Raw genomic sequence first — 72,089 nt, 5'->3', positions numbered from 1 at the left:
TGACCGTTAGAATTGGTTGTGCTGCATGTTTGCCAAGCCTTGAAGAACTAGTTTTACAAGGTCAGGTTGGAGGATGGCCTTGTGTAGGCCTGGGAAGATGTGGCTGAAGACAGTCACGAGTATGTCTATGGAATGTTTTTATCTTTAACTGTTCTGAGGACTGGCAAACATCCCAGCTGGGTCAGATATGCCCTCCTGTGCTAGTAGTATTGGCTGTGAGTCGTTAGTACTTTCTGGATCTTTGTTGAAACATATATAAGTTGGATTCTTTTGTGAAATAAAGGGAATCTTGCATGGAAAAAAAAAAAAAAGAAAAAGAAAAGGGCAAATTGTGGGAGATTTCATAGAAAATGGGGGAACATTTCTTTGAGCCTGATTATTTAGAGTTAGCATAAGTAGCCCGCAGTCAACATGAGTGGACCGGAGTACGCTCCCTTTAAGCCACTACAGTATTTGCATGTTACCGTAGACACCTATAGTAAATATATTCTCGCTACAGTGCACAGGAAGCAGAATAGCTTGGCGGTTGTACAACACTGGTGTGCTTGCATAGCCCAACTGGAGATTCCACGAGAGATCAAGACGGATAATGGTACAGCTTATACTGTGGAAAAGGTGAAACGATTTTGTGCAATATGGGGTATAGCCCTTGTACATGGCATTCCTTATAACAGCACCAGCCAGGCCATTGTAGAACGAGCACATCGAACCTTAAAGACCCTGCTAGATCGTCTTAGGGAGGGGGACCAGGCGGAGCCCTCCTGCTTACGGGATAATTCACCTGTTCTCCGTACACAGCGTCTCCTGTTAACTGCGTTAACTTCATTAAATCAGACAATTCGGGGGGACCTGGACCAGACGACGGCGCAACGACATTTTACGAGTACGGAAGAGAAAGGCCCCTACCCGTTGGTCCGTGTGCGTGATCCCCAGACACGCTAATGGGATGGACCGTTTGAGCTGCGTTGCCTCAGGCGGGGGTACGCCTGTGTACAGACACCTGAAGGGCTACTGAAATGGGTCCCTAGTCGTATGGTTCGTCCTGCCCTAACCTCGTAGTGTTTGAGTGTTTTTCTTTACAGATTGCTGTTATCCTTTCCTGGCTTGTGACGTCTTGGGTATCTGCTACGAATTTCTGACGCTGGAGCAATTAATAAACAAGATAACAGAACTGCAGAAGCAAGAAGGTGCTGCAAGACCTTTATAGCAATTAAGAAAACTGTCATTTCGGCTTAGAACATTTAGCTGCGGGATGGGGACTTAGGAGTTGGTTTGTATCTTTGTTAAAAATCGGGGTTTCTTTTATTCTTGTGTATTTTATTAGGTATAATGTTGCTTTTACTGTGTTTAATTAATTCTGTTCATATATCTTGTAGGTCACCTTAGCCGACATAACAGGTCAAGATTCTCTGTGCACTGCAACCACATCACTAAGCCCGTGAACCAATAGACACGATGGCTATGACTCGTGCGGCACGTCTGGCCAGCGACCGCATGTGCCATAGGCTCCCTATGTTTCAACCGAGGCGAATTTTGGCACCCGCTGGCCACGCGTGCTAAAATCTGTTCCTCTGCAAATGTACAAATACCGGGATTCTCCGAAGAGCATCGGGCTGGTGTACGGCAAGGCCATCGTTGCCTCTGTGGGGACGCCCACGTAAAGCTGGCACCTACCGATTGCTGAGCTGAGTTCGCGGATGGTGGTGACTAGATCTGTTAATGCTCTTTTTATAGAAAAAGGGAGGGGGAATTGTTGTGGGAACATTTTCAGCTAACGGTCACAAGAGCATTCCAGACGCCTTTAGAAGGCCTTGAACAGAATAAACAAGAAGACAAAAATAAGAAAGATACCAATTAGAAAAACACAGGTGCATATTCCACGATAAAGAGAACTTGGCACAAACAACCTCAATTCGGCAGTTTATCTTGACCAATTAGACTGAGATAAGTCTCGTATGTTTTAGTTAGTATGACCAATTATATTTTATGTTTATGCGCGTGTGCAGTGTTGATGCAGCCAATCATTGAGTGCAACTGGACGCGTGGACAGTGCATGAATAGTGTGTGTAACCAATGGGAGCTAGTTGGACATGAGGAGGGGGAGATGTAGGGAACACCGTTCGGAAGATCTCGCGATGTCACGGAAAGGTAGAAGGCTAGTCGTCGCCTCCCTATGACATATCAGTAATCCCACCTACCGTTGTTAGTATAAAAGGAATTAACTGCGCAATAAAGGACGGAGTTGGCACTCACACCATGTGTGTTATCTGTCTCTTCCCTGGTCCGGGCCGACCAGTGATCTAATCGCGGCACCTTGATATGTAGCACTGCTGCACAGATCCAGCAAAGGTAAGTTCTGGCAGACCTGTGTGATCATAATTTCAACTTCACTTCCATAGTTTTCAGGTAAATGTATGGGGGACCAATAATAATAGATGTCAACATCATGAAGTCTAATAAAAGACTAGATAAAAAGCCTTGAAGGTCCTTAAATCCCCACAAATAGTGTCACTTCAGTACATTTTTGGTATCACTTGGAATTCAACATTTATATATGTATACCAAAATCCAGGCATTATGTTGCACATAATTATCATGCTATTCTGAAATTATAATTTTGACACTTCCTTGAGCTGTACAAGATTTTATGGCATGCTATATTTCACCAGTGCAAACAGAGGCATCACATTATTACACACAGCTACCCCCACCCCACCCTGAACTGTGTTGTTTGATATCATCACCTACTTTTAGTTTCATCTGTCTTAGATGATTTAACTCAAGTTACAATTCTTTTTATCCTCTTACACCTTAATATTGAGCTGTTGTGTAACTATCCAATCTAGCACTGAGGTAAAAAAAAGAAAACCTACTTTGACTTTTTAAGTCCAGATTCTGCTGTAAACAACAGCAGTGACATCCTGTGATTAAAAAAAAAATCCCCTGTTCTTTATAACTTTGGAAGCTGCTGTTTCATCTTGCCATCAAGTAAAGAGCAACAATTAGCTGGTTCTAAGGGGCTTTGCAAAGACAGTTAAGACATTTACCATCCTTGGGAGTGGTGCTTGATTGTTAATTACTTTGCCAACAGTGTATTGTGATAACTTTGACAATGCACCTCAAATTTTAATTCCTCCTTTCTCTCTGGTTGTCTTATCCAACTCAAATAGCCATGTCACTGTATGGATCCACAGTCCATTGCAGAACAGAACCTCAACAGGGACTGCAGACATGACCACAACCCAAATTATAAATCGTGAGAATTTTCTTACATGTATTCATTTGTCCTTGATTCAGTACAGTTTCCTTTCATTTCTCCCAGTACAGCTCAGAATCTTCTCCCTAGCTGAAGCCCCAGTGTTGATCATTCACAAAGTATTCAGAGGTATTTAGAGCACTAGGGACTCTGAGCCTCCAACTGACTTTATGTGGGTGGCCACCTGTACATGCATGATCCCACTGAAGTCAGCCCAGGTGCAGTTCTCCTCTGAAAGCAACAGTATGATTGTGGCCTCACATGGAAAGCTGTCAGCAAAATTACTTTTCTTCTCTTTTTTTCTAACAAAGCCCTGTTTGCAATTTGAGTGTTTATTATTAAACCGTATCATTAATATTATTTTCTGAATCTAGAAAGCATATGCATCTCACTGATTCTGCGCTGATGTAAATATGATCTACTCTTAGGGAAAATCACTGGAGTGGGACATAACATGGGAATTTACCAGTGCCATGTATTCACAGGACTAGACAGGAATTTCTTAAAACCTGCCTTCACTGGAAAATAGTAATGCATCAATAGTCAAACTTTCCTCAGCAACACAGTTGTATCTACAGAAATGTTATCAAGAAAATTTTTTCAGGACCAGGTGAAAATTTCTAAACCAAAGCAAGGCCAACACCAAAACAGCATGCCTTAGTATTCATGCTGGCATGGTGGACAGTTTAAATCCTTCTCCCACACATGAATAAGACTGCTGCATCTAAGGTGAGTACTTCAGCCTCTAATGTTTAAAGTTATTTCATTCCCAGTGAATATTTGATTATGAAAAAACAGTAAAGCAGATTTCATGGGAAAGAATAACAATCAAACAAAAAGGGGTGAATTGATACTTCTGAGAAAGCCAAGTTCAAGCTCCTGGTTCAAATCAGGCAATACAAGGTTTTCTGCACCTCAGGCACATGCCTTAACACAAGTATAACAACCGCCACGTGTGGAGGTTTTCTCTTCTCAAAGGACAACACAAATCCTAACTTTTGCCCTAGTACAGATCAAAACCCCCAAAGGTTAGATCTTAGAAAGCCTTGTTAGATGAGAAAGCCATTTCCATTTGCTCATTCTTTTTACTCAGCACCTGAATCACAGCAACAAATCAAGCAACTATGGCAAGCTGTTGTTTATCAGGACAAAGTAATGAGCAGGAAGAATTTGTGCTGTGGGGTGGCATCTTCCTGACATGACTTTGACTTTTGAAATGACAGTTAAAAAAAAAAAGCAAGCAGTTCAGTTTAACTGCCTTTCCAAAGCAGGTAGGTTTTGTCATTTAAGTTTAACATTCCAAGAAACCCAGCAGCAATGAATAACTTTGTTGAGCTGAAAAGAAGGCAGAAAGACAGCATCTGCCCAAACAAAAGGACTTGCTGGTATAATGATTGGTATACAAGAGAAACGAGCCCTCATCAGATACTAAATAATGAAGAGGCAGGCTATTCTGCTCTCTGGGTTTTTTTTTTTAAAAGCAGACCTCTAGGATGGAGAGGATAAACAGAAATCTAAAGGATTCCCTGGTGAGAGGCTGAGAGCCTCTATGTTATCCTGAGATCATTTTTTCAAACATCTAACACCAGCAAGACAAAACCAGCACACTCATGAGGACATGCAATGATTGTCAAAGTTAGTTAAACAAGACAGTGTTCCAGCCTGATCACACTGTATTCTGTATCTTTTCCATTGTGCATTCCTCTACACCTTTGTTGTCCCTCTCTTGTCACTTTTTCTCATCTTTTACCTAATCATAAGACCAACTACGTCATATTGCAGGAACATGAGAGGACAATACAGTTCATCCAGTCCGGGTCAGTGTGAGACCAGGACTAGTGAAGGCATAGGGCTTGACCAGAACATCCAGATAACATCCCAGCTTGGTCCCAAACTATTGCTGTCACAGCCTATGCACCAGGCCAAAGCATCTATCCATGTATAGTCATCTCTTCATCCTATGTCCTGATAAGTTCAACACAAAGTTTGACTTTTCTTTTCTTGCTTTTTGGTAACTGTCTACATCAAAATCAGAAAAACTATCTACCATTGGCAACTCAGTCTTCAACAACAGAAGCCTGGGAGCTTCAATTTTCCACCAAGAACTTCTGCCCAATAAAAACAGATTAACTAACATCCCTTTCTGAAAAAGGATTATGATTTTTTTTTTAACATGGCTTTATATAAGCACAGAGTTTCATGATACTTAATACTTCGGGCTTTTAAAATTATTTTTATCATATGCTAATCAACAGCTTTCAAAATAATGTAAATTTTCCAGCAACTCTGCCCAGAAATGAAGCAGACAGATCCCTCTTCACTCAGAACCCTATTTATATATAGTGTATACAGCGACTGCCTTATGAGTGTCTTTGATTTGACTCTGGTCATTCCACAAACTAATGTAACATCTCCAAGTCTCAAGGAAGAAAAACTTGAGTTCCTGCCACTGAAAAGTTCCTACTGTAATGAACGGGTTAACTTTGTTCATGAAATCGCATGTGGAGGTAGGGATATTCTTCACTTATCTAAGACCATGAGTACCGATGATTAGCATATGTAGAGAAACGTTTACAGAGCATGAATGGGACTTGAGTCACCTAAAGAACAGCTGAGGAAGACTTCGGCCTTCATCCCAACAACCACCAGAAGGCAAATTACGACCACTTAACACCTGATGGCACAAGATACCGAAGATACCAGCCAGCCAGTCACGTATCAGGGACTAAAAAGACTGTATAAATAAAGAGGCTCTTCCCCTGTTTGGGTGCGAGCTTGTGGGGGAGCACTGTCTCCCCGGCCGCCCAGCGCTGTTTTGCTCTTTTATCGCTTGCTAATAAATTCGATCTTTTATTTAATACAAATTGGCTCCTCAAATTTGTCACGAGCGTCTATAACAAACTTGGTGCCGTGACTCGGATCCAGGTTCTTTGGTGCGGACCCTTGCAAGCGGGGAGGCGCCCTATCCCCGGATAGCCCCGTCTTGAAGAGGTGCCGCCGCCATACCCTGGACCCATGAACCCCTCTAAATTACCATAACTGAGCAAAAGAACCTGCAGGACCCCTTAAATTTTGTGCACGAAGACCAAACGAAGACCCCGGGAGCGGGTGAGTATATAAAGCGTGAGCCGTTTGGTTGGGGTGGTTATCCCGAGGTGCGAGTGTGTGAGAGGTCTCTCTGAGATCACGCGAGTGCGGACCCTCCAGTAGTGCAGTTCTCATAGCCCGCGAGGGAGCGAGTCACGACCGAGGGGAAGTGAGTGTGTGTGTGGATAAGGGCACCTCGGAAGATGGGACAGAGGAAAAGCAAGCCCTCTGGACCCATGGGGATGGGGAAGGGAAATAAGTTACCAGACATACCCCCGGACAGTCCCCTAAGCCTGATGTTAAGATATTGAGACAGTTCACCAAGGAGAAAGGATAGGTCTAAGGAAAAAGATGATTAGTTATTGTATTGAGATTTGGGGTGGAAAACCTCTCAGCAATCCTCATATACTCTCGCCTGTGTTTGGGTCCTCTGAGGATTGGGTGTGCCAACAATTAAATATATGGGTAAACAATAAGAGACTACCAGCCAGCCCAGAGGAAAGTGAATATGCTGCCTTATGGATTTCCCAATCCTGGGAAATGTCATTCCTCTTTGCCTTAAGAGAAAACAGACCAGATAAACCTCGAAAAGATGATGAGGACCCCCTTTGGCCCCCTCCCTATACCCCTCAGGCCCCTCCTCCTCAGGACCCACTCCAAGGCCAGGAAATAGCCCAGGCCCAGGAAGGGTCAGATTCGGAACCTAATTCCTCAACCCCGGCACCCCCTCCCAGAAGGTCTACACGTAATAAAATAATACGAAGAAAGGAAAGATTGTTCCTTCTTCGGGAAATGTTGGTGCCTGGTGAGGATGAACAGGGGGGACCGGGAACGGGGTATGTGGCAGTCCCCCTTAATACAGGGGATGTAAGAAAATTTAAGAAGGAAATGGGGAATCTGTTAGATGATCCCCTGGGGGTAGCCGAAAGGTTGGATCAATTCTTGGGACTGAATTTGTACACGTGGGATGAATTACAGTCTATCCTGGGCATATTATTCACCGTAGAAGAAAGGGACAAGATTAGGGGGGCTGGGATGAGACTGTGGGACCAGCAACATCAGGCTGGCCCGGCGACGGATCAAAAATGGCCCTTAAATTGGCCAAACTGGAATAATCAGGATCCGGCTCACAGGAAAAAGATGAGACCCCAATGGAATGGCTTGATTGAACCATTTGAGGTGGTTATTAAGAACCCAGAGATTCCAGTGAGAGTTAAACAATATCCCTTATCTAATGAAGGGAGAAGGGGACTAAAACCTGAGATTAAAAGACTATTGGGAAAGGGGGTACTCGAACCCTGCATGTCCCCTTTTAATACCCCGATTTTACCAGTAAAAAAAAATCCGATGGTAGCTATCGGTTGGTGCATGACCTAAGGGAAATCAATAAACGGACTGTCAACCGGTTCCAGGTAGTGGCAAACCCACACACCCTGCTGAGTCAATGGTATAGTGTAATAGATCTTAAGGATGCATTCTAGTCATGCCCTCTTAAGGAGGAATGTAGAGATTATTTTGCCTTTGAGTGGGAAGACCCAGACACTCATAGGAGACAGCAGTTAAGGTGGACTGTACTCCCCCAGGAGTTTACAGAATCCCCAAACTTATTTGGACAAGCCCTAGAACGGGTTCTACGGGAATACCAACTGCAGGATGGGGTCGTACTAATACAGTATGTGGATGACTTATTGTTGGCAGGAGAAAATCAAGAAACAGTCAGAAAAGAAAGCATACGGTTGTTAAATTTCTTAGGCCTTCAAGGCCTCAAGATATCACGGCCAAAACTACAGTTTGTGGAAAAGGAGGTGAAATATTTAGGACACTGGATAAGCAAGGGGACTAAGAAGTTGGACCCCGAACGAGTAAATGGAATTTTATCACTGAAAGCCCCGAGGAGTAAACGACAGATTAGACAATTGTTGGGGCTATTTGGGTATTGTAGGCAGTGGATTGAAAACTTTAGTGCGAAAGCACGATTTTTGTATCAAAAGTTAACTATGGATGGGTTGCTTAAATGGACCCCGGAGGATGAAGAGAGATTAGAGAGTCTCAAGGCTGATCTAGTTAACGCCCCTGTCTTGAGTCTGCCTGATGTGAGGAGACCCTTTTATTTATTTGTGGCCACTGAGGAGGGGACAGCATACGGAGTTTTAACCCAGGAGTGGGCAGGGAAAAAGAAACCTGTAGGGTATATTTCCAAATTATTAGACCCCGTCAGTAGAGGGTGGCCCACCTGTTTACAAGCAGTCGTTACTGTAGCCCTGATAGTGGAAGAAGCAAATAACGTTTAGAAGTGAATTAAGGGTGTTCTCCCATAATATTCGAGGAGTTCTCCAACAAAAGGCTGAAAAATGGATCACCGATGCTAGGCTTTTAAAATATAAGGGGATCCTAATCCATTCCCCTAAATTGGAGATCGGAACAACGAACTTACAAAATCCGGCGCAATTTTTGTATGGGGGTCCTGAAGAAGAATTAACACATAATTGCCTTCAGACCATTGAAGAACAAACAAAAATTAGGCTAGATCTGGAAGAGGTAGAATTGGGAGAGGGAGAAAAGTTATTCGCTGATGGGTCATCTCGAGTAATAACAGGGAAAAGGAAGTCAGGACAAGCAATAAAAGGGCCCAAGCGAATAACTGTGGTACATGTTAAGGGACACCAAAGAAGAACAACCCCTGAAATTCAGTGAAGCCAGGTGATATGGTATTAATAAGAGCCTGGAAAGAATCCTCTCTCACTCCTAGGTGGGAGGGGCCCTTTCTTGTTTTACTTACCATAGAAACTGCTGTCCGAACTGCAGAACGAGGATAGACTCATGCAAGCAGGATCAAAGGACCAATTCGGAGTTCTCATTGAGAGGTGACCAAAGACCCTGACAGCTTGAAAATCAAGCTCCGAAGAAAAGTGGAGGAGTGAGACTGTCTTTTGTAAAAATCCTCACTGTATATGTTATCTTTATATGTTACAGGTGTAAACTTTGTAGAGAAAAGTGGTGGACACATTGCTCCTATGGGTATTCCCCTAGTGACATTTGCCACGAATGTTATAATTACGAACAGGAATTAATTGAGCAAGCATTACGTGTGGGAGTATCAACTGGAAAAATTATAAAAGACTCCAAAGAATGGTGGGATATTTTTGCTAAAGGCATAAACCCTGAGAGGTGTTGTCTTTATGTAAATGAGTTATGCCCAACGAAGGCTGAAATAGTACAAGTATCCCGCAGACGAACAGTGGTCAGAGTGGGGTGGGGAGCTTGGGAAGTGAAAGATACAAACTGGGACGCATATAAGTCAAAGCAAAGTAAATATAAAGGAGGTTCCCCTGAAGAATACGACTGCTGCCGAGAAGATGGTACACCTCGCTGCTCTAAGCAACAGAGTAGGCAGAGAAGAGGGCAGAGACATACTGCTGTGGGGATTAAGGTTGATGAACTACCTCCAGAGAAGGCTCACGGAGCCTCTTGACTTATTACTCCCAAATAAAACATCCTCAGAGCTTCCCCAAAGTCTCCCATCTCTCACCAGGGATGAAGACAAAAATCAAAATTATTATCAGCACCCTCGGAATACCTCGGAATACCTTTACCCTCGCAAGGGTAAAGGGACACCACTTTTCTCAAACTTGAGATTAAGCACTTGGATGATAGGACTGTTACTAATGCTAATAGAGACAACCCAAGGCAAAGGGAACCCCCACCAACCTTACAAATGGACGCTCTATAGGTAGGAGGATCAAAAGATACTACAGCAAGTAATTGCTGCCAGGGCCCCAAGCTTTAATCAATCCTTATGTCAAATCATACCCAGGAACCCATGTCTACATAACTTAGGCTTTTAGTTTTGTCCCAGTTCTAACCCTGGAAAGGGGTATTGCAACCATCCCGACTCTTACTATTGTGCTTATTGGGGTTGCAAAACTATAGCTTCTGATTGGATTCCTGGGGGAGGTCCAGATAAATTCCTATCTGTAAGGTGGGGGCCTCATGGATGTACACCTGCTTCACATGGTTGGGATGGGAGCCAAACAGGACTATGGAGTGGAAATTGCCCATATATTTATATTAATGTAACCAACCCGAAAGATCCTGCTTGGTTAACCGAGAGAACATGGGGAGTCAGACCTTGAAAACCAGGCGCAGATTAAGGGGGAATAATTACAATAAGGAAAGAGCTGGTGCCAAATAAACCCTCTGGTGTAAGACCAAATTCAGTCATAACAGAGGAAGATGATAATAACAATATTGTACAGACTACTACTATCTTACAAGTAACTGTAATACCTAAGCTTATTTACCATCCCGAAGATTTTGTTTATGACTATCAAACTACTCAGGCCCATCACATACAAAAACGTGAGCCCTTGACAGCCCTCACGGTAGCAACCCTCATAGCAGTCGGAGCTGCTGGAGCTGGTACAGGAATAACCTCCCTCGTACAACAAAATCAAAAATTTCAATCCTTAAGAATAGCAGTCGATGAGGATTTGGCTAGGATAGAAAAAGCCATGACAGCCCTAGAACAGTCTGTTAGGTCTTTATACAAAACAGACGGGGCTTAGACCTAATGTTCATACAGCAGGGGGGGTTATGTGCAGCCCTACGGGAAGAGTGTTGTGTATATGTTGACCATACTGGAGTAGTTAGAGATACAATGGCCAAGCTACGGGAGGGGTTAGAAAAACGGAAGAAAGACAGGGAAGCACAACAGAGCTGGTATGAGTCTATGTTTAATTATTCACCCTGGTTAACCACCCTATTGTCAACTATTACAGGACCCCTTATCTTGTTGATCTTATTTTTGACTTTTGGGCCATGCATTTTTAATAAGTTGATCGCTATTGTTAAAGGGCGCTTAGAAGCTGCACACTTAATGCTGTTACGAAAACAATATGAACAAATAGAGATGAAGGAATTAATCCTATCCTCGGGCGGACAAAAGAAGTATTAGATCGATTTAATGAACAAAATCAGGATAAAATAGAAAAGGGGGGATTGTAATGAACGGGTTAATTTTGTTCATGAAATCGCATGTGGAGGTAGGGATATTCTTCACTTATCTAAGACCATGAGTACCGATGATTAGCATATGTAGAGAAACGTTTACAGAGCATGAATGGGACTTGAGTCACCTAAAGAACAGCTGAGGAAGACTTTGGCCTTCATCCCAACAACCACCAGAAGGCAAATTACGACCACTTAACACCTGATGGCACAAGATACCGAAGATACCAGCCAGCCGTCAGGTATCAGGGACTAAAAAGACTGTATAAATAAAGAGGCTCTTCCCCTGTTTGGGTGCGAGCTTTTGTGGCGGAGCACTGTCTCCCCGGCCGCCCCAGCGCTGTTTTGCTCTTTTATCGCTTGCTAATAAATTCGATCTTTTATTTAATACAAATTGGCTCCTCCAATTTGTCACGAGCGTCTATAACACCTACCATTATTTCTAGAATTTCAAGATCCCATATAATTTTAAAGGAAATTTTGTGCTGTTTTAAGCCATTGAGTACCATTCTGACTCACTGCTGGAAAGAAAAATATTTTCCATGACCCACTACAAACAAAATACATACACTGATATCTCAATCCAGAGTATGGTATATTAAAAAATACCCCACCCACAAACCAACCAGCCACAAATAATGCAAAAGGAATTACTAGAAAATAATTGCCTCTAAGTGATACCATTTCTATTATTCTTCAAAATGCAAAGGTAAATTAGGACTGCTCTTAGTAAAATCTCAGGAAACCAAACACAAAACTTTGAGAGAAAAAAGTCCATTTCATCTGCTTGACATCTTTTCAGCTCTACAACTAATTGCAAGCAAAATCTACAATTAAAATTTCCAGTTATATGAGGTTATATGTAATACCTTGCACTGATTCTATTTTCTCCTGGAACTTTGCATTTTTATTTCTAAGACAAACATGTACAATGATTTACCTGGATTCCCCAAAGCTTTCCAATATTTTGATACAGGCAGAAAAACTGGCTCCTTCAATGAGACAATCCATGGGTTTATCACCTTAACAGCCTGGTCTGTTTGCCAAGAGTTCTGCTTCTCAGCAAGGGTTTGCATAAGAATGTCGCTTGTGGGTTTCATTATCATGATCAGTAGAGAAAACTGCTTTCCTCAGGATATTAGGCAAGAAGTGGTGGGGGAAAGGGAACTATAATGTGTTCAGACTGTTTGGCTGCTGCCATCAGCAGTATGCACCATGTGATATCTAAAAGCAAAGTGGGCTCCAGTATTGCATTTACCCCATATTGCAGAGCCCTGTGAAGCTATATTGGTGCATACAAGCTTGAGTCTTTACAGAATAATGGCTAATGAAGTGTGTGTGGTAATTACAAGCTTAAAGACAGGAGTGGACCTCTTGGGTCATCAAGTCTAGTCCCCTGCTACCATCAAGAATCACTGCATACATTCTCATTCATCAGGTGTCAGCTAACATGTTTGCTTGCTCCCACCTTTGCCAGTAGGATCTCAAGAGATTCTGCTGGCTAGTTTTTTAAAGCTTTTGCTTTATGGAGATTATTTTTTTTTTTAAAACTATGATCATACATTTCTTCTACCTTTTTGCCTCTGAGTTTATTAGACAAAGCAAAGACTTCAAAGGATGATATGGGATAGGAAAACCAATATTGAGAAAATAAGCTTCACAAGAAATTCTAAACCTGTGTTTGTACTGAAGGTAAATCCAAACCACGAAGGTGGAACCCTCTACTAAATACAGCTCAGTGAAGTTGCTGGAGCTCTGCACGGGGATGACTGCAGAAGAAAAATTGTGTGTCTTTGAGCTTCATAAAAGATTCTTTGAATCTTCCTCATTGTTTATCACTTTTCCTTCTGCACAACTTTCTTAGTATTTTTTGAAAATTTTTTGGATGTCAAAGCATCGGGAGTGCTTGATATTTCCAGCTTAATTTTAAAAAACTTTCTACCTTAGCTAGTCCAGAAGCTTATTAGAGTGTTGGATGGAGCTTATTTGAGTTAAAAACACTGCCACATGCTTTATATTTGCCACTTGCCAATGATAACTATTTTTTGTTACATAACACAATGTTTTTTTCTTAGTGGGAGAAATACAGTTCTGAGCAGAATTCTTTATGCTATTCATTCTGCTATACACTGTATTTGATTTATAAAATCATATTTATTTGTGAAAATAAACAATCATCACCAGTGATGAAGCATTTATCATTAATATTAAGGCAGATTAGACTTTGCGACTGTTGCTATTCTAGCTGGCAGTCTCCACGACTGTTTTGCGGTGCTAACTGTAGCAATATAGTCATTTTGCACTGGTAAACACCTCTCACAAGGGTTTGCACTAGGCAAATCATGCAATGATCAAAGAATGAGCTCTTTGCAACTCTGAATGCTAGACAGTTCCTGTCATCTTCTCTTTCATCCAATACACAGAAATAAATATATCCCTAACAGATAGAATGCTGTTGAGAATATAAATTGCAACAAATAATAAAAATAACAGTTTATGCTGTGAAATTGCTGTGAAAGTTGCCCATCTGCAGTCTACCATATGTTTCATTTTACACTTGCAGGCGCAACAGCTTCCCAGATCCTCTCTGGTTTTTTCACATAGTCCTGTGGAGGATGTTTGTGAGTGATTTGGGGGAATTAGCTATTTTTAGCCAAAGAAAGAATCTGAAGGAATTAATATTTTAAGGAACAGGACCCACAAGCCTGAAAACAGCTTATAGCTATTTTGCCTTTTTTTTATTTTTCACAAAACCAACAGCAGCAACAAAATCACAAAATTATAATCAAGACAAGCATATCAATAATGATAATGCCTTCTCATGTATAAGCATGCCATTCCAGACTGTGTAAAGCAAAACCTGCATCTAAATCCTAGCATAACAATGGTTTGCTACTATTCCCACGTGCAGCATTTATGACTGCAGCCTTAAGTATTTTTTTGTATCAGAGCATTTTTTCAGCTTTCTGTTTTCACAAACCTTTGGGAAAAGTGGCTGCTTAAGAATTAAATTTGTCAAAAATAGAGGAAAGATAAAAGGGGAAAAAACAAAGGGCCTCACTGTCTGTCTCTGCTGTAAGTGCTAGTCCATCTTTTTAAGGTAGCTTACTTCTACTGATGTTGTCCTGTGCTCTGAAATGGTTTGAGTGGTTGGGCACTGCCATCTGAACACCTCTGGCTTTCCAATTCAATGTTCACAAAGAATATCATAGTCAGGATCTTGTTACCTCCACAGCTGTGTTGGTACCATTGTTGGAGGTGGTGTAAACTGAAGTGGTGAAATGATACAAAGAAAAAATATCTTTTTTCTTTCCATGTTGTTTCTAACCTGCTTCATTTCACTGATCTTAGTCTATTACATGATCCCAAACCAGGAGAGACAGTGTAACAGAATTAGTGGTGAATGAGGGTGGGAGAAGAAAAAGACAAATGATTGGCTGGAGCAGGTAATCCTTAAACCACATATAAAAAAAAAAGTACATGGGAGATCACCTTTGGACAGGTACATTAATATCATTAAAGCAAGTTTGACGATCTCCTTCCTAAGTCAGAATAGTGTTGCTCCATCTGTAATATACAATACATGCAAATATGAGGAGTGCTCAGCAAGAGAAAGTCAACGTTAGCACAGTTTTTCACTGAAGCTTCTCTTCCTGCCTCCTCCTCACTCTCATAGGTCTTTTGCCTCCTAGTGGCAGACTAGGAGCAGCAGAAGACAAATAGTTCTCTATTGATAATATCTTTGTACATGTACTCAGAGAGTTACAGTCTACCTGGTTTCATGCCGCTCCTGGGGGATAACATTCCAAGTATTTGAACCTCATCAGAGGGCAAGGCAAAGAGTTAACAAGCCTGCTTAGTGCTGCTGCACCACTCCCTGGAGTCAGGAGTTCTGGGGAAAAGTGCCACCCAGCCGCCTTTCAGGACAGGAATACTGGAAAAAAAGCTCCAGGCAGAGCATTGTTGCAGTAAGGCAGCCTATTGTATAAATAATCAAGATACATTTTCTCCCTTTTAGACGTGCATGTTAGTAAAGTAATTGGGAATGACTGATTCTTTATGAAATATCACTTGAAACATATCTATATATCTAAAACTTTACATTTAAATAATAAGTATTGTAAGTATATTCATGTAACATCTATATATGATTCTGTATATTAACATAATGATTGATTTACTTAGTATTCATGTCTGGATAAATATTTTATCCTCCCCAAGTATACAAACTAAAACAGTAGTTAGGTGTTCTTCTGAAAGCTATGTAGCATTTCTGAATACAAATGTGAACACAATTCAGATTCCACTTTTGGGAACGTTAGTATGCCCCAGTGTTTTCAAGTGGCTTTGGAGACAGTCTTAGACTCTTCACAAGGCCCAATACTACTTTTTCCTTCATTACATGTCCTTGCCCTGCAGTCCTGCCAACTTCAGACACATCAATATCAGGGTTACGGTATGGTGATTGTTAGTTGGATTCACAGTTATCTTCATCAGAAAAGTCCCCACAGTCATCTACATTACACACAAGTTTTCGCTTTATACATTGACCTAATCAAAGAATAAAACATTGAACGAATCCATTTTTTTTCCAAGATGCACTTCAAATGACACCCCCAGCTACTCTTTATTGAGATCTTCCTCTTTGTATATTTCTATTATTGTCATGAGGAATTAGAGTCCTACACCCTGCCTCTTTCAAATGAAAATAAAACCATATTACTAAATTTGTTTATTAGTTTACTGGGATGGCTAAGAAAAGTAAGTGACAGAACTGCTGTCATTTGCAGAATGTAGTTATTCCCTGTGATTGTTTCTATGTTCATCTTTGAATATTAGGGTTTTTTTTTTTAAATTTGTATTGAGAATACAAGAAAATATTAATTCAATATCAACAAAAAGTTTAAATTGTTGCTATTTGGACTATATTATTTGGACACTGTTATTATGAACTATAGTGATTTGTGTTCTAAAGCAACAGTGAAATAGTAATTCTCCTGAGGTTGGCTATCACAGCTTTTACAAAGATTGATTTTTTTCTACAGGATTTAAAGATTTGGGGTAAATTTAGCCCTAGCATAATAAAACAACACTTGTTGATATCAACTACCTCACCTGTAAGTGCCACACAATAGCTGTGAACTAGTTGTTAAACACATGCTTTCTGATTATTTTTTTTTTCTCAACTTGGACTTCACAGTATTTGAGATAAAGACAATACTGACAACGGCTTGGGACTCAAAACTCACCTAGCATCTTTCCTTTTCTGTTTTGACTAGTTTTATTACCATTAACTTATCCTATTTTATTTTGATTTATGATGAATCTTGAACAGTAATTCATATGCCATGCATGTATTGCTTTACAAATTTATATCTTACTTTGGATCTAGAGGTATTCTGGTCTCCAGCTAGCATCTATCATAGTGCTCTGGTCAGTAAACCTCCATTTTGTTAAAATGTCTTCAGTCCTAGTTTTTCCCAGTGATTTTTCATAAAACATAATGATTCTGTAGCAGGTGGAGCAGGTATGCTAGAAGAAAGGACACTCATAGTATGGTCAGCTTTTAACCATGGAGTAGAAAATACAGGAGAGGAATTTAAACTAGATGCAAATTATTGTGGGAGATGAGAGGAATGTACCCCTTCTCAAGCATTGTTTATGCTGTGGTTTTGGCCTTGTGGCTTTGTAACCCACCTATCATGTACACACTGGGAACTCTCCTTAAAACCCTAGCAATAAGGCACTGCTTCAGGAAATCATCCCCAACTAGAAAAGCAGTGAGGCATATCTCTCTTTTTGTGTATGCATTTTGTCTTCAATGGAAACTGATTGAACTTCTTCACAGAACTAAGTACATGATTTGCTGAGTTACTGCATAACTCACTATATCACAAAAACAAAACCTACCAGTATTGCATTGAAAGTCAATACCACAGTCTGGTTCTGGTTCTTCAGGACAGACTTGGGTGGTTTTACAGTTTTGTGCATTTCCTAAAATCTCCAGGCATGGTGTTCCACCAAACTGTCCAAATCTTTCAATACATCTAGAGTAAAACTTGAAAGATAAATAACACTATTAACATTGCTTAGAGAGAAAAAAGAACTACCAGAACTGAAGGAATTCCAGCTGAACTTAGAACTTTTCAAAATGAAGCATCTTTAGTGAAATTTTTGGTTGAAATTCCATAGGCACAGATCACGGTGTAAAAAAAGTGTACAGGAACATTGAATTAACAATAATGTCTTAGCAAGTATGTACAGATGCTTATTTTTCACTATTTTGTTTATTTTGCTATTTTCATTATTTTCAGTCCAGGGAGGACATGCATCATTGTATTGGGTCTGGCTGAGATGGAGTTAATTTTCCCCATAGCAGCCCTCATAGTGCTGTGCTTTGTATTGGTAGCTAGAAAGGTGTTGATAACACACCAATGTTTTGGCTACTGCTGAGCAGCGCTGACACAGCATCAAGGCTGTCTCTCCAACATCCCCCCCCCACCCCAAAGGCCAGTAGGCTGGGACTGGGCAAGATCTTGGGAGGGGACATAGCCAGGACAGCTGACCCAAACTGGCCAAAGGGATATTCCATTCCATATGGCTTCTGCCCAGCAATAAAAGCTAAGAGAAAGGAGGAGGAAGTGGGGCATTCGTTATTTACAACATTTGTCTTCTGGAGCAACCGCTATGCGTACTGAAGTCCTACTTCCCAGGAAGTGCCTGGACATCGCCTGCTGATGGGAAGTGTGACGGTCGGACAAATTATAGTCAATGTCTCAAACATTCGTTAAAGAACTTTGGTGGAGAAAACGGCCTCTGTAAAAATGCTGGAGTTTTGTGAACAGGACAATGTGGCCGGAGGAGAGGGCCCCCCGGAGGGTGGGACCGCGCTTCTCCAAAGCCGCAATTCCTTATCTTAAGTGACCAGGAGAAGGAGCACAGCATATGCGCCTGGAGGAGGAGGCCCCACGGAGGATGGGACTGTGCTTCTATCTTAAGCTGTCATGCCAGCAGAAAAAGAGAGGCAACTCTGCGATGAACCCCCCCCAAAGCTCTCCGACCGATTCCAGAGGACCCCGGGAATGGGACTGCGCATGTCGAGACCATCGACTAACACACTATAAAAGAAGGGAGAACGAGTTTCTCAGCACGCGCCCTCCAGAACTGGATCTCTACGCTGGCTGGACCAATGCTGGACCCAGGACTGGTGAAACCCTTCTTCTCTCTTTCTTCTTCTTCTTTCTTGCTCTTTCTTATCTTTTCTTTACGTTCTTATCTTTCTTCTTTCCTTTCTTAGTCTTTTTTCTTTCTTTTCTTTCTTTCTTCTTTCTCTCCCTCCCTCTTTTCCTTCTCTCTTTTCCGACAGTCCCTACAAACCTCATCCTTTTAAACATAAACCGTTGACCAAGTCTGAGACTGGAGTGGATCTAGCCGCCCCTGGGCTCCTCTCTGAGAAGGAGTCCAGAAAGCAAGGGGGTCTGCTCTGAACCTCGTGACTTCAACGGGAGGGCTCTCTCCTTCTGACACAGTTTCATGTTCCTTTTTCATTTCATTTTTCTATACTTCCCTTCTCTTCTCAAACAGCGGCTTAACGACATGTTGCAAGGTTCATATTGATAAGTTCACTTGTACTTGGGCAAGGTTATCTAGGTTGAATAAATGTTGATTGTTGTTTGAACTCCCCTGGTGTCATTTCACCTTAATTCTGACAAAGGAAATCCACGAACCTGAGTCGCTCCAACTCTGGGACGCGACAGGAAGTAGTGAATAAATCTTTTGTTTTACCTTTGCTTTCACGCGCAGCCTTTGATTTTGCTTTATTAAACTGCCTTTATCTTGATCCATGAGTTCTTTTCCATCTTATTTTCTCCCCCCCGTCCTGCTTTTGTGGACCCCTTGCCTCTGTAAATCACGTATTTAAAAACTGTCATTAAAATACACATTCATCACATAATCTTCACAAACTTCACTTACATCAACAAAAAGAATTCTTAACACTAAAATGAAAATAACAGAATTACAACACCAATGAAAGTGGACAATTTAAACACAATCCACCCCTCGTCCCTTCACCATAATTACAACAACCGAAATTCCCCACAATCATTCTGCTCTTTGCTCTCTAGCTGTGTTCAGTCCATGTTTTGCCAGTTACCTCTCCTAATTACTATCCTTATCTCAAATTCCTCATGCCCCATGTTGGGTGCCAAAAAGGACTGTGGTGGGTTCATCTTGGATGGACACCAGGTGCCCAACAAGCCACTCTATCACTCCCCCTCCTCAGCAGAAGGGGGGAAGGGGGGGAGAATACCATGAAAGGCTTGTGGGTCAACATAAGGACAGGAAGATCACTCACCAATTACCGTCACAGGCAAAACAGACTCGACTTGGGGAAATTAATTTATTACCAATCAAACCAGAGTAGGATAATGAGAAATAAAACCAAATCTTAAAGCACCTCCCCCCCCACCCCTCCCTTCTTCCCGGGCTCAACTTTACTACTGATTTCTCTACCTCCTCCCCCAGAGCAGCACAGGGGGACGGGGAAAGGGGATTGTGGTCAGTTCATCACACGTTATCTCTGCCACTGCTTCCTCCTCACACTCTTCCCCTGCTGCAGCGTGGGGTCCCTCCCACAGGAGACAGACCTCCATGAACTTCTCCAACATGTGTCCTTTCCCCAGGGTGCAGTCTTTCAGGAACAGACTGCTCCAGTGTGGGACCCCCACAGGGTCACAGGTCCTGCCAGGAGCCTGCTCCAGCATGGGCTTCCCACGGGGTCACAGCCTCCTTCAGGAACCCACCTGCTCTGGCGTGGGGTCCTCCACGGGCTGCAGGTGGATATGTGCTCCACCGTGGACCTCCATGGGCTGCAGGGGGACAGCCTGCCTCACCATGGTCTTCACCATGGGCTGCAGGGGAATCTCTGCTCTGGCACCTGGAGCACCTCCTTCCCCTCCTTCTTCACTGACCTTGGTGTCTGCAGGGTTGTTTCTCTTGCATATTCTCACTCCTCTCTCTTCTGGCTGCTGTTGCCAGCAGTTTTTCACCCCCTTCTTAAATATGTTATCCCAGAGGCGCTACCACTGTCGCTGATGGGCTCAGCTTCGTCCAGTGGTGGGTCCGTCTTGGAGCCGGCTGGCATTGGCTCTATCTGACATGGGGGAAGCTTCTAGCAGCTTCTCACAGAAGCCACCCCTGTAGCCCCTTGGCTACCAAAACCTTGTGACACAAACCCAATACAATCATACATGTTTTATATGCTTTCAACTCATTTTTTTGAGGTCACATAAGAACTTCCCTAAGAAAACAAAAATCTGTTTTTGACAAAAAGATTGCTTTTTATTTAAAAAGGGGAATAGGTATTAAAAAGTAATGTTCTTAATAGAGACATCCACATGGCCAAAAATGATAATTTCTATTGACGAAACATTTGGAATGAGAACACTTGACCATGTTTGTACATCTGGATGTAGTCTTCTCTTACTATTAAGGCTTCAGGTCTGAAATGGTTATGGGTTTCATCAAATCACAAACATACAGTATTAAGAGTTGCAATCTGATGTTTTCCTATAACCAAAAGTCAGACAGATATTGTCCCTTTCGTTGTTGCTTTGGAAGAAAGACTTCCAGCTATAGCTTACCCTTTGATAGGTGCATGGGTTGCAGGGCCCCTATGCGCTCCAGGTGCTCAGATTACAGTCAATCAGAGATGGAGCATTCAGTTATCTTGTCCCCCTGTGGAAAGCTTTTTTTGAAAAGCTGTCAAACAAAACATTCCAGTACAGTCCTGGGCATTACACTAAAATCACATCTGAGTTTGTATTTAAACCATAGACCAATATTTTGGAAGCATCTTCAAGCTGTTTTCTGCTTCACTTTCATAGCAGTACTTGATATTTCAATGTATAAACAGCTGCCTAATCTTAAATTCTTTGCTGGTTTAAAATTATGTTTAAAAAAAACCTCAAAGACTTATTAAGTCAGCTCTTTTTTTCCTTTTTTAGATCTTTTTGCATACTCACGCTCTTCTGGTGGGTCATATTATTGAAGAGAATGAAACAATAATACACAGAGAACACCTGCAGTTCCCCTATTCAGAGAACGGCTGTGTTCTCCATACTTAAAGCTGAAGACAAAGGCACAGCAGCACATCTCAACTAGGCATAGGACTTCAATACATGTCTTTGTGATTTTTGAGCTTATTAATTTTAATGGGGTTGCCCTTAAGCCTAAATAAAGATTTAAATGCTTTCCTGAGTTGAAAGAAGGCTCATAAAGGTATTATTTGCTAATAGGCTAACTTATATAGTTGGAAAAACCAGACAAGCATTTAGCTAAGTATTCTTCAGCTTGCTGAATTGAATACTTTGCCAGTTAGGCCTATATTTTCTAGTCACTCTTCATTTTGGTGCCACGTTTTAAATACCATGGAACTCCTGGCTCTCAGAAAGTGAAAGGCTATCATAATGGCCTTTCGATAGATCGACTTTCTTGAAAGCACCCACAGTTAGACATTAAAAACTGATGCACTGTAGGATGACTTGTTAATTTTAAAAACCAAGGTAAATATAGTTTACTGGTGATCTTATCTTCACAGGTAACAATGCTGCAAAGCAGAGGAATGGAGGAGCATTAAAGTCTAACTTACCTAGTTTGCTCTCTGTAATTTATTCTGATTTGGGGTTATATGCTGAGCATTCATCCACTGCAAGGCAATTCTCTCTCTTCCACCTCTCCAGGTTAATGCTGCTGCCTCTGCTCTACAATGGGACCTTCTTTGCTGAGTCCAGCCAGTTGGCAGATCTGCAGCTCCTGCAATGTGATGCATGGGCTTTTGATGCAGGCAGGGCCTTTCCCTCCACTCTTTGACCCCCTTCCCTTGTACAAATATGTCAGGAGACCAAACAAATGTAACCTGATTCCACAAAATTGAGAAATCTGCAGTTTGGACAAGGAAGGTATACCACTCAGTTCAGCTTTCTGGTGCCATTTATTGTATGTTCAGGTTACATACATAGTAAGTTGTTACTGAGATGCTAAATCGACCTATGTCTCTTTCTAGCTATTGAATCTTAAACAGCTCGGGGATCACAAGGTTGTTGTGCAACTCTTTATACACTCAAGCTGACCCTGACTGGCTCTGATGCCTTCGACTTTCCACTGTCACACACACCAGCAGTAAACACACACCACAGTTGCTGCTGGAAGTATCTGTATCATGCACTCCCACTGTTTTGCTTGCTGCTCCTAAACAACTCTCTTCCCAGAAGTCTCCTGACCTCAAGCTAGGGCCTGCAGTAAATGGATCCTTGGCTGAGGATGTTGCTTTTAACAGGTGGGATTCTAAAAAAAGGAAACTGCAAAAAGCAAAAATATGCCTGATATCTACGGACAGTAGAAATGACAAAGAATTAAGAATACTCTCAATACAATAGGGACCTCACAAACTCTTAGCTGGTAGGGAAGTGTAAAGCTTTTCTACGTGACTGACACCAGGAATTGGGGTACCTAGTACAGGATGCAGATCCAACCTTGTGAAAATTCCATTTTACACAGAATTCTCTTTCACCAATTTGGTGCTGGACTCTGAGGATCTAAATCAATAACTCACTGGTTGTTGGCTGCTGAAAGGGCTGGAAATTTGGGAGATGGCATTGAATACCTGCCTAGTTTTTACACTTGTCCCTGAGCATCCTCTAATGGTCACTATCAGGAGTAGGCTAACAGATCAGCTGTCTCTTTGCTCTGACCCAGAAAGATTGTGATTAGATTCATCATGGTACTCTTATTCTGAGTCCTTTCTTCTACTTTCATACACCCACTTAGTGGCCAGCTTTCTTCCTCCACTGCTGTTGAGGATTACAGATCCCAAAATACTCTGCACGGTGCATGAATTTCAAATATTAACTAAGCATGCATGCTTACATACATCAGAATGACACTTCAGCCTAGGGAACCGATACAGATTTTTGAAATTATAATTCCACCTGAAGTTGTGCTGCAGTCACACTTACCCTGTGTTATATTAAGGTTTATAACTCAAAAATAAGAAAAGAAAGAAAAAGAAAGAAGTATACCACATCTATTAGAAGCTTCTAGAGAAAATGCCAAGTCCTAGAACGTAATTATATAGAATATGAAGGCAACATGCAGAAGTTGCTTCAGGGGAACTGCCAACTCAATATTAAAAGAAACAAACAAAACAATCTTCACCATGAGAACAATTAAACATTGGAATACGTTACCCAGGGAAACAGTAGTATACCTGTATCGGGTTTGTGTCACAAGGTTTTGGTAGCCAAGGGGCTACAGGGGTGGCTTCTGTGAGAAGCTACTAGAAGCTTCCCCTATGTCCCATGGAGCCAATGCCAGCCAGCTCCAAGATGGACCCGCCGCTGGCCAAGGCCAAGCCCATCAGCGACAGTGGTAGCGCCTCTGGGATAACATATTTAAGAAGGGGAAAAAAGTTGCTGTGGCACAGAAACTGCAGCCAGAGAGAGGAGTGAGAACATGTGAGAGAAACAACCCTGCAGACACCAAGGTCAGTGAAGAAGGAGGGGGAGGAGATGCTCCAGGCGCCAGAGCAGAGATTCCCCTGCAGCCTGTGGTGAAGACCATGGTGAGGCAGGCTGTCCCCCTGCAGCCCATGGAGGTCCACGGTGGAGCAGATATCCACCTGCAGCCCGTGGAGGACCCCACGCCAGAGCAGGTGGGTTCCTGAAGGAGGCTGTGACCCCGTGGGAAGCCCGCGCTGGAGCAGGCTCCTGGCAGGACCTGCAGATCGGTGGAGAGAGGAGCCCACACTGGATCCAGTTTTCTGGCAGGACTTGTGACCCTGAAGGGGACCCATGCTGGAGCAGTTTGTGAAGAACTGCACCGCATGGGAAGGACCTCCGTTGGAGAAGTTCGTGGAGGACTGTCTCCCGTGGGAGGGACCCCACGCTGGAGCAGGGGAAGAGTGTGAGGAGTCCTGCCCCTGAAGATGATGGAGCAGCAGAGACAACATGTGATGATGTATTGGCTTTGTGTGGCAAGGTTTTGGTAGCGGGGGGGGGGTTACAGGGGTGGCTTCTGTAAGAAGCTGCTAGAAGCTTCCCCTGTGTTCGAGAGAGCCAATACCAGCCGGCTCTAAGACAGACCCGCTGCCGGCCAAGGCCGAGCCAATCAGTGATAGTGGTAACGCCTCTGTGATAACATTTTTAAGAAGGAAAAAAAGTTGGGACAGATGGAAACGGCAGCCGGAGAGAGAGTGAGAACATGTAAGAGAAACAACCCTGCAGACACCAAGGTCAGTGAAGAAGGAGGGGGAGGAGATGCTCCAGGCGCCGGAGCAGAGATTCCCCTGCGGCCTGTGGTAAAGACCATGGTGAGGCAGGCTGTCCCCCTGCACTCCATGGAGGTCCACGGTGGAGCAGATATCCACCTGTAGCCCCATGGAGGACCCCATGCCGGAGCAGGTGGGTTCCCGAAGGAGGCTGTGACCTTGTGGGAACCCCGCGCTGGAGCAGGCTCCTGGCAGGACCTGTGGATCTGTGGAGAGAGGAGCCCACGGAGCAGGTTTTCTGGCAGGACTTGTGACCCCGTGGGGGACCCACGCTGGAGCAGTGTGCTCCTGAAGGACTGCACGCCGTGGAAAGGACCCACGCTGGAGCAGTTCGTGAAGAACTGCAGCCCGTGGGAAGGACCCACGTTGGAGAAGTTCGTGGAGGACTGTCTCCCGTGGGTGGGAACCCACGCTGGAGCAGGGGAAGAGTGTGCGGAGTCCTCCCCCTGAGGAGGATGAAGCGGCAGAAAACAACGTGTGATGAACTGACCATAAACCCCATTCCCCGTCCCCCTGTGCCGCTGGGGTGGGTAGGTAGAGAATCCGGGAGTGAAGTTGTGCCCGGGAAGAAGGGAGGGGTGGAGGGAAGGTGTTCTGAGATTTGGTTTTATTTCTCATTACCCTACTCTGGTTGATTTGTAATAAAGTGAGTTAATTTTCCCCAAGCTGAGTCTGTTTTGCCCGTGACGGTAATTGGTGAGTGATCTCTCTCCTGTCCTTATCTCAACCCACAAGCTCTTTGTTATATTTTCTCTCCCCTGTCCATCTGAGGAGGGGGAGTGATAGAACGGCTTTGGTGGGCACCTGGCATCCAGCCAGGGTCAACCCACCACAGTACCTTACTGGAAATATTCAAGACTGCTTGACAGGACCCCTGATTAACCTAATCCAAGGCCCTGATTTCAACAGACCATTGTACCAGATCTCCAGCAGTCCCTTCCAACCTAGACTCTTCCATGATTCTACAGTTCTATGAAATTCTGGAAAGTTGTAATATATTTGATGTTGGATGTAGCCCAGCTGCCCTCCAGCCTCTTCAAAAACAGTTCCTTCACCTGTAATTAGCTCATCTTACAAATACTTCAGCAATACTACAATTTACTATAATTTCATAATAAGCAGGCAATGCTTTGAAAAGTTGCTGTACATTATTCTATTAAAATTTTTTCCACAACTCAGCATGACAGTAATATCACTGGAGGCAAATGGATGAGAATCAGCTTATTCCTTCCTGTATCTTCATATATGACCTTTCTATCTCCTTACTGATGTAGGACTGTAAGCCTCTGAGTAACAACATCTATTCTGGCATCTTGGGTTGAAGACTGACAGGTTGTCCTTAAAGATAGTGGGAACCCTCAGAACGTAGACTTTAACGATATATTGAGACACCTAATAGGATTTACTAAAGCCAGCTGGACATCTTATTCCTAGCAATTATCAGGTATTTAGGTACTGTAGAAGTTTACACTGAAATGCATTTCTGAACTTTTAAATTATTACCTTAAAAATGCAGCCAATACCTCTTGCAGACTGTAAGAACGGACCATGAAGAGCAGTGTCAATGAGAAGAGTCTAAAGGAGGGATCAGACTCAAGCTAATAAAGATCCTAAAAATTCTCCCAAAGGTTCCTATAAGCCATTATTTTGAGTCTAAAATCAAAATCCCAGGCAGGAAAGGCTGAGTTGAACTTTTCAATGCAAATGGAAGTCTTAGCAACAACTATCTGCAAACCAGCGGTGATGGTGGTCTTTAAGCTGACTTTCAGGTGGAACAGGTTTTGGTTTCGTTTTTTTTACATAAAAGGCTTTTATCCAACTGAGCAACTTCTGCAAAAATATTTATTCTGAGTGATGTTGTGGGGGGTTGACCTTGGCTGGACACCAGGTGCCCATCAAGCCACTCTATCACCCCCCCTCCTCAGCTGGACAGGGGGAGAGAAAATATAACAAAAGGCTCATGGGTCGAGATAAGAACAGAGAGATCACTCACCAATTACCGTCACGGGCAAAACAGACTCGACTTGGGGAAATTAATTTAATTTATTGCCAATCAAATCAGAGTAGGATAATGAGAAATAAAACCAAATCTTAAAACACCTTCCCCCCACCCCTCCCTTCTTCCCAGGCACAGCTTCACTCCCAATTTGTCTACCTCGTCCTCCCCAAGTGGCACAGGGGGACAGGGAATGGGGGTTGCAGTCAGTTCATCACACGTTATCTCTGCCACTCCTTCCTCCTCACACTCTTCCCCTGCTCCAGCATAGGGTCCCTCCCACAGGAGACAGTCCTCCATGAACTTCAACATGAGTCCTTCTCACAGGCTACAGTTCTTCACGAACTGCTCCAGCGTGGGTCCTTCCCACGGGGTGCAGTCCTTCAGGAGCACACTGCTCCAGCATGGATCCCCCACGGGGTCACAAGTCCTGCCAGAAAACTGGATCCAGCATGGGCTCCTCTCTCCACCAATCTGCAGGTCCTGCCAGGAACCTGCTCCCGCGCGGGCTTCCCATGGGGTCACAGCCTCCTTCGGGCACCCACCTACTCCAGCGTGGGGTCCTCCACGGGCTGCAGGTGGATATCTGCTCCACCGTGGACCTCCATGGGCTGCAGGGGGACAGCCTGCCTCACCATGGTCTTCACCACAGGCTGCAGGGGAATCTCTGCTCCGGCGCCTGGAGCACCTCCTCCCCCTCCTTCACTGACCTTGGTGTCTGCAGGGTTGTTTCTCTCACATGTTCTCACTCCTCTCTCTGGCTGCAGTTTCTGTGCCACAGCAACTTTTTTCCCCTTCTTAAATACGTTATCCCAGAGGCGCTACCACTGTCGCTGATGGGCTTGGCCTTGGCCAGCGGCGGGTCCATCTTGGAGCTGGCTGGCATTGGCTCCATGGGACATAGGGGAAGCTTCTAGCAGCTTCTCACAGAAGCCACCCCTGTAGCCCCCCTGCTACCAAAACCTTGTCAGGCAAACCCCTGGTTCCCCTCCAGGTCGGGGCACAAGTTTCACATGATTTGCTACAGATCCCGCTTTAAGTTTTTGGATTTACTTGAGGTTAGAGAAGAAAAAAAATTAAAATGAGAAAAAGCTCATTACAAATGTGTCTCAAACTCTAAAACACCAATACTGCATCCACTATCCAGATTGATCTGGAAATTTAAAGGGACACATAACATTGTTTAGAAAAAAACAAGGATATTAGGAAAATTGACAGGCTTGTCACCTCCACATTAAACCCAGGGTTACTGAAAAATCATGTTGAAACAGGAGATGTTAAGTCACACAATTTAAATAGGAGAGGAGGTGAAAGCTTTTCAGCTACTGAAGAATGTCACTGAAGGTGGCAATTGGTAGCAAGAACTTCAGAGACAAGCATAGAAATCAAAATACCTTCACTGCTATCCATTATTGGGGAGGTTTGAGGGATGGAAGAGTGCTGTTTGGAAAGGAAAAGCCATTTCACAATCAGTACTCTAAATTGCTTGCACCTTGTCTTGGATTGCACAATACACTCTGAACACCTTCAGGCCACCCCGCTTCAGTGATTTGTTGTTGATCCATACTTCAAAATACAGAGCTGTTCAGTCCATCAGTTATAAAGCTGATGACTCACGAAAAAGGCTTGGTTTGACAATTAGCACTGACAAAGAGAGAAGGCATAGCTCTCTTGCATTTGGAGACATGATAGCATCACATGAAGGCATAATTTTGCCAACTGTAGTTGCTAGTACCATCATGCAGCTGCATAGTTTTTGGTATGATATAAAGTCAAGCAGCTGTCCCACATTGCCTGCTATGGACTCTCTGTAATAAGCATATATTCAGTTAGTAATAGTCCAGCCAGAAGACATCAAACCTGTGCTGTAGTTGGATCTGAATGCCCAAATAATAATAGTCAAAACAAAGATAGAGAAAAGCAGTAATCCTTATAGTTTTGAAGGCTCTTCAAAGTCTGTTCAGGTATTTCAAGTAATAATAGCAGCAGCCACCCTCAGGCCTAGACACATGCGTGAGATGCAACACTGGGTTGTTCAGACAGTATTCACATGTCTTCACAAAATACTTCACGTACTGTCAGAGGTGAATTATTAAGAGAAGTTATCATTGTGGGGTTAACTAAAAGGGTTTTATTAATGATTAAATGATAATTAAATGGTAAGCAAATGGTGATTAAGCAATAATTGAATGGTAATTAAACAGTGATTTGGCAATGATTTAAATGATAATTTAGACCATGATTAGACAGCAGTCAAACACTCTACTACTTACTACACTTCTAATAATTAAGTTATAGCTAGATATATATATTAATGTTGCTAGCATACAATATACCTTTAGGCCTAATGTAAAATGTCACTTACCTCATTATAGATATCAGATGCTAAGTAAGCGGGGGGAGTCAACCTCAAGGAGTAACCTTGAGAGGCATCCCTGCTCAAGGGGGAGATCACCACCTTGCAGCCATACAGGAGAGCTCAAGGGGCTTGGGCGCTACAGGTATTTATAGCGTAAAGTGATTGACTTGTAGTCACCCCCCCCCCTTTGGTGTATGTGCAGCTGTAGCAGTTTTAGTTTTGTCTAGTCCCAGCTTAGGCTGGTACTGTTAGCTCCTGATAAGACATGGCCTAGACTCCTTGGCTCCTGAGAAGATATGGCCTAGCACAATTCTCAAGGTTTGCACAGCAAGGCTGATTACAATCAGGCCTACTTGTCAGTGATGCCTGAATCAAAGTACCCTTCACTCAGAGTGAGTGCATCCATCACACATACTGCAATTTAAGTCTTAAAGCAGATGGATCCCAATTTATTTTTAGTGTACATATATCTGAGGCTCACATTCTTACACCACTTAGTACTGACCATTCTCGTAAGTGAGATATAGACTAGGCAGCTCTATTTCTGATAGCTTAGCTATTCAGTTGTTTTGACACGATGTTTTTGTAGGGGCTAGGCCTGTAGTTCTCCTTCTAGTAATACTTAGTGAAAAGCAAAGGCTATGTTTCCAAAGAATTAGAAACAGGCAGTCTAGGAAACTTGAAATAGTAATATAAGTACTATCAGCATGAAATTGTGCCTCTTCAGAAACAGATTGATATTCTATTTTCACACTCAGCATGCAATAGAAAACAGCTGCCTGAGCTCCGCCTCCCTGCAAGAACATGGCTTCAACAGCTATCAGTCACCTTTATTGTGCCACATACATGCAAAAATCAATGAAGTAGATAAACCATTTCTATTTGACTCCTTGAAATACAGCAAGAAGTAGTTTCCTCTTTCATTGGATATCTGAGCAAGCTACCATTGGAATTATCTGCATTGGAGGTTTATGCTCTGTGTTGGAGAAACAAAACAGTATAGACATCTGCAGAAGACCAAGGACGCTTACCTTCTGCTTTCCCCCCCAGAAGTGAGGCAGCCACCTCTAAGCAGCATGGATATAAGCTGCAGGATAACATGCATGCATCTCATTTTGTAGCTGAATAGAAAAGAATTACCATAACTGAATTTGTAATTTCTTTTTGTTCCTTTTGTTATTTATTACCAAGAGAACAAACAAAAAACAGTGCTTACTGAAGAATGCCAATTACTGGCCAAAAGTGACTTATGGTAAGCACTCTAAAGTCCACTTTTCAGAAAATTCTACTTTTTCCTGCATGGAGACTGGGAAATAGTGTAAAATAGTTTCAAGATTGAAAACAAACTATTTTTGTTTATTAGTACCTTTTAAATATGAGATTTTCTATTTAGAGAGCAGTTAACTGCCTAGTAAAAGCTGTCATAGCAGTGACTTATGTAAGGAACAAATAGTTCCTAAAGCAGAGCTGTTTACAAGAGCAAATTCAGCATCTAACATCTTCGGAATTCTCATTTAGAATATTGGAGTAATAAAGGCCCAATATTCCTTTTTCTTCCTCTCTTCTCCCTGCCAATGTAAAAGAACAACACACTTTTTTTTCCTGTGGTTTTGGAGGAGCCTAAAACTTTTCTAGCTTTCACTGTCACCAAAACCCAAACCACAAGCTAGCTCTTTAGCTCTATTCACCAGTTTGCTGTAATCCAGATTTAATGCATCATGTGTTGGACACAGTCACAAGAATAAAGCAATTGACTTTTAATTTTTTTCTGTTCCCCCCTTTTTGCATGCGTGTGTGAAATGTGGAATAGGGCAGGCAATCCCCCCCCCCCATTCAATCCTTAATTTGGGATAATTTCATTTAGAGGAATTTAAATCTGATACAGACTCAATCCAGCTTGATGAGTCTAGTTGCACTAAACTCATTTGTTGAGCAAGAATGCAAGACACAGACACTTGTAATATTGTACTGTTTAATCATACCTGCTTCAATTGATGCTATAAAGAACCATGAACTATGGTGGTGTATAAGACAGAGACTAAATCAGGGTAAACAGCTATTCAAACTAAGCTAGCAGACCAGCAAGCATCTTTGACCAGCCTGTAAGAGGTCCTACTAACCAGCTCTTAGTGGTCATCCTGACAGCTATTACAAAACTCCAACATAGCAGGACTGTTAATTTTAGCTTGACCAGCAAGTGGTTATTTAGATACTTAGCTCAAATGCTGGTAAACATATCCCTTCTCTCAAGCACTGAAACAGTTGGGTTTTTTTTAGTTTTAGATTAGATGGTATCTTTAAATACTAAATTACATGTTGCTATGCTGTGATGGTCTGACAAATTATAGCCGATGTCTCAAACATTTGTTAAAGAACTTTGGTGGAGAAGACAGCCTCTGTAAAAGCGCTGGAGCTGTGTGAACGGGAAAATGTGGCTGGAGAAGGCCCCACAGAGGGTGGGACCACGCTTCTCCAAAGCCACAATTCCTTATCTTAAGTGACCAGGAGAAGGAGCACAGCGTATGCACCTGGAGGAAAGGCCAGATTGCAGTCATGCCTGCAGGGAGAGAGAGAAGCAACTCCCCAATGACCCCCCAAGCCCACCAACCCATTTCCAGAGAATCCCAGGAACGTGAACTGCACATGTCGTGACCACTGACTCATTTTCTGGAACACTCCTGAGCTCACACTGCGCTTGCTCAATGATGGCAAACCCCCACCTACAGGGGCGGACCTTTTAGGTATAAAAGAAGGGAAGACAAGTTCTCGGTGTGCGCCCTCCAGAACTGGATCTCTAGACTGGCTGGACCAATGCTGGACCCAGGACTGGTGAAATCCTTTTCTTCTCTCTTCCTCTCTCTCTCTTCTTTTCCATAATCCCTACACCTCATCCCTTTAGACATAAACCGTTGACCAAGTCTGGGACTAGGAGTGGATCTAGCCACCCCTGGGCTCCTCTTTGAGAAGGAGTCTAGAAAGCAAGGGGTTCCACTCTGACCCTCGTGACTCAATAGGAAGGCTCTCCATATTTTCTTCTTTGAATTGATCCCCAAATAAGTAAGGCTTACATATGGTTAGCACATGTTGTACAGTTCACTGACACAGTCTCATGTTCCTTTTTCTGCTTCTTTTTCTATACCTCCCTTCTCTTTTCAAATGGCAGCTTAATGACATGATACAAGGTTCATATTGATAAGTTCACTTGTACTTGGGCAAGGTTAGCTTGGCTGAATAAATGTTGATTGTTGTTTGAACTCCCCTGGTGTCGTTTCACCTCAATTCTGACAAAGGAAATCCACAAACCTGAGTCACTCCAACCTTGGGACATAACACATGCAACCAAAAAAAATAAAATAAAAAAAAAAATCAGTGATTTGCTGAAGCACTGCAAGACCTATATTTCAAGCTGGATACCAACTCTTTCAATGAATTGTTTTCCCTCCCTTAAGTATCCCAATCAAATGGTACTGAAAGAAGTAAGCAAGCATCCATTCTATTTATTCAGTGATACATCAGGCTGATAGTTACAGGTCTGTCTCCAGTACTAAAGGCTAGTCTAAAAAAAAAAAAAAAACCCAAACAAAAAAAAGAACTTTGATCAATTTATTCTTGTTAGCCGTCTGCATTAATGAAATTGTAAAATTTGTTTTGAACATGAAGTTAAATGTTTTCCCCGTTCTAATTTACTTTTCCCAGCATTGGTTTAGTCCTCTTGCAGAGTTGGAATAGACAAGTTGAATGAACGAAACTTCTGAATGCAATGCAATTTAAGTACCCAGCTTCCATGGTCCCGCAGAAGGGAACAAGAAAGCATCTTTAGTAGTAGCAGACTCAGGCTGAGCAGCTAATGGAATGAGCCTCTAGTGACATTTTACTAAGGCAGCTGGAGATTTTATTTTGCTGTGGGGCAGCTCACATTGAACAGGCCTGATGCAAGCAGCTACAGAAAGACTTAAGACCATGCTATCAGACAGCTATGGTAAGAACCTGAGACAGAAAATTTTTAGCAGGCTCTGAACTCCTAGTGTCAACTAGACCATAAGATTGAGTTATGGAGGACAGAATCAACAGCCACACTGATGTTAGCTTGCTATGAAGAATTGCTTCTTTTTAATGTCATTAGGTAACATCACTTGAGATACTACAGTTTTATATAACAGTGTAACATCCATAAGTTTCTACATTTCCAGTTTGAGACAAATACTTAAATTCATAACTTTTTTTTTTTGTATTACAGAAAGTGCAAGAGAAGTTTATATAAAGAGACTAATTGCATGACTGGCTGAATTTGGTACTAAGGCTGTCTTCAAGTTGACTTTCTTAGCTCTCCAGTTCAGCAACTGCTTAGGCATTTGATTTAACAATACTATTTCAAGTTACTTAGCATTAACAGAAAAACCTCTGACACATCAGCCATCACCACTGGCCAAGAATGTAGCTGTTACAGTCAGTTATAACCAACTGATTTAGAGATCTGTTAGTAAGGAGGTTCTTTAGAAAAGGCACTGTTTTCAAGAGACTGAGGACTACCTCACATTAATAGCACAGATGCGGTACATCTTTACTCCATGCCTAGATTCCTTGTGAAAAGCCATGATTGTCTTTCTGCTGTCTAACATACTGGAAACATGCCACATTATACCATGTGACAACTCAAACTGAACAACATCAGGGACAATCACTGATATACACACGCAAGAAGCCTATCTGCTCGTTCCATTTGTCTGCCAAGCCACCTTAATAAAAAGGCAATCCTAGTAGATTTCCCTCCCTGAAAAATGCCAGATTACCACCAAGACAAATTAGTGTCCATGACTACCTCAATGTTCTGCAAGAAGTGTTTCAGCTTATCTGATCCTACAGTGTAGGCCTCTAGTATTCAGGATCCCAGCAGTTCTGTTACAGACTCCACAGTTAATCCCTTTATTACACATTTATGGCAGAGTGCTACTTTTACCATTAGTTAAATGGACAAGTATTGGATTTCCCACTACCACCATACAGTTTACATCTTTGTGGCTCAGAGACCAAGTCATATGTCCAGTCACCAATTAGGAGTAGTGTCCACTTAACTTTACAACTGGCTGCTGTTGTGATAACATGCAACTGACCTAGTTGTTTAAAGCATGGAGTTTTAGCTACTAATGCAATTCCCTTATGTGAAGGCAGCATTTCTTCCCCAGGTACATTCAGTTCCTATATTTTAGGACAGTAAGTGCCACAGAAAGAGGAATTGTGGTGACCATACTTACAAGACGCACGACTTAATGTTACTAAGCTCTTCTGGGGAAGATTGCTAAGAACTAAAGTAAAATTAACATCCACCAATTTGAATTTGGGTCTTCAGCATGAGTCCAACTTTCCATTTGCTTTGCCCTGAATTATCATCTTCACAGCATGTTCTTTGAGGGTTCATATTTCAATCCACCTGGACATGTTTTAGATTACAGACATCATGGAACAGCAGCAAGAGTGGCAGACAGCAAAATGAAACAAGTAGAAAAGTCATGTTGAGAAGAGGTCCAGTTATTCCATTTGTCATTTTCTGGTTATGCCTAGCATAATGAAAAGGACTTAAGGTTAGGATGGCTATAAGTTATAGTTTTATTGCTTAAACTAGCTTAGAGCCACTAAGAGAACAAAACCTAAAGCAATAAACAGCAACACTTGTCTTCTGTTAGAAGCTAGACAGTATTTCAGGGGAAGACTTAGAGGTGTGGCAGAAGAATAGATTTGCTAGTTTGACAGTTCACATTCTCTAGTCAATGGTAAAAAAGTTTGAGTTACATTAGTTTCTAGTGACAAAAGCTCTAATAGCCCTTATCCCGTTTTTAAAGTAATTCACCCAGAGTACAAACTCACAATATCTAGGGGATTAAACTTCAGAAAGCTGTATAGGGCACTGTGTGCTAACACTCTCCTAAAGAGATATCTGAAAGATTTTAGTCAGCCCCTCTGAGTTTTTCAGCACGTTTACTCATTAACTTTCTTCAAGGAAGGGAAATCTAGATCTATTGTGGCCTTGAGGTTTAAGTCCATGGAAGAATAAAATCTTTATTTCTAAGAAAGCAGCTATATACAACTCTGAATAGAGGTACTCTAGCAGAAGTGTTCTTTTAGGGACTGTTTGCCATACTTCAGAGGAGCATTAAAGTGAAGCCAGTGTAGTTTTTTTAGCTAGTTCTTTGCCAAAGGTTTTCCAAATCAATTTTGGAGAATGAAGTAGGTTGTCTTATTAGTGGAAGACTTACCTGATCTATGCAAATGGATTGCCAAAAGGATCACCAAAAGGACCAGAAGGTGGTTTCTGAGATTCCTTTTAAGAAAGGGAGATCATAGACTGTTAGTGGATTTCCGGGTTTCATCATGTTTATTCTGCATGTTTGTATCAGATAGTTCCTGTTCCAAACACCTTCTGGAAAGAGAATACCGCAGAGTACCTGCTAAGTATACATTAACTGTGCTGTTTTAACAAGAGAAAAGGGCTCTAAATCCATGTTAGCAGTTATCCTAGTCTGAGGCAAGGTATCTTTCAGAAAAGCCATGTGTACTTAATGAACACTCATTTGGAGTTGAGCCAGTATAGTCATGATGAGGTCTGTTTTAGCCAAGTGCTAAATGTTTAAAGTCAGCATTCCAGAATTGATCCAGAGTTTCCACCAAGGGCTTCAAGTGCTGTGTCCCAAATAGAGTGATGTGGTAAAGCCACTTCCTCCCCCAGGGGGTACTGAACATGGGAGCCTCCCATTTGTTCAGCTAGAGAGCTGCACAGTCCACACTCAGTCTACTCTGCAGAGAGGTAAGCATAGCCAAAGCAGAAGACTTCTGCAGCTACGTTATTTTAGTCTTTTGTAGAAGCTCCCAATACAGGGCTGAAGAACTTCCTGGTAGGGCTTGCAGCTCAGGGAACTGGTTACAGACTCCCCAGGGGGTGTGGGGGGTGGTGGTGTTTGGTTTTTTTTATTACTTACAGATGAGGCACTGAAAAGGTCTGTTTTAGCTTGACTTTCAAACAGGCCATCAGCCGGCAGCACAGTTTGTTGGGGAACAGGCTTTGGTGGTTCTAGGGAAGAGAGAGACATACTGCTATATCACTAAACAGCTTTAACAAGTACTCTGCTCTGTCTGTATAGCAACACCAAAGCTCATCTAATTAGGTGCACAAAAACCCACACAGAAGTTGCTTTGAGTGGCCTCACAATTTTATCTCCTGCTTGCCCCTCAGTACACTTAAGCTAGATGGGACTTCTAGCACTGTACAGACCTAGTTTACCTCAGTCTAGTCAAGTAGTTTAGGCACTAGGTGTCAGTGTTTGGCCACTGACATTGGTCAATTCTTTAACATTATTAGGGGAGATAGTCCTTCAACCCTGTTACAGTAACCATTAAATCAAATTTTTTAGTTTCATCAGAAAAGAATAGTGATCAACCATCCCACTGCCTGAGCAGCTATCTAAGCAGACAAAAAGATTTTTTTCAGTCATTTTGGCAGACAGCTTGCTAGCTTTCATGTCATCATGATCTGTACTATCTTGAGGAATGCCTACTTTACTACTAAAATAATTGCCAAAAGATCCAGAAGCACCTGAAAGGCTTTGCTGCTCTCCTCTCCTTGCTGGTACTGCAGGTGGCTTTGTCAGCTGGAAATCTTTGAACATTTCCTTGACATCCTTCATCTCTCTATCGCCAAGTGGATCCAGAGCAATAAAAGCATCACTCTCTCTCTTGGATAGCTCCTTCTGAGGTGCAGTTCTAGTTGGTGGCTGAGGTGGGCTAGTTGTTGACATGGAGGGTAGTACAGATGAGGTCTGAGCAAGTAGTGTTGAAGATGGGAACACACTACTCTGGAAGGGATTTACAGCACTGGATGGCTGTGCCCATGAAGTAGATAGAACTTCTGCTGGCTGTGCCCAGAGACTAGAGGTCTGAGAGGCTGCTGGACCAAAAGATGCAGGCTGGCTCCAGCTTGGCACTGCTTGAGTACCAAAGGCAAGTGGTTGAGTAAATCCTGTAGGCTGAGCAGGCATCATAGACCCAGGAAAGACTGATGCAGCCTGAGTAAAGGCAGGTGTCTGTACATTCCATGGTGATGAAGTTACTAGCAAGCCACCTGGGGGGAAATTGTTGTTACACAGCACTTCAGTGATCTGAAGACCTCAAGTAGGAGCATATAAATTCTACCAAGGGTACCAGCAAAACATTTTTCATGTGCTGTTTGCAAAAGACTGTTGATTTACACTTAAAATTAAGTCATTGGAGGGGGGAGAAGGGGGTTAACATTTTTTACTTAGTTCCATTTTGGTCCTGGAAGAACAGAATTGAGGTTGATAGAACAGGAGTAGGAACATACATCTATCACTTCTGTGCTGGGACTAAGTATTTACCATATAGTTACTTCTGTGTAAATAATTATTAAGACTCTGCAGCAGTGCTACCCTGGCCTCCCAAATTGTGCTTGGCACGCTTGAACCTCGTATACCTGATGCAGCAAGCTGCTGTCAAAGTTTAAGCAAAACACCCTGTTCCAGTTAAGGATGCAAAGTTTAGGGCTCTATTCACAGAATTTAATAGTTTAGGGCAGACAGCACATGGGTTAAAGGGCAGGGCACTGCACATGAAGTAAAGGACAAATAGAATCCCTGTGTTGGTGTTAACAGATATCTTAGACTGGGGTGAGCTTCACTTTGTGAACTAACCTAGACCAGCCAATGGAGGTGCTGTGGTAGGACTTGTTTTGAAGAGGTCCAGTGGATTAGTTGGCACAGGTCCTGTCTGTGCCACTGAGGTCAAGCTGAGGCTCTCTGTAGTTGGCACAAACAAGTCTGAGCTAAATAAGTCATTTGATGCAGTCTAGAAAGAAAAAAGCTGTTGAGATGCATGGCAGAACACATGCTAGCGTGATCAAGACCCTTGTTCAGAGCTACAAGCTTTTATTTCAACTACAGCAGAGCAGAGAACTTTGATGCATCCTTTAGAAACCAAGTATAAGAGTTTCAAACCTCACCATTTTGTTCACACCTACTGAGATGCATGGCATTAAGTAGGTATAATATACAGTAGTTACAAGTCAACAGCAGAATAACAAGTCTTAAAGTGACTGAATTATTTTCTAGCATAATGAGCTCTCCCCCCCCCCCCCATTCCTGCTCAGTCTGCAGTGACTCCTGCAGTTGTGGCAAGGTCAGCAACTTAGTTTTGCATCATTTCAGTGCAAGACAAATGCAGCTGACCCAGAGCCACCCTGTATCTAATCAGGCAAGTGATTGAGATTGCCCTTAGTAGGCAGGTACTGCAAAACTACATAGGTTTCTGTAAGCTAGTACTAGTACCTCATTGTTATGAAACCACAGGCTGATGGGCATACAACTATCATAACAGGTTCTGACATTATATCAAGTGACAATATACATAGCAGTATACTTACCAGACCTTTACAGAAGTATGGCAGCATTAAGGAAGAAAGTATATAATTTAGTGATCATAGCTGCTATGAAGCATTCACAAATGTTAGAATGTACCGTGGCTGCAGAGAAGTTAGAGTAAGCATGGCAGGTGAAAGAGTAGATGTGCTGTGAAGCTGTTTAGCCAGTTACATAGCATAAAGAAAGAAAAAGAAGCTGGGTGAAGGAAGCTTAAGTAACAACATGCGTATCACCATAAATTACTTGAACATTGTTCACCTTGACAGACCTCCTTCCTCTTCCTGGCTTGGTACTTTGTGGTGGTGGGCTAATTGTTATAGACTCGTGTGACATGAGCTGGATATTGCTTTCAGAATCCAGCTTTACTCCATTCTGCAGAGATACTCCTTTGGAAGGACCTTCCACAAACAGGTTTGATGGGGCTTTAAGCAAGCCATTCTGTTCTCTCTCTGGTACCCCATTTGGAGTTCTTGCTGCAGGCAACTTACTCTCAAATGGCCACTGGTTTGTTAGTGCTTCTTGTTTGCCAGTTCTATTAGAAATCTGGTCAAACTGTTTACCAAAGTAGTCAATATCACCATTTGAAGCACTATTACCCACCGGTGGCAAGGTACTCATACTTTCCTTCTTCTGATCAGCAGATTTCAGAGAATCAAATAAAGGCAGTGCAGGTCGGTCTGGCTGTGCAAAAGGATCATCACTGAAAGGGTCTGGATTAGGCGTGGGAAAGAAGCTGAGATTGGTAGAGAAAGAACTCTCAGGCAAGAAGGGTGGTTGTGGCTTTGGTTGTGGAAGAGAGGTTGTGATGCCATTCAAGAAGAGATCCTCTTTTACAAAAGTCTGTTTGGTCTCAATTTCAGAGTTTAGATCCACTAACAGAATCCCTTTAGTTTCCTATTTGTTCAGAAAGAAAAAAGTTAGCTTTATGTATTACTTGCTGTATAGTACACAAGCTCAAGGAAAATAGCTGCAAAAGGAGAGATCCTGGTATCCAACACATCATACCAATAAGTATTCAATGTCACAATGAAGTTACACTGAAGCTTCATCTTATAAGCCATTAAGACAAGCACCACAAGCTGTGATCAAGTCACAGCTACTTAGTGTCAGAAGCTCAATGTTAAAAGCACCTGTTTTAAGATCCCTTAGTTAAATATCAGATGCTTGTTCTACAGCCTAGAGACTGTAGAGTCATTAAGCACTAATTGTACCTAGGCTTTCACTTGAGTCAAGAAGCCCTGGTTGAATTCTCATCCTTTGTTTTGACAAGTTGAAGTCACACTGCTTTAGCATGACTTCAAATTGCAGTCTCAACTTTGGAGTAAGATTAGAGAGCTATTTGCAGGTGGAAGACGTGAACATGCCATCTCTCCACCAAGCTGGCAGAAGGGTAAGACTTGGTCACTAGCTGGACTGACACCTATTGTAGCACCAATTGGATCATGGCTGATGGTGGCTTATAGTGCTAGAACAAACCAGTAGGATTTTTGGGGTCACACTGAACTGTGACAAGCTAAGTGCATACTTTTGTGGAGTTAGGCCACATCTTGAGCTAGGGCCACCCATCTAGAATGGCCAGGAGTCCACTCTGAGGGACTTATTTAAGTATTTGCTTATCCTTAAAATGAGCTTCAGCTTTAAGGGTCTTTAGTTGAGTTTCTGTAATAGCTCTCATAACAGCAGAGGCACGTACTGCTAGTACATATTTCTAAAGGCATCTGACTAACAATACAGGATTATCTGTCACGCAGTCTCAAGTGAACTCTGCTAGATAAGAATGACATTAGCTACTCTAGTTAGTAAGTAGATACTATTATAGCCCTAAGACACTTATACACTGATGACAGCTAAACAGATGTCTCTGTGAAACCAGGACTAACAAAGTAAAAAAAAACCAAAACAAAACAACAAAAAAAACCCCAACAAAACCAAAACCAAAACACACCCAAACAAAAAAACCAAAACACACACACACACACACACACAACACAACCCACCAAAACCAAAACAGATCTATTACTAGGATACTAGGACAAAGTTTGCTCTCAAAGCAAGAACCAAAGACAGCTAAGCTAGATTCTACTTACTGTGGGACTGCTCACATCAGGAGGCGTTGACATATCCCCAAACAAGTCCATCTGGACAACTCCCTTGAAGCCAGAAATATTGAAAGAATCAGTATCTGTTACAGTTCTTGCAAGAGCAAGAATCGAGCATTATGCAGATCTATTGCAAACACATCTATAAATACTGCATTTCCCACACAATGCGGAGACAGTCAGTTATGAACTCCTTAATGGTATCAGCCTAAAGCTCTAAAATTTAACCTACCCGTTTCAGTTTGTCAGCTTGATCAGCAGATAGTGCTTCGCTACCATTCTGTAATAGATGGACAACAGTGTCAATGATAATTGGAATATGAAAACTTGCCTAAGCAAGCAACTTGCAGGCTTGAAAAAGCAAGTAATGGAAAGAGGAAGTATGAGGGAGATCACTACTTAATATTACTTCTGGACACCCCTTTTACTCCTATTTCCAATGCAATTGGGCATCTGATGTTGCCTCCATAATGCTAGCAGAAAGTCAAAGCTAGTAGCATCACAGCAGCATATCTAATCAAGTGAGGCCGAGTTGGAGTGACTTACCTCAGTCTTGCTTCTTCACTCTAAAGAAGAGAAGGCTTTTAGTACCTAGATATCACATAGAATATCCAAAGCCTCTTTCTTTGGAGAGCTTACCAGATCTAGGAGGTAATCAAACTGCTGGTATAACTACCAACCAATAGCCTCAAATGATCCTGCCTCTAGACAGACCTCAGTATCAAGTCTCACAAGAGCCCAAAAACCAAGCCAAAGCTGAAACAAGCTTTATTTCTATGCAAACTAATGCAGTTTCTATAATTTTACTTGCCTTTTTCCCATCTTCCTCTTCCTTCTTCTTCATATTATATATTAGCTGGAAGAGGTCCTTAAGATCAACAACTAGAGGCTCAGCCTGAAAAAGAATGTAGATTTTAGGCCATGTACTACTTCACAGCTTGCTTCAGTAGAAGTCCAGGGAACAGCAAGCCAAACTTTCCTAAATGGTACAACACTAAGGTTGATAACAGGAAAAGTAAGAGTTTAAATGATTGTCTAATCTCTGCATAAAAGAGCTTATGCAAAATCCAAGGGTAATGGGGCACAACCAGCTTAGAACTGTTGTTAACTCCCCAGGGAAAGTGACTGTACTTGTGCTAAGCCCGCCTTTTTTTTTTTTTGTTTTGTAAAAAGCACATAGCACAACATTTCATAAGTACATAGTAAGTCCTAATCACATTTCCTCAGAAGTGCAAAGGGTATCTGAACCCTCTGGTAGTCTCATGAGAAGAAAAGCAATTTGCATCCCTCTGTTTTCTACCAACTCCAACACTGAACCTGGAGAAAGCTTCTATAGCTAGTGCTACATTTATTTTAAACACTATGCAAATGGTAAATCAGTGATGCAAGCATAAGGTAAAGATTATCATCACCTCAAATGTGTGGAGCAGACACCAGCTTTAAGTGATATCTGTATCAGGATAGAAATTTAGCGTGAATTAGAAAGGCACTTCATTCCCTGCACACCCATTAACAAGAATGTTTTGAGTAGTTGAGATAGTGGCAGGTTCAGCTACACTGATTTGGATCTGTTGTTTGAGGCACATAGCAGCTGTGTCTGTATCCAAGAGTAGGACAAGTCCTCCTGTTCAGGCACTACCTTTAGCTCAAGCAGAGAATCTATTGAACAGATCTCACTGTTTACATGTGAGCATCATCCTCTCCTAATCAAGGGTTTTAGACAAGCAACTGCAGGAAGAGCCATTTCAAGAGTTATCACCTTTGACAAACAGTACAGCTGCAGCAGTCTAGAGCTGCAGAAGTCCTTACTTATCAGCTAGACAAGTTTGTGCTAAAAACAACTAGCAGCAAGTCAAGAGCTTTCTACAGTTTGGCTAAGCTTATAGGCTGGCAAGCAGCACCCCATGGTGAAAAGCTCCAAGAACAGACTCCACTCCAGAGCACACACAGAAGGCTTTTGTACTTGATCTACAATTCCAGTGAAGCCAGTACAACACAGGACTCTGATAAACTAATAAAACAGGCTTAGGAGAGGGTGTTACAGCTATTACTAAAGTAATAACATGCTCCAACAAGGAACCCTTCAGTCTCACCTGCAGTGGGTCTGAAGCTGCCAACAGTTCCCCAGGAGGGCAGGCAGGGATGTGTATGAGGAAATCACTAGCTTTGAAGCCTTGGCTCTTCAAGTAATTTTAATGACTATTATAAGGACATTATAATGACAAGCTAATAAATGATAAATATTCAACTTAAGGTCATGTCATTTAGGAAGCTGCATAATACTCAGCAGTAATTCCAAGTACTTGTTTCCAGTACTGCTTATGCACAGCTTCTCTTCAGAGACAGACCCTGCATATGGGTGTGATGGGTTGACCCTGGCTGGTTGCCAGGTGCCCACCAAAGCCGTTCTATCACTCCCCCTCCTCAGATGGACAGGGGAGAGAAAATATAACAAAGAGCTTGTGGGTCGAGATAAGGACAGGAGAGAGATCACTCACCACTTACCGTCACGGGCAAAACAGACTCGAACTTGGGGAAAATTAACTCACTTTATTACAAATCAACCAGGGTAGGGTAATGAGAAAGAAAACCGAATCTCAGAACACCTTCCCTCCACCCCTCCCTTCTTCCCGGGCACAACTTCACTCCCGGATTCTCTACCAACCCCCCCCAGCGGCACAGGGGGACGGGGATGGGGTTTACGGTCAGTTCATCACATGTTGTTTTCTGCCGCTTCATCCTCCTCAGGGGGAGGACTCATCACACTCTTCCCTGCTCCAGCGTGGGGTCCCACCCACGGGAGACAGTCCTCCACGAACTTCTCCAACATGGGCCCTTCCCACGGGCTGCAGTTCTTCACGAACTGCTCCAGCATGGGTCCTTTCCACGGTGTGCAGCCCTTCAGGAGCACACTGCTCCAGCGTGGGTCCCCCATGGGGTCACAAGTCCTGCCAGAAAACCTGCTCCGTGGACTCCTCTCTCCACAGATCCGCAGGTCCTGCCAGGAACCTGCTCCAGCGCAGGGTTCCCACGGGGTCACAGCCTCCTTCAGGAACCCACCTGCTCCAGCGTGGGGTCCTCCACGGGCTACAGGTGGATATCTGCTCCACCGTGGACCTCCATGGGCTGCAGGGGGACAGCCTGCCTCACCATGGTCTTCACCACGGGCTGCAGGGGAATCTCTGCTCCGGCGCCTGGAGCATCTCCTCCCCCTCCTTCTTCACTGACCTTGGTGTCCGCAGGGTTGTTTCTCTTACATGTTCTCACTCCTCTCTCCGGCTGCCGAATCTGCCTGTCCCAACCTTTTTTTCCTTCTTAAAAATGTTATCACAGAGGCGTTACCACTATCACTGATTGGCTCGGCCTTGGCCAGCGGCGGGTCTGTCTTAGAGCCGGCTGGTATTGGCTCTCTCTCTCGAACACAGGGGAAGCTTCCAGCAACTTCTTACAGAAGCCACCCCTGTAACACCCCCCCGCTACCAAAACCTTGCCACACAAAACCAATACAATGGGTTTCCCCCATGCAGAAATCCTGTAACAAAGATCAGAATCCCTCCCGGAAGTAACTCTAGGAGAACCAGACCTGCCATTCATTGGCCCCAGAAACTCTGTTGCACAAGACAAAGCATCATGAGAACTAGACTAGTGAAGTTCTAACATCTTTCCTGCTAATTCTAAGTGAAGCTCTGGATATCCGACTCAAGAATTAGCATTCTCACTGACAGCAACAGGCCACTGTACAGGAAAGCCCGTGATAATGGCTCCATTCATCTCACTAATGACTTCCATAGTGCATGGACACGTTAAGCAAGATTAATCATAGTAAGCAAGGCTACTTGAGTGTTTTTATTCTGGAGTACAGAGAAGCTGAACAAGATAAAAGCCACTTGTGATACAGTCAATTCCTACTGCCCTTCTCTAGAAGAACCAATCCATCTGTGCTGATGTTCCCCTACACTTCATAAAGCTACTAGCAAAACACTACAACCTTATCAGATATTAAGTGTTTACACAATAGCATTACTCACAGCAAGTGAAAAAGGGCCTCTGATCCATACCTGTTGTGCTGTTTTTATTGCAAAAAATTGGTGTTGGCCTTCTCCTCCACAAATATAGCCAAAGGCACGACTGTCTGTTACATCCCGAGCAATAAAGGAGACTTTGTTTACTGGATGCTCATGTTCTATGACCTGGGGGGGGGGGGGGGGGGGGGGGAAGGAGGATATTAGTTTAAATTGCAGGAGACATAATAGCTGCTCTTCTCTATAGTTAGAATTAAGATTGCTAGAAGGCTCCAGTTCAAGACTCAAATTTATCAGGCTTTGACTAACCACAATAAGATGCAGCTATCTTTCTGGCAGGAGGCTTCAGCTTTACAACCCATTCCACAAGCCAATTCTTATATGCAGAAGGGGGGCATGATGCTATTAATGAATCTAGTTCAGATTGGCCTAACTTCCAAGTGCCTCACTTGCTTTAAGAATCACGTTAAGAGAATGAGTCATATCTTACCCCAGTTTTCTCATCTATTATCTTGATACCAGAGAGGGAGATGTTCACCCAGATCTTCTGTTTGTGTTGACCTTGGAAGCGGGCAGCCACTGCCATTCCCTGAAGAGGATGAACATCAAAGTATTGATGAAACTTCTGTTAGACTGAGCTTTAACTTGTTTCCTTACATTTCTCATGAGCCCATGGCTGTGACTGTACTAGTGCTAATCTAGTTATTCCTATGCAACTGTACAATCAGAGCAGCATTCTTCTTGCAACATATGCCTGACTAGGTTAGAAGTGATACCTCAGAACTAGATTGTGTTTCCTCTGTAGATGTTTAGGAACTTTAAAGCTTCCTATCTTAGTTCACAAAACTACTGCAGTAGCAGCATCCTTACCAGCTTTCGTGGCCTGACTGAAGCTATGTGAGGGTTCCGCTCTCCAGAAGTAATCATCATTGTTGCTGCAGGGTCTCATTTATTCTTTGGCTTATCTATATCTCTTGGTGTCACCATTGCCATAGGATGCCAACTTTGAGTTCTTATGTTAAATTGCACAAAGTTCCCCCCTTCCTCACCCAAAACCCAAGCTCACTATTTGTGATCAAGTTCATGCTATTAGCATCCATACTGAGTGCCAACAAGAGACCCAAAGGAATATTCCCAAGCCATTAGAGAAACACTGAGCAAGGGGTTACAGCTTTAGAAGTAATGTTCATCTAGGATGGTGCTGTTATTATGTTACCATTAAGCTGTATTTTAAGTTATGCCAAAGTGACCATTTGATCAGCTTTCTGAAGGCTACCCAGAAGATGTTCCTTACATGCCAGGTCAAGCTTTTACCTTCAGCTTCATCATTGAATCCTGACTCATTTTGTCACCTCTTGCCTCTGGGACATCATCAATGCCAATGAGTTTAGCTTTGTATCTTACACCATCACCTTTGAATCTGGACAAGAGAGATTCATCTGTCTTTTCTGACCCTGGAGACAGAGAAAGGTTTGTAGTTGGTTTTTTTTTGTTGTTTTGGTGATTTTTTTTGTTTGTTTGTTTTTTTAAAAAGAACAAAATGTTTATGTTGTGGCTTTGAGAGTTTTGGTTTTTTTTTTAATATATAAAAAAATACATCATATTAGTACATATTAAAACTGTCCCTTGAGTATAACTGAATAACAACCTTAGTCCTTCCAGTAGTGCATGCACTGCAAGATAGTTACTCCTTTAAGGTTACAATGTTCTTACAGAATCTGGCCTCAGTTCAGAGTGGAGCCCAATGCTTAATATTTGGGGACTTCAGGAACAATCATTTGCCACATAAAAGACTACAATATTTATAGGCAACAGCCAAGTAGATCTAAGTGCTAAGCAACAATACCAAGCAAAGTGGTGCTTCCCATGGCCATACAGGATGTTCAATAAGCCTTTTGGATGTTAGCCTCTAGTTCTGTCATAGTCAGATCTCTTCTTGGCATGCAAGAATCACCTAGTCCCTGTGCTAAAACTTTCTATCAATCAGCACCATAATTTCTACAAGTCCTGGTACCCACATCCCTGTAATCACTTGGTATTTTAGCTATATTTGCTATTTCCACTGTTCCCACTACTTCTCAGAAGTGTTTGGTTTTCTTCTCTGCATGCTCAACATACTCAGAGTGTGTGCCTAGGTATGTACCTCTGGTTGAGGTAATTACATTTACATGACCTAATCTATCAAAAAAATCTATTATCTGATCTACAATAATTCTCATTAAATGAGTTTTCTAGCTTCTCTGGACTAGAATCTGTATCTGTGTCCAGCATGTCACTCCCTCTCTAAAGGGAGGGGAGAAAGTGAGTTCAGGTTCAGACTGACAGCTACCAGGATGGTCCTGGGTCTGGTCACCTCCTCAGTAGGCTTTCATTTCTCCAGGCTTTTGGTGACTTGTTAAATGACTCATTTGCTGAGTATAACAAGTGGAACCGAGAGCGTCAGAACTTAAAGCTAGAAAAAAAAACCTTTCAAACTAGAAGCCTACCTTCTGGTTAGGTTTATTTTATTAGCTTATTTATTCACTCTTCCAGTCAGCTTGAAACCTCAGAATTATTTCAACTATGGTGTGAGAGTGATCTTAGTTTTAGGCAAGTGCAAAAAATTAAAGGAGACTGACTAGAGGAAGTGTTCAAGAGGTAAGTATTCCTTACCTCTCTTTTTTTCCTTCTTTGAAGGTTGTGCTTTCAGTGGAACCTGTTGCTCAGGCTGGCTGTTGATAGTAGTAGTTTCAGCTTCAGTAGACATGATGAGATGGTGGTCAGCTATTTTTGCTGTAGTTTTTAAAAATTCAAATAACAATCAGTAGGCAGGCATAATATTTTACCTTGAAGAATAAATATTCTCATTAGACCTGTTAGTCCAGGTTTTTTTCTGCTGAACACTGAAGCCCACTAATGCCTGAAGATATGCTCTCTAGGAGCTGAGCTTTAGGACATTCTGCCCAGTTCCATGCTGGAAAGAAGAAACAGCAACCTCAAGGCAGAGTCCTTCCTGTCAGTGATCCTGCTTCCCCAGTTTAGTTGGCAGAGCTATACCCAGCTCTGGTGTCATACAGCCACAGTAAGTATCTGACTCTGAAGTAAAGTTAAGGGGCAATAACAGACAAATAACCTAGGAAGGAGCAAATATACACAAACAAGACCTCACTTCGGCAACTGTAAAGCGGTAGAACTCCAGATGGACAGTTGTCATCTTTACACTCTAGTCATCCCTCTGTTATTGCCATCTGCCTCCATCCCATGGAAGCCAGATCACTTATTTGCATAGACCCAGACAGCCACAAAACCCCAAGGTGGGGGAAGATGGTGTGGTGGGTTGACCTTGGCTGGATGCCAGGTATCCACCAAGCCACTCTATCACTCCCCCTCCTCAACTGGACAGGGGGAGGAAAATACAATTAAAAGCTCGTGGGTCAAGATAAGGACAAGGAGACCACTCAGCAATTACCATCATGGGCAAAACAGACTCAACTCAGGGAAATTAATTTAATTTATTACCAATCAGAGTAGGGTAATGAGAAATAAAACCAAATCTTAAAACTCCTTCTTCCCAGGCTCAACTTCACTCCCAATTTCTCTACCTCCTCCCCCTGAGCAGTGCAGGGGGACAGGGAATGGGATACACATCAGCTTCTCCACAGTAAGACAGGGGTATTTGCAAGGGTTCAGCCATTCTCAGTGTTAACAATTCAGTTTGAGAATGTTAATGACAGCTTTCTGGCCAGTTTACAGGACAAACTCTCCTATCTGAGGTCTGGCACAGTTCATCTCACCTGGTGAGAGCTCACAGTACATGACAGTTATTTATCATACCTCTGGAGAACTCAGTATCTTTGAGAATCATATCTCTGGAGCAAGAGAATTAGCTGCTAAACTAAGAATGCAAGGATAGATAAAAGTTGCCTTAATACAAGTTCATATTTTAAATAACTAAGATGTCAAGAAGTAGTTAAGCCACTAGACTAGCACAAAATCCCCTCAGGCTTTACTTTAAAATTTCACTGGGGCAGGGAGCAACATTATGTAGCTTGAGCTAGCAGTAATCTAGTGTGCTTGGGGTACAAGAGTCTCAGCCACAACCAAATTCGTATTCTATGCTTTAGACCCAAGTTAAAGCTGTGCTACAGTGCAAGGTATTTGTCACACTTAAGTTTGGCTTTTCTTAATGGAAAGTGCTGGTATAGTCTACATGCAAGTAACTAAAGTGAAGTTAAAATCTTCTGTTTGCAATTCTCATTCTTGCTTGGAGGCTTCCTTTTGCAGTACTGAATCCCTTAGTCTTCCCTTAGACTGCAGGAGTAAGGCAACAAGAGACTAGAACTGTTCTATTACACTTGAATTCTGAGTTTATCTGAAAAGAGTGAGCCAGCAGTGTGGCAGGGTTAGAGATGCATGTGCTTTCATGCAGGGACAGTCATGCCTTCAGTTATACTGGCGTAGTGAAGAGCAAGATCATTCCCACAGCAACTATGTCAGCAGACTGTTAAGTGATGTTTTTTGAATCTTCTCCATGTAGATAAGTCCATTGCTATCACCAGAGCTTAATTACTTGCTATGCAATTGTATGGCTCATTTTAACTACTATGCTAAATGCACTATTTCAAAAGTCTTAGACTACAGATTTTTGGATGTTGCTACCCTGGGAGAAGTGCCCCAAACTCTTGCCTGTATCAGTAGATACACACCACATTATGCTCACCCACTTTTCAATTTACTCCAGAAAGGGCTTGTTAAGAGGCCACTAGTAGCATCTCCCTCCTTTCCTATAGGGACTATCCTGTGAAGAGTGATTACTGATCACTCCTTAGGGGAAGACCATTTCAGGCCTTCAACACATAGGCCTTGAAGTATGAGCTGTTACCTACTATCTCAAGTCAGGCAACTCTCCATTCAAGCATTGTATTCAATTTCCACACATCTACCCTGGGAAAGTCAGTCTTAAGACTTTAGGCATACTGTACTCTTGGTGTCTTCTCTGAACTCCCTATAAGGAGAGCTGTTGGAAGTGACAAGACATCCTTGAAATACCTGTTTCTTAGCAAGAATTGAAGCACATGCCAAACAATTTTGTTGAGCACCATTTAGTTTCCCTTAAGAGATGCTTTCATAATTATCCCTTATTTAAGCAAGGGGTGGCAACACAGTAGCTACCCTTAATGATTAGATTTTTGTCCTGTGCACAGGGGATTGAGAATCTTCATTATGGCTGTAGTCTGTCACAGGATTTAAAGACTGGACAATAATCTTCACCCAACAGACAGGCTTTTTCCCCTCAGCAAAGGTAATTGCCTTAATGTTGATGAAAGGCTGCCTGAGAAGACATTAGGGACACTGAAAAAAGTCAGAGGCAAGACAAATAAACTAAACATCTGCTCAGCATTCTAATACTTTGTCCTTTTCACAGCCCATGCTCCTCCTTTGTCCCTTGATACTGCAAGTACATGATTCAGCTTCAAGAGTTATTGCATGTAAATATTAACCTCAAATTAGAATCTGAGAGGCCAGGAGAGGACAAGAGAAGCTTTTACTGCCAACTGCAATATAGCCTGTTAGGATGAAGTAGTAACCAGAAGCACAGCAATAGTTCAAGTGCTGAACATGCTTCAAAGGCAGGTTGTTCCCTCCCCCCCCTTCTTGAAGGAGTTAGTCAGGTTCTTCTGGTTAGAAGGTTGTATCAGGACCTGCACAATATATCCTTAGAAATATCTCTAGCCATCAAGTTCTTGACAGAAGAGCTGTTTTCAGAAGGCTGGTAGACAAGCTGTCCACTTGAGTGGATTCAACACTTTGTTTTTTCAGGCTGAAGAAACAGACTAAAGGCTAACAGCAATACATACAATGACTAGCAAGAGTCAAAGTTGTAAAGCCAGATACATTTACCAATAATGGACAATCTTGACTAGCAGGATTCTACCCACATTAGAATTATAATAGTGTATTTGTGTGAGCCCCTGTATGACTGACTGACATTTGCATCTAACATCCCTATGTGCATAACTGGCTATCATATTCTCTGCCTAGTTCCTGCTGCAATGATAGTGCCCCAAGTAGCCTCAAGAAGCACTAGGAATGCATTAATGAATCAGAAACATGAAAGTGCTATTCAGACTTTTACCTTTTAAACAGGGTCATTCATGCTGAGGAGTCAAAATATCATAAGTGTTGTTTCACTACTAGAACACCCATTGCTCTAGCATCTGACAGTGTCTGGATTCAAGTTAAATAAACCTCCTGTAACATGACACAAGATTACTATGATTTAGATGGAAAATTCCAGCTGCTTGCTCTGATGCAAGCACTACCATTAGTTTGTCTCCTCTATGAAAATAATCAAATTAGTCTGTTAAGAACTGGCATAGTCAGTGACTAATACATATGAAAGATATTAGCCTTACCTACAGATAGGGTTATACCTGATATATATTGTTCACAGTAATACATAACAAGTACCTGCTTGAAGACAAGTGGTGGAAGAGTTCATAGACAGCTTGGGAACTGTTCCCCTCTAGTTTATGCCATGTCTGGAATGCAAGAACAGCATCACTTGCCAGAAAGTTGACTAAATACAGGCTCTTATTCTGCCAAGTCTAACCCAAGCCCCTGTGGTTAGTCTTGTAAGAGACAACTGAAAAGGATATTGACCTACCTTACCTGACAAGTGAAGCTAGCTATCATTCTCTCAATCAGTAAGGTCTAGATTAATGATGCCCTCACCACTCAGTTTCTCCTGTGATTCCTTGATAGCAGGGAAACCAAGATCAGTGTTTTTAACCCAAGTTAAAAAACCTATTCAGCTGTCCTGTTTAGGCCATAGGTAGTTAGAAACCAAATTTGTGGTTAAGAGATCATTTGCTTGGTATCATGGCCTTGGTTAAGCCAGACGCTTGGCCTGTTGGCCAGAGTATTTCCAGATGTCGTGGTTTCAGCCCAGCCGGTAACAAAGGACCACGCAGCCGCTCGCTCACTCCTCCCGCCCCCTCCGGTGGGATAGGGGGGAGACGGAGGAGAGAAAAGAAAAAAAAAACTGGAACCTCGAGGGTTGGGATAAGGGCAGTTTACTGGGACAACGCAAAAAAAGTTACAACAACAACGACGGTACTAATGAAAGAGTATACAGAAAAGAGTGATGCACAGTGCAACTGCTCACCACCCGGGACCCGACGCTCCGCCACTTCCCCCACCAAAAGTCGAGAGGAGGAGAGCCCTCCCCCCGGCCCACTCCCCATGTATATACTGAGCATGATGTCACATGGTATGGAATAGCTCCTTGGCTAGTTCAGGTCAGCTGCCCCGGCTATGCCCCCCCACCTCCCAGGTTCCTGTAAAAATTAACTCTATCCCAGCTGAACCCAGGACACCAGATTAACAGGATTTTACTTTAGGGAGCCGCCCCTACTTCTTTCATGCAACTTCCTTTAAGCCCTGTTTGATGTCCTCTCACCTAGAAGAGTATGGATCAATACTTTGCAGAGGTATTAAGGCAGCCTTATGCCAAGGGCTTCCCCTGCCAACAGGAATACCCTTTTGGAATAAGCTACAGCTGTACTTACATATTGGAGAATAGGGCACATGGTCCAGCTGTCTTGATCATATACAGCCAGTAATGAGAAACAGGGAAGGGTGACATTCATCTACTTAGCAGGATAGAAGTGTGGTAATAGACACCACAGGGAATGCCTCCTTCATGCTGCTCCCTTCCCCCCAGTACCTACTGTGAAGTATAGAGAGATTTTATTACTCTAATTAGTCATGTCAGCTACAGATGTTGGCATGTACCATTGCTGGTACAGGATCATACCTGTGAACCACTACCCAGACATCTTACCATTTCAGTCTATTTGCCAACTGTCATTTCATCAGTTGATCAGAACAGTGTTCTCATCATCAGTGCATCAGTCTCTTCTGAGCTGTTTGGGTTTTAGCAAGAACACAGAAATTTAAACTAGGTTCCCAAAAGTGCTTTCTGCACACTTGAATCACTGGAATTACAACCAAGTGAACATCACTAAGTTAATAGCTGGAACTGAACAGATCGCTCAGTTCAAGTGGTGCAATTGGACCAGTACTTTTTACCATTGTACTATGCTTTTGAGCACATCATTACTGATGAGTACCCAAGGGTACTGAGGGAGCTGGCAGAAGTGCTCACTGTCGTGGTTTAACCCTGTCGGAGAATGTAGCGAATCTGCTGAATGCCTGACGGTGCATGAGCAGCGTGACCTTGAGCAGCTTGTGGTGTATCCTTGAGAGTCTGGAAAGTCCCGAGCAAGAAAATGATAAGAAGAATCGTCTTGACGAATCCGCAGCAAAACTGTTACCCAATCATGAATTGTTAGTTACTAACTAAACCAATCATATATGAACACATACTCTGAAGAAAGTTATAAAAAAGCTTGTTAGAACAATAAAGTAGCCATTTTTGCACAATCTGATGTTTGTCGTGTCCATCTCTACTGCGACATAACCCCAGCCAGCAACTAAGCACTATGCAGCCGCTCACTCGCTTCCCCCTACCCAGTGGGATGGGGGAGAGGATCGGGAAAAAAAGTAAAACTCGTGGGTTGAGATAAAGACACTTTAATAAGACAGAAAGGAAGAAAATAATAATAATGATAATAATGACAATAATAATAATAATAAAAGGATTGGAATATACAAGTGATGCACAATGCAATTGCTCACCACTCACTGACCAATGCCCAGTTAGTTCCTGAGCAGCGATCTGCCCCCCCCCAGGCCAACTCCCCCCAGTTTATATACTAGGCATGGCATCACATGGTATGGAATACCCCTTTGGCCACTTTGGGTCAGCTGCCCTGGCTGTGTCCCCTCCCCACTTCTTGTGCCCCTCCAGCCTTCTTGCTGGCTGGGCATCAGAAGCTGAAAAATCCTTGACTTTAGACTAAACATTACTTGGCAACAACTGAAAACACCAGTGTGTTATCAACATTATTCTCATCCTAAATCCAAAACATAACACTATACCAGCTACTAGGAAGAAAATTAACTCTATCCCAGCTGAAACCAAGACGGGGAGCACAGAAGATAGTCTGTAAGGTAGAAATGCATGTTACAATATTATCACTACATCCTTAGTGTTCCCAATTTGTCCTGTCCCGTCCCTTCCTAGGAAGAAAGTCTCATCCCTAAGTGTTTTAGCCATAGGGCAGGTGTATTCGAGTTCTCATAGGAGACTTGTAGTTGTGTGACACATCAGCATTAAGAGTTCAGTATACTTTGCTAGAGGAGCCAGTTCCTAGCTGACATCGTCATGAAGCCTCCTGAATGCCAAGGTAAAGGTCTATTATCCCATCTCTGACCTACTTGTTCTCTTCAAGAGATAATCCTCAAACATTTCATTTACCTTATTGCTTAAGGATGCAACATGAACTGACAGAGCAGCAGGAAATTCAGCTCCAAAGCCAATAGTCTGTCCTTAACTAGCCCTGTAATGTCTGAGCTTTGAGCTTTAAGGCAACATGTACCAGCTATGAAGCTTTATTAGAAGCTTTTAAAAACCCCACAGATAGTTGGGAGTAAAGGTCTGCAGGGCATTTCAGCTGAGACACTTCATCCTCAAGCACTTCATAGCATTTACAAGGCACATCCCTTCAGCAGAAGGAAAACTGGAATGGTCTATGTCCCCATCAACCAGGGCTGACATGAGTTAGATGGAAGAAGATGCTTTGTTCAGCACTCAGCTGCCCAGCTTATATAAACAAACTAATCCTGTTAAAACCGGTACCTCTTGTTTATTGACTAGGCCTGCCACTATGCTTCAACTTCTTTATAACCCTGAGACCCTTGAACCCAGACACAGCCTCAAAACCAGGTTCCTAAAGTCAGTTTGTTTTGTCAGTTATGGTACTTTGACACCTTATTCTATTTGATCCTTCTAACATAACCCCAAGTTGTATTTCTGTGGAGTCCATGCTGAGGCAGGGGAGTAGTGGCTGCTTCTTGGTTGTGTTTCACAGCAGAAGCTCATTAAGACCTCTTAGCATTCCTACTCCAAAATTTCCCAGGGATGGGGGGGTGTCTTGATTCTACTAATAATCCCTTAGTCTACATGCAAGAACTAGGGTTTTTCTCCAAAATCCTTGCAGATTACAAGGTACCTTCATCATTTCTTTTTAGAATCTAGCCAGCAAGCAGGATTCGTACCATCAGTACTGTTTCCAGAGGAAGCTGGCTTTCTCTGGATGTGAAACTTCTTGCTTCTGAAGTGCTTGCATATTGCTAGCCTTGCTGAATAAAGTCCACAAGCATTCCCAAGAACTGGGTTAACCCAGCAGGCCACACAAACATCCTAGCAGTGTAAAGGTCACCAGGCGAAAAGAGCATCAATAGGAGAAAGAAAAAAATCTGTAGGTTTGGCAACAATACTCAGTGACTACAACATATTATGTGCTTTTCTTTACTTCATATCTCAAGCTGTCATTTTTATCCTAAACATCCTGTCCAGACACCAGCCCTTGACTCCCCCTTCCTTGACGCCAAGTACATTTATTTGCTTTTGCACAGAGACAAAAGTCTAAGAGCTCTTTTTGCCACCCTTTGCATCTATCATATTCACCTGTTTAGAGTGCTTCTTTCCATATCTGCTCATGAAGTAAAGGCCTTAAGCAAGAAGTATATCCATAGCTGCTACTGGCCTGTAGTGTCCAATAATAGGGTTATGCAGGCACTTTGACAAGTAATACTCTTCTCAATGAGAAAGTGGGTTGTGTACTGCAGATGTATAGAGATACTTAGAAACACAGCAGAAGGCACACATTAGAATGGATAGCCATCTCTACAAGAGGAAGCTGATGCCAGATTTTTGGTACTTGGCTCATCCTTCCAACTGATAGCGCTGAGCACAACTACTGATATTCAGCCAATAGCTTTGTTTGAAGTAAAGGCACAATAAATGACAAGTATCATAAATCACAGGGCTATCAGAGTAGTGCTCATCATTCTCCCAGTCTCCTGTCTGCACTGACAAGCACAAAAGACCCTGTTAGATTCCCCTCAACAGAACCATCTCTTTATTTAAGACTTGGAGCACCTGCCATTCATTCCACTTTACCCTGAACTTTCCTAAGCTAGCAAACTTCATGACTTGGAGTAAAGCCTCTGTTTTGATTGTTCACCTGACATTCATTTAGCACTTACATACTCCTTATTATTTCTACCACTTGGTTTTTCTCCACCAAATGCAAACTCTAGTGAGTTACTACTAATAGAAATTTCTCCTTTAGACTTGACTGTGTCCTTGGACCATTCAGGGAATTTTGGAAGCCCAATTATGCCTCAAGAGCAGTTCTGTTTGATGGGACTGCAGTGATTCTTTAAACATACATGGTGGATTACTCCCTCAGACAATCCCCTTCTCAGCTGAAAAAGATTTCCTTTGTGTCCTGGGTTCAGCTGGGATAGAGTTAATTTTTTACAGGAACCTGGGAGGTGAGGGGGGGGGGGGGGGCATAGCTGGGGCAGCTGACCTGAACTAGCCAAGGAGCTATTCCATACCATGTGACATCATGCTCAGTATATAAATGGGGAGCGGGATGGGGGGGGGGGCACTAGGGGGAGTCTTCCTGACTTTTGGTGGGGGAAGTGGTGGAGTGTCATGTTCTGGGTGGTGAGCAGTTGCACTGTGCATCACTCTTTTTGTATATTCTTTCATTAGTACCGTTGTTGTTGTTGTAACCTTTTTTTTTTTGTGTTGTCCCAGTAAACTGTCCTTATCTCAACCCTCGAGATTCTAGTTTTTTGGTTTTTTTCCTTTTCTCTCCTCCGTCTCTTCCCTATCCCACCGGAGGGGGGCGGGAGGAGTGAGGGAGCGCCTGCGTGGTCCTTTGTTACCGGCTGGGCTGAAACCACGACAGTCCTTTTTGGCGCCCAACGTGGGGCTCGAAGGGTTGAGATAACGACAGATCTGGCTAGAGTGTGTTGAAACAAATTTGTTGTATGCATTTCTTATATTACACAAATAGATGTTAGTCACAATGTTGATTCATTTGTTCACATGGTGGCGTTTTGTAAGTTCTTATATGCTCTATGTATTGCCTGTAGTTACGTTTCTCACCTCTGGGAGAGTGATTGGGATTATCATTTTGTTGTACTGGGCAATGTCGACTTATGAAATGATTATATCACTGGTCATGAGGTTAAGCTGGTATCTGTATGCAGCAGTGATATCACTTCCATACTTTGGGCACTGTCTCTCGGATTTTATTGGTAATTGCGCCCAATCCATGGGGAAGTTAGGGGGGGATACTTCCCCCCGTCCGTTTGCCTCCCTTCTCTCCTTCCAACTAATCACAACAGCTTTTGAGAATTTTGAATATCCTTGGGGTGTGCAAGCCAGTGTGCTGTTAGTGCTATGTCTCCTGAATGTTTCAGGTCTTGTTTAGGGCTACAAAAAGGCTCTTCAAGAGTGCCACCCAGAGATCTGCCCCAAAGCTGGATAGTCATGGGTGGCACGGCATGTGGGAGGATATGGGCAGGTATCTAGAGAACTTCTCACCTCCAGTGGCTTGGAAGTTCACTCCCAAACAACTACAGAACCCTCATGAAGTGGTAGAATATTTGAAAGGAAAATGCTGTGGCTATTCCAGAGACGCACAAATCACTGCACTGTGCTGGGCCCTGACCAGTATCTACCAAACACTGCTTGATATTAGGCAGCACCCTCAGGGAGAAAAGGGGGAAAAGATGGAAAACAGGGCAACAGGCAGCGTGGCTACCCCAACCCTGGTGACAGATACTGCAGCTAAACCAGAGAACCAACCTGTGCCAGTATCAGTCGCCCCTGTACAGAAAAAGAAACACACAAAGAAATCAGTTTGCTTAGTGAGAGATGAAAGTGAACCAGGGGCATCGTGAGAACAGGAGGAAGAGGCAGAACCTGAAATAATTACCCGATCTCTATCCCTGAGTGAGTTGCGCGACATGCGAAAAGATTCTGGCCGCCACCCAGGTGAGCACATTGTTACCTGGCTGCTCCGATGCTGAGATAATGGGGCTAGTGGTGTGGAATTAGAGGGTAAGGAAGCCAAGCAGTTGGGATCTCTGTCTAGGGAAGGGGGGCATCGACAAGGCGATTGGGAGAAAAACACAAGTCCTCAGCCTCTGGAGGTGACTTCTGTTAGGTGTAAAGGAAAGATACCCCTTCAAGGGTGAAGTTACATGTCACCAAGGCAAGTGGACCACCATGGAGAGAGGTATCCAGTACCTGAGGGAATTAGCCGTGCTGGAGGTGATTTATAATGATCCAGAAAATGTGCAGTCACCCACAGATCCAGATGAAGTCCAATGCACACAACCCATGTGGCGGAAGTTTCTACGAAGTGCACCACCAACCTATGCCAACTCATTGGCAGTAATGTCCTGGAAAGAAGGCCATGGACAAATGGTGGATGAATTGGCTGTCCAACTCCGGCAATACGAAGGAAGTCTCTCTTCCTCCCTACGGGCCTGTGTCTCGGCTGTAGAGGAATTGTCCCGAGAGTTCCAGCAATTCAAAGTGGATATGTCCTCCTCCCCACCTGTACAGGCCCGCATCGCAGCTATTGGGAGTAAGCATTCCTCTGCCCAAGAGAGAGGAGAGAGAAAGTACACACGACAGGCTAACCTGTGGTTTTACCTGCGTGACCATGGAGAGGACATGAGGAAGTGGGATGGAAAACCTACCTCAGTCCTGGATGCACGGGTATGGGAGTTGCGAGAAAAAGCAACCAGAAAAGAGGATTCTTCTTGGAAAACTGCTGCTCCAGTTTCCCGTGAGCAGTCCCCCAGACGGAGTAGATGGGCTGATCTCATTTCTGATCCTCTTGAAGGGACTTCTGATTCATGTGTGCGAAAAGTGAGTAACGGATATTCTAACCAGGATTAGAGGGGCCCTGCCTCCAGCCAGGTGGAGGAGAGGGACAACCGAGTCTACTGGACAGTGTGGATTCGATGGCCTGGCACATCAGACCCACAGGAATATAAGGCTCTAGTAGACACTGGGGCACAATGCACCCTAATGCCATCAAGTTATAAAGGGGCAGAACCCATCTGTATCTCTGGTGTGACAGGGGGATCCCAAGAGCTAACCGTATTGGAAGCTGAAATGAGTCTAACCAGGAATGAGTGGCATAAACACCCCATTGCAACTGGCCCAGAGGCCCCGTGCATCCTTGGTATAGGTTATCTCGGGAGGGGGTATTTCAAGGACCCAAAAGGGTACCGTTGGGCCTTTGGAATAGCTGCATTGGAGACGGAGGAGATTGAACAGCTGTCTACCCTGCCTGGTCTCTCTCAAGACCCTTCGGTTGTGGGGTTGCTGAAGGTTGAAGAACATCAGGTGCCAATTGCTACCACGACAGTGTACTGGCAGCAATATCGCACCAACCGAGACTCCCTGATCCCCATCCATAAGCTGATTTGCCAATTGGAGAGCCAAGGAGTGATCAGCAAGACTCACTCACCCTTTAATAGTCCCATATGGCCCGTGCGGAATTCTAATGGGGAATGGAGACTAACAGTAGATTATCGTGGGCTGAATGAAGTCACGCCACCGCTGAGCGCTGCTGTGCTTGATATGTTAGAGCTTCAATATGAACTGGAATCAAAGGCAGCTAAGTGGTATGCCACAAATGACATTGCTAATGCATTTTTCTCCATTCCTTTAGCAGCAGAGTGCAGGCCACATTTTGCTTTCACTTGGACGGGCATCCAGTACACCTAGAATCGACTGCCCCAGGGGTGGAAACACAGCCCCACTATTTGCCATGGACTGATCCAGGCTGCACTGGAAAAAGGTGAAGCTCCAGAACACCTGCAGTACATTGATGACATCATCATATGGGGCAACACAGCAGAAGAAGTTTTTGAGAAATGGAAGAAAATAATCCAAATCCTTTTGAAGGCTGGTTTTGCCATAAAAGAAAGTAAGGTCAAGGGACCTGCACAGGAGATCCAGTTCTTAGGAGTAAAATGGCAAGATGGACATCGTCAGATCCCTATGGATGTGATCAACAAAATAGCAGCTATGTCCCCACTGACTAATAAAAAGGAAACACAGGCTTTCTTAGGTGTTGTGGGCTTTTGGAGAATGCATATTCCAAATTACAGTCAAATTGTAAGTCCTCTCTACCAAGTTAACTGGAAGAAGAATGATTTTAAATGGGGGCCTGAGCAACGACAAGCCTTTGAACAAATTAAACGGGAAATTGCTCATGCAGTAGCCCCTGGGCCAGTCCGGGCAGGACAAGATGTTAAAAATGTGCTCTACACTGCAGCCGGGGAGAATGGCCCTACCTGGAGCCTCTGGCAGAAAGCACCTGGGGAGACCCAAGACTGACCCCTGGGGTTTTGGAGTCGGGGATACAGAGGATCTGAGGCTCGCTATACTCCAACTGAAAAAGAGATATTGGCAGCATATGAAGGATTTCGAGCTGCCTCAGAAGTGGTTGGTACTGAAACACAGCTCCTCTTAGCACCCCGACTGCCAGTGCTGGGCTGGATGTTCAAAGGGAGGGTCTCCTCTACACATCATGCAACTGATGCCATGTGGAGTAAGTGGGCCGCACTGATCACACAATGAGCTCGCATAGGAAACCCCAGTTGCCCAGGAATTTTGGAAGTGATCACGGACTGGCCAGAAGGCAAAGATTTTGGAATGTCGCCAGAGGAGGAGGTGACATGGGCTGAAGAGGCCCCGCTGTACAATAAACTGTCAGAAAATGAGAGGCAATATGCCCTGTTCACTGATGTGTCCTGTCGCATTGTGGGAAAGCATCGGAGGTGGAAGGCTGCTGTATGGAGTCCTACACGACAAGTTGCAGAAACTGCTGAAGGAGAAGGTGAATCGAGTCAGTTTGCAGAGGTGAAAGCCATCCAGCTAGTGTTAGACATTGCTGAAAGAGAGAAGTGACCAGTGCTCTATCTCTATACTGACTCATGGATGGTGGCAAATGCCTTATGGGGGTGGCTACAGCAATGGAAGAAGAGCAACTGGCAGTGCAGAGGTAAACCCATTTGAGCTGCCACACTGTGGCAAGATATTGCTGTTCGGCAAGAGAAGCTAGTGTTAAAAGTACGTCACGTAGATGCTCACGTACCCAAGAGTCAGGCCACTGAAGAACATCAAAACAACCAACAGGTGGATCAGGCTGCCAAGATTGAAGTGTCTCAGGTGGACCTGGACTGGCAACGTAGGGGTGAGCTATTTATGCCTCTGTGGGCCCATGATACCTCGGGCCATCAGGGAAGAGATGCAACATATAGATGGGCTCGTGATCGAGGGGTGGACTTGACCATGGACACTATTGCACAGGTTATCCATGAATGTGAAACATGTGCTGCAATTAGGCAAGCCAAGCAGCTAAAACCCCTGTCGTATGGAGGGTGATGGCTGAAATATAAACAGGGGGAGGCCTGGCAGATTGACTATATCACACTCCCACGAACCCGCCAAGGCAAGTGCCATGTGCTTACAATGGTGGAAGCAACCACTGGATGGCTGGAAACATATTCTGTGTCCCACGCCACTGCCCAGAACACTATCCTGGGCCTTGAAGAGAAAGTTTTATGGCAACACGGCACTCCAGAAAGAATGAAGTCGGACAACGGGACTCACTTCTGAAGCAACCTCATAGGCACCTAGGCCAAAGAACATGGCATTGAGTGGGTATATCACATCCCTTATCACGCACCAGCCTCCGGAAAAATCGAACGATACAATGGACTGCTGAAAACTACATTGAGAGCTATGGGGGGTGGAACTTTCAAACATTGGGATACACATTTAACAAAAGCCACCTGGTTAGTTAATACTAGAGGATCTGCCAATTGGGCTTCCACAAGACTTCCACATACTGTAGAAGGGGATAAAGTCCCTGTAGTGCACATGAGGAGTATGTTAGGAAAGACAGTCTGGGTTAGTCCTGCCTCAAGCAGAGACAAACCCATCCAAGGGGTTGTTTTTGCTCAGGGACCTGGGTACACCTGGTGGGTGATGCAGAAGGATGGGGAAGTTCGATGTGTACCTCAGGGAGATTTGATTTTGGGAGAGAATAGCCAGTGAATTAGGCTGTATGATATTTAACTGCTAAATAACCTGCCCATGTATGTCATTGTTTCTATAGTGTCTATATGCCATATCAAGGGTATTACTGTAAGAATTACCCAAATGACTGAAGGATGGACTTTGAAACTGAGCCAAGTACAACAGTGATAGAACTGGAACTGGCGCCCAGCGATTTCCTCAAGATCAACATCTTCGACCTGCAGACCAAGGGTGTGGGTTGCATCAAATGTACCAGCCAGAAGTTCCAGAGGCAGCATACAACAACCCAACACCTCACACCATCTCTCTTATCCTGAAGGACTGTTACAACAGATGGAGCCTCAAAGTCATGGACTAAATAAAATTGATGGACACAGTGGAGGGATAGCCCATCGACTAAGGGAATACTATTTGTGTGTGTGTGGGGGGGGGGGGGGGTGTCCATGTACATATATATATATATGACAAGGAAAGTGGTAGTGGTTGATTGGAAAATGTAAGATCTGGGCATGATGTAGATGGTATAGAATAAGGGGTGGATAATGTCCTGGGTTCAGCTGGGATAGAGTTAATTTTTACAGGAACCTGGGAGGTGGGGGGGCATAGCCGGGGCAGCTGACCTGAACTAGCCAAGGAGCTATTCCATACCATGTGACATCATGCCCAGTATATAAATGGGGAGCAGGCTCGGGGGTGCACTCTCGGCTTTTGGTGGGGGAAGTGGCGGAGAGTCGGGTCCCGGGTGGTGAGCAGTTGCACTGTGCATCACTCTTTTTGTATACTCTTTCATTAGTACCGTTGTTGTTGTTGTAACCTTTTTTTTGTGTTGTCCCAGTAAACTGTCCTTATCTTAATCCTTGAGGTTGCAGTTTTTTTTCTTTTCTCGTCTCCTCCCTGTCCCACTGGAGGGGGGCGGGAGGAGTGAGCGAGCGGCTTCGTGGTCCTTTGTTACCGGCTGGGCTGAAACCATGACACTTTGTATTCTATTTGTCATCTACTGCCTCACCCACCTACTGGAAGGTTCTATAATCACCTAATGGAAACTGGTCTGAAGATCTACTAGCATTATAACTGCCAACAGGTCACCATCAGACACCAGGACATGTTTACAATTTACCAGTGCCTGATAAGTCTTCACAGCCAGCTAGAATACATAGCTTCATAATTACTTTTCTCTAATTGAATCTGCATCTCTGTTTTGCCTATCTACACAAGAGTTCCCATCCCTATGCCTACCTATGCCCATTCCTTAGCTTACAATGGGCAAATCTAAGCCTACATGCTCTCAGATTTGGTCTGTTTTGGACAGTCTTGTTTATGGAAGTTACAAAAGACTTCTGAGGCAAAAATATAGCCTTTTAAGGCAAACTAGCTTCATTAAGAGAAGATGCAAACAAGTCCTTCCCCCTCCCAAGGTAATCCCGCCTTACCAGTGGATTTACATGCTTCCTTAGCAAGTGCTCAAGTAACCAGCCTCAGCTTATCCAAGGGGTAGAAGCTCTGCTATTGAGAAGTCTAGCTGTATGAGCAACACCTGCATTTATCTTACTTCTCAGAGCACAGGCACTACCCCAACATGTGTTATCATATGATGATCATTAGACTTGAAGTCTCACCAAATGAGAAGTTAGTTTTTCCTGATGAGATAGAAGACTCATTTCTGTTAATCCTGGACATCTTTAACTATACTTATTTACTACAGACACAAGTAGCATCCTGAGATTCACCAGCAGATAGAGGGGTGCCCAGCAAGGATGCTCTATCCAAAACAAAACCCCACCCCTGCTTCACAGCATCCTAACCCTTTCCTCCTCTCTGCTACTAGAGAGACTCTTTCATCTCAGTTATGTGAAATTTTGTGCTTATATACGTGGTGGGGTTTTTTCATGTCTTAATCCCCTTCTCTCCATATACACAGAAGTGAAAACGCATATTTAATTTGCTTTGCGCTCAAGCTTCCTCAGAGCGCCGGCCCTGCTAGAGTCCAGAGCAGGATGCGGGCAGCTTCCACCCTGTCTCAGCCGGGACACGCTCCCCCGCAGCCCGGCTCAGGCAGCGCCGAGCTCCCCCCCCCGCACGCCGCGGCGCGGCCCAGCCCAAGCGCTCCCGGCACCCTCCCCCCACCCCTCCGCGCTGCCAGCGCCGCAATCTCGCCGGCTTTCAGTGGAAAAGCGCAGCCCCACAGGCACCTTTTGCCTGGGGCTGCAGTAAGAGGCGAGTTGGAGCCCCCCCGGCGCCCCCTCTTTGTTAGCGCCCACCACCCGCGGCCCGGCCGCTCCAGGGAGCCAGTGGCCCGGGCAGCCCCCCCTACAAGCACCAACTGTCACGTCCTTGGTGGGAAAAAGCTTTCTCTTTTCCCCCGGTGACAGCCCCCGCATGCTTTGCGGGAACCGAGCCCCACTCGCAAAGCTACTTACAGGCTAAATCCGTGCCGCCCCGTGCATGATCCGACGACTGCAGCCAGTAGCCTGGTTGGGACTGGGGGCCCGGTTAAATATTCAGTTGTACTCTCGCCTTCAGATTAGTTAGCCACTCACAGCGAGAGATATGGTTTTATTCAGATGCTGGCAGCTGAGGACTGCCCAGGAATGTGCTATGATGTTTTTGCTGCTTGATCTTGGCTACTCCCCCTCAACGTGTCGGTGCTCACAAGCTTAACCCCTTGCGAGCCGCCGCTTCGGCCCCTGCTGCGGGTGGGAGGGAGCTGGGGCCCGGGACAGACTCCTCCCAGGAGGGGGTCGGAGCCCCCCCGGAGGACACGCTGGGAGGGGAGTGGGGTGGGAGACCGGGGGACCCTGCGGGGGCACGAAAACGTGTGGCGTCCACAGTTTGCAGGGCACAGGTATTTATGCTTCTTAGGCAGCAATGGGCCTGAAACACTCTTCTAGAAAATGGGTCCCCCTCATGTGTCTGTATAAACGTGGGTGCAGTGATGATGTTAAAAAGTCCAAGTCTAAACCAACAGCTTTTTTTTTTTTCTTCAAAAACACCAAAACCAAAATATCACCCTCTCCCCTCCAAATCTGTGGCTAGCTGAACCAAAATATTGGGTCAGTGCAATTCAGTTTCTGGGTCACATACAGACCTGACCTTTGTATTTCCCACTCATCTTTATTCAAACATCTATCACGTTTTGTTTCCCAGTGCAGTACAGCTGTTTTCCAACTTGTATGAAAGAGCCTCTGATAAAAAAAAATCACATTTTTGTCCTTGTAGCAGAGCTTCTTATCTTTTTTTCAAGGCTGTAAACTTAGCCTAACATTTATTTTCTCAAAACAGTGCAAAATATTTCTGTTCAAAACTGTGATATTGCCCTCTACAGTAATATCCAATTTAAAAAGAGAAAAAAAGAGCAATATTTTCCCTGCAGTTTTAATACATTTGTTTGATATTTCTAAGTGGTTTAGAAGAGGGAAAGATTTAATACAAAATTATTTTACTACCAGGGAGTTCAGGGCTCAAAACTGGTGGATGCATTTGGTCATCATCCACATACAAAGCTACCAAATGATATGATACATTCCTTGATATGGTGTGGTACTCTTTTTTAATGACTGACCACTCAGGCCTGGAATAGCAAAAGTGGTAGGAGCCCTGTACCTGAGGTGGCTAAAAGCTAGTAGTTGCATCTCACTTGCCTATATCTGTCATTTCAGAAGTGCTAATTTTAACCAAAAAGGACTCATGAGGGAGATGTTTTTATACACTAGCCTAGTGTTCACGGAAGGAAGTGCATGCTACATAAGTAAAGAGGCATTTGCTACAGTTAACAGGTTGCTGGCTACACACATGTCAGTATTTGCAGGATTAGATCTGATTTCTTTGGGACACTGTTGTATTCATGTTTAACAATGTTGGTTTTGTACAGCTTGCACTGCACTGTACATTGTTTTGAATACCTTGCGCTTAGAGACCTACCAGCAGGACTGGAGCTTCTTGGTGCTGGGGCAGTATATATTTTAAAGAATAATACTTTGCTCAGCATGCTTTGTGGAAGTGAGTTACACAGACTGCCTAACATGAAGGATGAGATTGTGCCTAGTTTAAACATGGTGCGGTAGCAAAGCAACTTCTATAAAGCAGCCCAGCCTGGTGCTGGCATAAGCAGGATTAACATTTGTGCTTCGCCTAACACAAAACCTAGGCACATTTCACTGAAATACCTTGACTAGTCGCACTAATGGTTACAAATATGATTTATACTATTTGTTGTTAAATTTGGAAGAGATGAAAATGCTTTTCATTTGCCAATAGAGAGCAGTTTAAGAGCCCTTTCGAGGTGCAATGAAATTACATCTATTACAGAAATGCCAAGAGGTCCTTTACTATCTACCAGCACTTGGGACATCACTAATAATCTCACGGAAAAACTTTTTTACTGATAAATGGTTAATAACTAACTGGAAAAAAATACACTTTTCTTAGAGAATAAAATGTCTCAAGCCTTGAAGGACTGCACTATCTATTTTGTAATTCAACTTAGAACAGCTCCCCTGCTGTCCCACATTGTTGAGCTAAATGCTAAAATTCAGAACTGTTACATTAAACATATGTAATAGGATTGCCTTCTGAACGTGGGAGGAATCCAGGCAGAAAGCCCCACAGGAATTCAGTTATTTCATCTATACTGCACTGCAGGACTTAAAGGGCATGCTTTACACTTTATGAAAAGTAAAAGGATGTTTATTTTGCTACAGTAAAAACAAAATCAAATGGACAATGGCTGTTATGACTTTAAGCCTGACTATTAAAAAATTATAGCAGAGTGCTATGTTTTCCAAGATGATGACTTTTCTTCTCATATTTGTTGTGTCTGATCTTACTATTGCTGGCATAGGTTCAGTGACCTACCCAAGTTTTTTGTTTTAAGTTAACTGCTTATTATACAGAACAGTATCAGTCTCAACACTTCCCAAACACAAGCCATTTTTCAGCAGGTCTAAAATTATCTTGAAGTTGCAGCTGGAAACCTTCACCTCAGTGAGTTTTTCTATTGCTTTTCCAGACATTAACTCTGCCCAAACCACAGTATGTCATTAGGATCACTGGGATTCCAGTCTGGGTGGAAACTGGAGTAGCAGAGTGAAATAAAAACACCAAAGTGCAGAGACCTTTGGAAGACATCAACTTTAACTTTAGAAACATGAGTGCCTTGAAAGCAGTGTCAATAACAGTTTGTGAAAAATCTGCTTGCAGCAAAGCAATGTGGTAGCTAATCCTGCAATGGCTTGCTCAAGAATGCATGGTTTATTATTAAAGTAATCTTCTAAGATTCTATTGGAATGTACTTCCACAGCAGTGTCGCTGCCTTTGTGGGCTTTACTATGTGTGTGTCATCTTGTCCATAATTAAACTTTTCACTGACAGACCTGGGACTTTTTTTGTTAAACCTCCCACTTTGAATGCTGGAATTTCATTTGAACTTTAAATACTGCCTTGGAATTTGCCATAAGGTAAACTGTCCGCTCCTGGAAGCTTCCCTGCACTGCTACAGATGTTGTAGACACACAAGAAGTGACTGAATGTAAGAGGACTTGCAAACTTGTGTCTTAGTGTTAAAAAAAGGCCAACAGGAATGAAGTAGTTGTTCAGATGCTCAGGTTGTTCTTAGAGAATTCTTACTTTGGAATATATGGGAATGAAAATTAATGGAAAACTGGCCTAGAAAGTACATTTTCAATGAAGCTTCACTGCTGTCAACTGAGAGAAGGCGAACTATATCAAAGGAAACATGAAGGAAGAATTTGTACTTCAGCCTTTGGACTTAGCCAAGTTTCTCATATGACTTGGACTTGCTGACCACTTCTTTTTATAAATTCAGTTAAAGTCCACTGAATATCTGAAGCAAAAAGCATCCTTGCTATTTTAAAGATCTTAAATTACAATATATAGTTCATTTTAGTATAGCTCTAGGAATATCTCTGGGAAATGCACTCCACAGGTAACAGCCTTGGTACCCAAATGCTGGATCATCAACAGACCTCAAACCCGTCTTGAAAAGAGTTTCTTCTAGAATCAAGAATAGACTTGAATAATTATTTAATCCAAGGCATGTTTGTTGAGGCCCAAGTTTGGGCATCTCAGGCTTAGACTGCCACAGGGATTTAAATTGGTAATATGTTCAGCCATTTAGAAGTGGTTAAGAGAAGTGTAAGAGCTATTGCCCCTCAGCCAAGGTACAACAGCTCTCAGTCTGTGCCTTAACCAGCTGCAATGCAAGGTAAAACCAATTACTTTAAATTGCCTTCAGTGGTATTTTCTAACAATCTAAGCTAACCTCTCAGCTGATGACTGCTAATATTTGGCTGAGAAAGGATGACTTCCCATAATACTTTACCCTCTGTCATGCTTCAGGCAGGGATATTTCGGGAGGAGATGGTGAATTTTAGGACTGGAAGCTCATGCATTGCTATTATAGCTCTGTGGCTCTCCAGACCTGAGGTTCTACCTGTCCGATATCGTCACCAGCACAATGCAGGCTTCCAAAACAGGAGAGACATTGCGGGGCTGTTAAGCATTTTTTCATATCTCCTCTCATCTGCAGCCATAGTTTGCCTCAGGCCTGTGTGTGGATGTGTGCCAACATGGAGGGTAGGCATGCTCTTATGTCACACAACGTGGTCATGGTGTGTAGCTTACACAGTGCCTCTGTTCCTAGCACGGCTGTGCTCGGCTCAATGGCCAATTGAAGCAGCAGTGACATTTCTGTCACTGAAACCCAGTGCTTGGCCACTGGTATGGTCAATCAGGACCATGAATTCATCTGAGCAAAAAATATGCTGGGAGGCAATATCATCTCATTTGAAAGAGTACACTGTCCCCACTCATGTTAAATAAACAAACACAATATTTTGTTTGGCAGCCCTCAAGATGAAGAAAGGCCAATATCCAAACCATGTTCTCTGACTGTGAGGGTACTCTGTAAAAGGTGGGAGGTGACCACTCTGTGTCTTAAAGGAAGAGCGGCCAGTATCTGTGGCCCAGATGACAGTGCATGTGCATACAGGAAGGGTTTTTGGCTGTGGTGCACTTCTTCCCTGGAGAGGTGCTATGTCCAGAAGAGAGGGAGAATTTCAGATGCATCCCTCTTGCCAGTGTTTCATGTTGGCTGGCTGTAGCGCTCTCTGTGCACATTTGTATTGGGTCTGGCTGAGATGGAGTTAATTTTCCCCATAGCAGCCCTTGTAGTGCTGTGCTCTGCATTGGTAGCTAGAAAGGTGCTGATAACACACCAGTGTTTTGGCTACTGCTGAGCAGCGCTGGCATAGCATCAAGGCTGTCTCTCTAACGTTCCCTCCCCCACCCTCAAAGGCCAGTAGGCTGGGGATGGGCAAGATCTTGGGAGGGGACATAGCCAGGACAGCTGACCCAAACTGGCTAAAGGGATATTCCATTCCATATGGCATCTGCCCAGCAATAAAAGCTAAGAGAAAGGGGGAGGAAGGGGGGCATTCGTTATTTACGACATTTGTCTTCTGGAGCAACTGCTACGTCTACTGAAGCCCTACTTCCCAGGAAGTGCCTGGACATCACCTGCTGATGGGAAGTAGTGAATAAATCTTTTGTTTTACCTTTGCTTTTGCACGCAGCCTTTGATTTTGCTTTATTAAACTGCCTTTATCTTGACCCATGAGTTCTTTTCCATCTTTCTCCCCCCCATCCTGCTGAGGAGGGGAGTGACCTTGGGGACCAGCCAAGGTCAACCCACCACAGCGTTATATGTTCTGGCTCTATTTTTGGAGTCCACAGCTGGTGCCTGACTTTTGGGCTTCATAATATTTAGCATCCAAACATGTGAGCCTCTTCTGGGGTCTGGCCCATCATTCCTAACCTGTACAGATTGTTAACTGGAGTTTGACAGTTGACCTGCTTAGCTGTGTTTGCAAATTCTACTAAAAATGCCTTGATGATTTAGGCATCTAAATAGCTTTATAAACCTGCCTTTGGCATGCTGTACAATTCCCTGCCTATATGTATCAACACGAAATCTTGTCCTTAACCCTAGTGATCTGTAAAGTGAAGTTTGCATAAATTACACATTGTAGATGATTTAGATCTAAGCAAATCCAGAAGAATGTATTAAACCCCACAGAATCTTATTTGATGTAACATAATCAGGTGTAGACATCCTTGCTAATATGGTTTCTATTGCATTTTCAAAGATTGGCTCTGTAGTTATAAAGTAGATTGAGCAGAAGGGAATCTGAGATAATATAACTTTATCTGCAATTCTAAGAATTAAGCCTCACCTTTGAATTTGGCCAAGTAAATGAGTATTGCAAATAAGGAGCCCAAAAAGTATAAGCTAGTACCTGAAAGGTGTCAGGTACATCTACTTGAGATTGTGACATTAGCTTTGTGTTTGGCTCAGAAATAGTCAGAGCCAGGAAACAACACTGTTGGGATCAGTCATCCAGAAGAAGAAACAAACATGGTTCTTTCTTCTACTGTATGTAGAGAAGCTGCTTTGGTTACAGCCTTTCTGTGTTCATGTACTTTCAGAAATCTTCCTCAAATGGTGTTTGCTATGTAGATTAAGTCATCTTGATTCAGTTAGTGCATCCTAAAGAAGTATATCGCTCTGAAGGGCCAGCCCTGGCATATTTATGTAACAAGACTCAAAAGGAAGTATAAATACTTTCCAAAAACATTTTTGGATAAAAATATGCAACATAGTCCTGTAGGGAGTTTTGATTTAAGGAGTTTGTTTATCTGCTCATCTTCTTTCGCTTATCCCATGTACCTTGTACTTCTAAGTTAGAAACACATACTATAACATAGTGGAATAAATTTTGGTTACTTTCTGTGGAGCTCCAATTCCATCCAAACATAGAACATAACATTTGTATTTTTTATTCACAGAGCCCTTCATAGGTAAATTGCTTTTATTGCCTGAACTTTAGATAGAGTAGGGTTCAGAGGTGTAGTTTATGCTACAGAGTAACTTCACATTCAAAGTGCAGACACATCTCACATCAATGAAAAGTGCACATTTGGAGACCATCTGCACTGACCCATCTCTTCCCTTGTATGTGTCATTTCATTTATTCTAACATTTACAAAATTTCATTAATAATATTTTGGTCAAGTTGACCCATCCTTACTGCCACCTAGAAATTTTTATATTTCACCTGGAGTTAATATTTTTGGGTTTAGTTTACAGAAAAGGACATAGAGGATCATTATGCAAACTCCTATTACATGTTCCTGACCTGTACCAAAAACCTGAAGCTCAGCTTTGACATGCTTTGCCTGTGAGGGAAAAACAGTGATCCTTGTTGTTCTTTTAATTGATACTAATTTTACAGGAGCCCATCTGGGCCCTGAAGATCCAGGCTCGACAATACTGGGTATAGAAGACAAGAAACAGAAATAGTTCAATACGATCAATGTCAAATATGCAGGCTCCACACCCTCATTTCACTAGGTCACCTCATTCTCCCCATTTTGTAGGTTGAAAGTCTGAAAAGAACAGGCCTTTTATGACTTGTCTTCAGGGCACTGAGCTTTAACAGCCTAAGATGATTCCTGTTTCATTTGAGATGTTTTCATCTTAGACACCTGAGGTCTTGAAGCTTTGACACTCACTTTGTGGCTTTGACCATGTCAGTTTGTCTTTGCTTTACTCAGACTGGTAAGAAAGTTGGGACAAAACCATTTTGTGAGTTCAAACTAAATAAAGTTTTAGGGTACTTGTAAGATCAGCATCACATGACTTACTTCTCAGACTTTGCTCATTCCTCTAGACTTCCTGTTTGCTAAAGGTTTTTTCATGAAAAGCTTCCTCTTGCTGCTTTTCAGAGTTTGATATTTTTACAAGTCAAATTAGATTTTGTGCTTCCATTTGTCATAACTGATGTAAAACACTGTTAAAAGACATTTGCAATGTCATAAAATGATTATGATTTAACAAATCTGAAAATACTCAAATTTGATCGCCTCTCCCCAGCTGTAGCATTCCAGCAGCCTGGAAGATAAGAACACGCTGTTGTTATTAGGAGACAAATGGTTTGTAAAATGGATTCAGGATTTTCCTATTAAATGCAATTTACTAGACAACTGCTTTATGAAATAAATTTGAATTTCTGATAAACAGTGTAAAATATTAGAGAAACATGGAACAAATTCATCTACATAAATCTGACTATAAAAATGTATGAGGTTTAACACAATTTGCTTGTGCTTGGGAAAATGATTACCGCATATACTGTAGCTCATACTGAGGAAGTGACACTATAGACCATAAACTACTATATCAATGATCTCTCTACAGTGCATGGCACTAAATACTCAGAAGACAGCTTTGTTTTGTATAACTTGGCCTAGAGGTAAATACAAATATCACGGTAGACTTATTTTCTGTACTAATAGCTACAGAATTCCTCACGAAAAGTTTGCTGGCAAGAAGCCTCACTTCCCTTAACCCCCTTCCCATACTTGCTTCAATTTGAGCTGACAGAAGTTATATTTTTT

The 72,089-nt window shown here is 43.1% G+C and overlaps 1 protein-coding gene across 3 annotated transcripts; it reads right to left on the bottom strand.

Annotated features, from left to right (window-relative positions):
- Nucleotides 1-33,135: 33,135 nt before the first annotated feature.
- LOC121232870 (disabled homolog 2-like) lies at nt 33,136-64,177 on the bottom strand. 3 transcript variants are annotated; one of them, XM_041121357.1, is made up of 16 exons: nt 52,401-52,471; nt 52,126-52,286; nt 51,026-51,096; nt 47,228-47,347; nt 45,890-46,029; nt 45,066-45,164; nt 44,612-44,743; nt 41,365-41,448; nt 40,786-40,833; nt 40,542-40,604; nt 38,713-39,348; nt 37,729-37,882; nt 36,618-37,142; nt 36,004-36,095; nt 35,284-35,348; nt 33,136-34,587 (listed from the first exon to the last, which is right to left on the bottom strand). In XM_041121357.1, the coding sequence occupies exons 3-15, from the start codon at nt 51,054-51,056 to the stop codon at nt 35,289-35,291; spliced, it is 2,184 nt and encodes a 727-aa protein (XP_040977291.1). In that variant the 5' UTR covers nt 51,057-51,096; nt 52,126-52,286; nt 52,401-52,471; the 3' UTR covers nt 33,136-34,587; nt 35,284-35,288. The 3 variants fall into 3 exon arrangements, with proteins under 3 accessions (XP_040977291.1, XP_040977293.1, XP_040977292.1); XM_041121359.1 differs by lacking the exon at nt 36,004-36,095; XM_041121358.1 differs by lacking the exons at nt 51,026-51,096; nt 52,126-52,286; nt 52,401-52,471 and adding an exon at nt 64,034-64,177.
- Between the last annotated feature and the right edge of the window lie 7,912 nt (nt 64,178-72,089).

The sequence above is a fragment of the Aquila chrysaetos genome (assembly GCF_900496995.4).
Source record: "Aquila chrysaetos chrysaetos chromosome W unlocalized genomic scaffold, bAquChr1.4 W_unloc_1, whole genome shotgun sequence".
Taxonomy (NCBI): Eukaryota; Metazoa; Chordata; class Aves; order Accipitriformes; family Accipitridae; genus Aquila; species Aquila chrysaetos.
This window is presented reverse-complemented; position numbering and strand designations above follow the sequence as displayed.

Excerpts from the sequence above, each read along its gene's own strand:
- LOC121232870 (XM_041121357.1), bottom strand. The coding sequence starts at position 51,056 with ATGAACTCTTCCACCACTTGTCTTCAAGCAG. Across the intron at positions 40,605-40,785 it reads AAGCTGACAAACTGAAACGG|GGAGTTGTCCAGATGGACTT; the intron begins GTAGGTTAAATT and ends TCTGGCTTCAAG. Across the intron at positions 37,143-37,728 it reads ACCTCCATTGGCTGGTCTAG|GTGGCTTGCTAGTAACTTCA; the intron begins GTTAGTTCACAA and ends ATTTCCCCCCAG.